General features: G+C 39.6%; 6 protein-coding genes and 1 long non-coding RNA gene across 7 annotated transcripts in view; 4 read left to right on the top strand and 3 right to left on the bottom strand.

The window, feature by feature from the left end:
* Nucleotides 1-7,844: 7,844 nt before the first annotated feature.
* LOC110058799 (solute carrier organic anion transporter family member 4A1-like) lies at nucleotides 7,845-21,119 on the top strand. The gene is made up of 11 exons (XM_020765459.2): nucleotides 7,845-7,927; nucleotides 8,703-8,780; nucleotides 10,153-10,279; nucleotides 11,495-11,686; nucleotides 12,281-12,660; nucleotides 13,189-13,591; nucleotides 15,300-15,477; nucleotides 16,250-16,394; nucleotides 17,265-17,440; nucleotides 18,279-18,493; nucleotides 19,261-21,119. Exons 3-11 carry the CDS (start codon nucleotides 10,156-10,158, stop codon nucleotides 19,398-19,400), a joined length of 1,953 nt encoding a protein of 650 aa, XP_020621118.2. The 5' UTR covers nucleotides 7,845-7,927; nucleotides 8,703-8,780; nucleotides 10,153-10,155; the 3' UTR covers nucleotides 19,401-21,119.
* Nucleotides 21,120-22,978: 1,859 nt separating this feature from the next.
* Nucleotides 22,979-25,184, top strand: LOC110058828 (uncharacterized). The gene has a single exon (XM_089283156.1). It carries the CDS (start codon nucleotides 23,112-23,114, stop codon nucleotides 24,054-24,056), a length of 945 nt encoding a protein of 314 aa, XP_089139282.1. The 5' UTR covers nucleotides 22,979-23,111; the 3' UTR covers nucleotides 24,057-25,184.
* Nucleotides 25,185-25,317: 133 nt separating this feature from the next.
* On the top strand, nucleotides 25,318-27,995 carry LOC149117429 (uncharacterized). The gene has a single exon (XM_089283155.1). It carries the CDS (start codon nucleotides 25,414-25,416, stop codon nucleotides 26,926-26,928), a length of 1,515 nt encoding a protein of 504 aa, XP_089139281.1. The 5' UTR covers nucleotides 25,318-25,413; the 3' UTR covers nucleotides 26,929-27,995.
* A 4,659-nt stretch (nucleotides 27,996-32,654) lies between these two features.
* On the bottom strand, nucleotides 32,655-34,513 carry LOC149117428 (uncharacterized). The gene is made up of 2 exons (XM_089279510.1): nucleotides 34,216-34,513; nucleotides 32,655-33,131 (listed from the first exon to the last, which is right to left on the bottom strand). Exons 1-2 carry the CDS (start codon nucleotides 34,481-34,483, stop codon nucleotides 32,701-32,703), a joined length of 699 nt encoding a protein of 232 aa, XP_089135636.1. The 5' UTR covers nucleotides 34,484-34,513; the 3' UTR covers nucleotides 32,655-32,700.
* A 5,033-nt stretch (nucleotides 34,514-39,546) lies between these two features.
* Nucleotides 39,547-43,485, bottom strand: LOC149117427 (uncharacterized). The gene is made up of 2 exons (XR_016205653.1): nucleotides 43,234-43,485; nucleotides 39,547-40,808 (listed from the first exon to the last, which is right to left on the bottom strand). It is a non-coding gene; the product is annotated as an uncharacterized LOC149117427 (long non-coding RNA).
* Nucleotides 43,486-44,435: 950 nt separating this feature from the next.
* LOC110058818 (hemicentin-1-like) lies at nucleotides 44,436-52,148 on the bottom strand. Its single transcript, XM_020765481.2, has 6 exons — nucleotides 51,949-52,148; nucleotides 50,398-50,539; nucleotides 49,180-49,415; nucleotides 48,090-48,260; nucleotides 46,874-47,017; nucleotides 44,436-44,616 (listed from the first exon to the last, which is right to left on the bottom strand). The coding sequence occupies exons 1-5, from the start codon at nucleotides 52,019-52,021 to the stop codon at nucleotides 46,908-46,910; spliced, it is 732 nt and encodes a 243-aa protein (XP_020621140.2). The 5' UTR covers nucleotides 52,022-52,148; the 3' UTR covers nucleotides 44,436-44,616; nucleotides 46,874-46,907.
* Nucleotides 52,149-59,780: 7,632 nt separating this feature from the next.
* Nucleotides 59,781-67,063, top strand: part of LOC110058696 (collagen alpha-4(VI) chain-like) — a 13,095-nt gene continuing 5,812 nt past the window's right edge. The window contains exons 1-5 of the mRNA XM_089283151.1: nucleotides 59,781-59,907; nucleotides 60,553-60,620; nucleotides 61,879-62,294; nucleotides 65,503-65,662; nucleotides 67,033-67,063. The exon at nucleotides 67,033-67,063 is cut by the window's right edge and continues 397 nt beyond it. Of these exons, the coding sequence (XP_089139277.1) occupies nucleotides 60,563-60,620; nucleotides 61,879-62,294; nucleotides 65,503-65,662; nucleotides 67,033-67,063 (665 nt within the window). The 5' untranslated portion in view covers nucleotides 59,781-59,907; nucleotides 60,553-60,562. The remainder of the gene's footprint in view (nucleotides 59,908-60,552; nucleotides 60,621-61,878; nucleotides 62,295-65,502; nucleotides 65,663-67,032) is intronic.

Genomic DNA, 67,063 nt, shown 5'->3' with positions numbered 1-67,063 from the left:
AAAGTAGTTGAGACACTGCCCGAAAACGAAGTTTCCCCCTTCAAGGTCTAGCCTACCTACACTCCTCATATTTCGCCCCCTTCCCCTAATCAGTGTTGTAACCACGTGACAGTGTCGTCAAAGCCCGTTGCAACATTGATTGGGGAGTCGGGGTAGCTACTGACGGAAAAGGTGGGTTTTTTTTTTTACCAAGAGAAGTACAGATCTCGGTTCGAAAACGTCCGATGTGCAAAAATGTCTCAACACTTTTGTCCCTGATTGCTGCATCTTCTCTATAAATCGGTCAATATCTGTCGTAAGATTTGGGCAGCAGTCATTCTGCTTGCACAAATGATAGCTTGTGATTACTGAACTACATGTAGATTTGTAAGGCTGAGTAAGGGAAAACGTACCATTGTTTGCACATGCGCAGAACCTTGAGACTATTCCTTTAACAGTTTTTCCTGTGTTTCTCACAGGTTAATTAACACTGTCATTTTCTTGAATGCATAACGAACTCTCTATTTCTTATTAACAGCAACTCGTTAATCAAACCACTGATTTCTATATAAAGAGTTTACATCTCTCTTACATGTGTGTCACTGTATTCCCATCCTTACCTAGAAAAGAGCTATCATGGGTATAATTAAGCCATAGGCCGATATACATTGAGGCTCTCAATATTAGTAGTGTTGATTTATTGATCGTTTTTAATATACATACTTTACGCCTGTGTAGCCAATCAGATGTTAAGCTGCTTACATTTTTACATGTATATAGCTTTTTTTGGTCTTGTGTACAGTATTTGATGATGGATTTTCTATTGTTCATAGGAAAGAGTATTTAGAAAGCGTATATAGTTAGACCGCTTCCACACAACGCCGGAGGCATCTGAAAATAAAAGTTTCACTCTGAAAACGCACCAGATGTTTCCAGTCCACACTATGCCGGAAGAATTTAAAAGCGCAACAATCACCGGTCATTTTGGATTTGTGTTTGAGGAAAACTCGCGGTCGTGACGCCATCGTTTTCGAAAAGCTCCGTTTTCAAAATGTTTTCCTTCCAAACTAAAACGAAAAGCCGCCGTTTTCAAATTGCTGCTATAACGAACTAAATTTGGCAATCTTGGTCCCTGTCCACACTACACCAGAGAAATTTGAAAACGGCGTTTTCACTCTGAAAGCGAATGAATTGTTTCCGTTCACCCTGCCCTGGAGAAATTGAAAACACAACTGGCAATAGCCAGTCATTTTGGGTCGGTGTTTGAGGAAAATTCCTCCGGTTTGAAGAGCGTTTTCGAAAGGCTCAATTTTTGTGACGGATTAGTGTGGACGATAGTCCTAACCGTAGAAATAAAGCTGCGTTTTCAAATTCCTCAAGCGTAGTGCGGGCCGGGCCTTAATCTGTCCCAGCGTAGCCTGAAATATTCAGCATTGTATTCGCTATTTATTCAGCTAAAGCAAATAATTTATCTAGTTATCGTTAGTATTAATTCAGTAACACTGAGCGACACTGTAACAATTCCATTGCCATGGATTTTCAAATATGTTACATCAAGAAGATTAATAAACTTCGTTTGAGGTGCAGCCCTGAGTGGATTTGCTTTAGCTATACCACAGATCCCCTATATCCAGAAACAGAAGGGACGTGGGATTTATTTCTACTCGGCTCTCTTGCTACCAAGCGAGTTGCTAGGAGTTAATCTCTACCTCATCCTCTCTCGAGCTGTGTGCAATTAATTTGGCAATTTGGCCAGCTGATATAAAAACATCGAGAGTAACCTGTGTATGTCGTCATTAGAATTCGATACGGCCAAGGCACAGTGAAGTTACTATAGATTAGTGAGAAGAGAATGTTGGGGGGGGGGGGGGGGAGGAAGGATACTGAAAACATATTTTCGTTTATCAAAGTTGGAATTCTATGATAAATTGTGAAAAGAATAACAGAGTAATGTAAGTAAAGTACAGGAAGGTATGTTAAAACTATCTTCTTATGTATATTGAGGTTTTGTTTGTCGCTACATGTGAGTTCACGCCAGATGCACGGCTTGTAAAATTTAGAATTTACTCGAAATTACGCCCTTATCACAACACAACACCTACACTACACAACACATTCACATACACAACACAACAAAACAAAACACGTGCACTGCATAGCGCATTATAGCATAACACGTAACGTAACGTACGTACAGTTTTGATTGGCTACAAATGTTTTGGTGGATTAATCACGTCAGTACTTATTCCTTACGCAAGCCAATCAACAGTCTTACATTCATATGAACGTAATAGCTGGGTGTGTCATTATCTCTCTTATTTGGTTATTTGTCATTGGAGGAGACGTTAAATGTAGTATCGGGGCGTGGGTTTATGACTTTTGTTTCTCGCGAAGGCGAAACAATGGCTCAGTTTCAACACAAATAATAAATGTACGTGTTTTAAATCAATTTAATCGCCCCTTGGCTAGAAAAACAAAGTTCCTAATTTGGCTTTAAGGCGTGGATTAATGACGTCATTCTGATCTGCTATTTACTTCTCGTAAGCCATTGCTATAATCGAGAACGTCCTTGTGCTTCATTCTACTTTACAGAAGTATTTCATATTTGATGGCCAAAAACAAAATATCGAGAAATTGATGGATAAATGCTCAGCAGTAATTGTTAATTAAACTAATTACTAAGTTGAAATCGATTTTGTACCTTGTTTGTCAGTCACAAATAATATTGAAAAGGAAACCTTTAAAAACTGTGAAGACATACCTCATTGACGCGATTCTTGGTGTTTACGGAAAGGAACAGCCCTTTCCACCTTTATTAAGATCTTAATTCGCAAAAAAACATTCTTAATTGGTGAATGGCGCTTAATGTATGATCGTTGACGTTTGCAAAAAAGAAGGAAAAGCATAAAAACTAAGTTCAGGTTTAGGAGAGACTTATTCAAAAGCAAAGAGGGCAATGGAGATTACTTCCTTTCTTGGCAGCGCGGATCGAGGAAAGATTCCAGCCCGTTCCATTGTTTCTTGCAACGAAAGACAAGCGATAACTACAGTAACATATGTGCGTTCCAGACCATTGCTGAGTCCTGTTGTGACAAATATCGGCTCTGGCCTGCCTGAAGTTCCGCCATGGCCATCTGGTGTGTGTGCGGGAAGAGGTTTGCAGTTAATTATAATAGCCTATAGTACTATTAATATTATTGAGGCTTTAAAATCTAATCAAATATTTATTTTCAAATCAAGCGTTGTGTCCTTCGTGGATTCCTAATTTCAAAATGGTAGAAATCCACCGAGATTTTGTATTTTTTTTTTTTCGGATAACAATGTTCTTTAAGACATCCAAAAACAACGCGGCTAAAATTCACGGTTGGTTGAGCTAGAGAGTAGCGACAGTCCGTTCGTAGGTAGTGACCTCAAATATAACATTGATACCAAGAAACAATGCAAAAATAGCGGATACCAAACGACAGGCAGCTGCTGATTTGACAATGGCCTTATTTCCTCTCTAAAGGCAATATATTATTCTGTTTTGACATAGTTTGCATTTCATCAAGATGGTTTCCTTTTGAAGGCTGATGATTAATTTTGTAAAGTTTTATGCCGGCCCAACTAACACATTAGTAAGCGTTTGGAAAGTAGCAACTCGAAACCAGTAAGCCCCGAAAAGACATTTCAAAACAAGCGTCAAGAAAAATTAAGGCTGTAACTGGAGAAATTCATATCAGTTCAAAGTAAGAAAAATAGCGTCCCGAGTGAAAAAAGAACTCATATCCTTTGCTGTCAATTCGCCGATGGGATAAATGAAGGACTGTTTTGAAATCCCGATCGATAAACCGAGGCGAGGAAAAGATAAGCAACATAGAGTAAACAGAGCAAATATAAGCTGTGCAACATAGGAATAATTTATCTGTTGAAAAACAACTTAACAGAGGTTCAGGTGTTACCACAGCATTCATCCTCAGTAAAACTCCTATTGTGTCACTTTGTAGCACAATTTATAGAATTCTCCCTGTAAGCTGTTAAACAGTGCATATTCAACTTCTTATTTATTTATTTATTTTTTGATTTAACTGATTACGTTTTACAGCTCTAACTGTTTACAATTTATATGAACTGTGCCGTTAATTTCAGGCTCAAGATTCGTCCCTTTGCAGGCTTAACTACCTCATGACTATCTGTTAACAAATTTTACTTGCAGCTGAAGAACCTGAAGGAACAATGAGACATCACTCAGATGAAGCAATGAGATCCTCAAGAACCCATTTTACTGTTTATCAGCGGATGGAATTAGAAAAGATATTCACGCAATCAAAGTACATTTCAGCTCTGAAACGCAAATCATTATCACAAATACTAGGAATTTCAGAGCAAGCCATTCAGGTAAATTATCAAGTTAAATTTATCAAGTCTTGTAGCTGTATTTACTGTGACAATTTTGCGTCAATCGCGAAGTTACATTATAACGATTTATCCAAAAGGTCTCAAGACCTTCCTCCTGGCATGAAGAGACGCTATTACAAAAAAAAATAAAACACTTCAAAGGAGAGTTCAAATGGATACGAGAAACGATTTTGTCACTGAGGGTAAAAATATGTCGATATGGTAAAAATGGCAAATGAGGCTGATACAGCCTGTTTAGGCCTCCCCTCCTAATGGTGAAACTGCTCAGTAAATGGATTGAGCTAACCTGAGCAGCACACCAGCCAGGTAAAGAGAAATGTAACGCGCATGTTTATGAATAAGTGGTTTGATTAACAGGCCAGCTCGTAACGCGGGTTTCACTAGTAACAGTAAGGGCACTTGAACCATGAAAACTTAATTTTATGGTGACTAAAATCGCTAAATGCGCTAACTTATTAAGGTAATTCCTCACATTTGCATTTCGCATCCTTACTGCGCATAATTTATGGCGTCATCAGCGCGCGCTCGTGCACGCGCATATTGAAAACATGACGGATTTGCCTTGATATTGAGCTCTGTCAGTTGAAAAATGGCTCTAGCTCACAAACGAGCACGGGCACCCCAATTTTTTTTCCAGTCATTGTAATCAACTAATCATAAGTTTTGCGTGAGAAAAGACTGATCTAATTTCTATTGCTGAAAATTGAATAAATAAGAAAAATAGCAGACACACTGTTGTCTTTTCTATTTTGCAGTCGGTAACCACCTCAAGAAATTTGGTTCAAATTTTTAATCAAGGATTTAGCTTTCTGCCTGAATCAAACTTAAAATGTTTATTTGTGTTCGACACAATGCATTGACTGTAGTTTAATGCGTATTCTTTTGAGTCTGGGTTCACAAAGATTTTACAATTACTGGGAATGCGTTCTTATAATAAGCACCAAATAATGCCAAAATGGGGCATTTTCAATACCTCACTACTCCTTAATGAGCATGGGCACCCCCCTTTTTTATTTCAAAATTGAAGTTATAATATGACAAATATTCAGTGGACAAAGTTTGAACAAAAATCTATTGTCACTTTTATTTCAGAGGAATTACCTTAACTGATGAAATGCACGCATCCTATTGTCACTAAAATGATGTACAATAAAACACCAAGTGTTCGCGGTGTAAGTGTCATCTACCTGAGATGGTGTACCGCGGCGAGTCTAACGCACCCGTGAGGGATTGGCACTGTAAGACAAAAGCGTCTTTCCCAAGAACACAGTAACCTCCCCCCCGCCTCCGGGCCAGGGCTCCAGCCCAGACCTCTTGATCTGGAATTCTATTCCATCCGTCACCGACCTGTTTTAAGAGTTTTCTGCTTCTTTTGACTTTCTTCAGAACTGGTTTAAGAACAGACGTGTTAAATGGCGCAAAGAAAAGCCGGAGACTGAGACGACTTCTGTTTCCATCCCTCTCACTATTGGTCCCTATCATGTGCATTATCCAAGTATCAGATTGATAATTAGTGATGCCCGGGTGCGGTTTGGTACTGCAACAACGCATGCTTCAAATGAATGCTGACCATATTACGGTCGCGTGTTTATCAACCGATCAAATTATGACCAAATTGGGCTGGGAACCTCTCTATTCTAGAAGACAGGCGTTTGTTAATGAATGTATTGCAAATAGAGTTCCCAGATATCTTTTTAACTATTTTAATGAGAGAAATTGTGATATTCACCGTTTTAAGACTAGGAATAGTACCGACCTTATTATAGAAAGAGTTAACTTAGAATGCACCTAGCGCGCCTTCTTCTACAAAGGTGCAACTATTTTTAATGATTCCTTTTAATGTGACTTAATTTTAATGTAACTTTTAACTAGTTTTACTTTTTTTTTTTACACAGGACCTGCATTGATGGTAGTTTTTCCTTAAAACTGATGCAGCCATCTTGCATAAATATGTTTGTATTATTATTATTATTATTATTATTATTATTAAAGATTCGCACAGCTATTGATGATATTGAAGCTGGTTTCGTTATTGGCTCCGGGCAACAACAAGTTGCCTAGGGAAGCCAAGAACACATTATTATTATTATTATTATTATTATTATTATTATTATTATTATTCCGGTCACATCAGCACTTTGTGTGGAGATCAAGGCGTTAGGGAAATAAACAGATTGTGACCAAACACACTTGATATTTTCTCTTATTAAACATAACATATTAGACATATTTTCTCTTATTAAACATAACATATTAAAGGAATTGCAATTGCATGCTCTACGATTGGTCCATTCGAGTAATCAAGTTCGTTACATCTCAACATGCACGTATTTTATCGATTCAGTCATAATTAATGTAAAATACGGTTAGAAACATTATATGGTTTAATAGAAGCAGTACCACTGTAATAAATCCATCAATTTAAAATTGAGTGTATTTTGAGCGTTGATACTGGTGAAAATCCATACGTGTCAGGTCTACAGTCCGTTCAAAAGTGAGAAAAGTTATTGTATGAATCAAATAACGAAACCAGTGGAGGCCGCACAAGAATGGCAGAGTTGGAGGAGAGACAGCGTGGCGAAAAATGAAAAGCACTGCTCAATATAGGGTCAGGTGGCGGGCATTAGTGGACGACCTATGTTCCGCCAGGAACGAAGGGGATTGAGTGAGTGAGTGAGTGAGTGAGTTTGGACGATAAAGCCAAGATACAGAATACAAAGTAGCGCACGATACTGACACGATGCACTGTCTAATAAGAAATATTAATTTATTCTGAATCCGCAAACAATGGGATGGTCTCAAGCTCCGTCCACCCTACCCCGGAGAAATTTGAAAATGGAGGTTTCACTCTGACTGAACGTATCAAATCTTTTGCGGGCCATACTGCGCCGGCTGCTAACGCAACTGTGGATCAGTAGTTACTTTGTTCTCACGCCATAGCTCAGTCGAACATAACTATTTTTAAAGAGCAACTTAAAACCGGAAACACATAGTAATCAATAGCGTGTTTTTTTTTTTTTGTTTGGTCTGACTTTAATAACGCGGCGAAAAACAGTAGGTAACAATAACAACAGAGACGGTATTTTTAAAGTCTAGAATCAAACGGCAGTCGGGGGGGGGGGAGACTTAACAAGTATGACTGGAGGTGTGGTCATCGTAAATTTCACTAAGAGGGAACAGTCAAAATGCTCCAGAATCTATGTTTGTTAGTGCAACTGACATTGAGTTCAACCTATAAATGAACCGGGATGCAGTTAACCACAACAATGATTTGTTATGGTCAATCGACAACAATGCCTGGCATACACACCAGGCATACCCGTCAGTCCCATCCCTACCCCCGCCTCCGCCGACGGGGAATTTTGAACACGTGGATATGATACGGTACACGTGGGGTTCTTAAAATCGCGCCTGGACGTATCCCAAAGAATGTTAACGTCACACATTAATCGTCTGAAGACCACGATTGTTTTAATTGTTTTGCGTGTTACGATGTCCCCGGAGGGCACGAGCTAAAGTCAGCTTAAATCTACAACAAACTGCCAACGAGGTAAATAACTAAAAAGAAAAGGCTTTTAAATTTGATTATGAGAACTGACTCTAGTGAAAGGGGGATAGGATAATTTAATGTCAATCTCAGGTGCGTGCGATGTAAGGAGGAAAGTTACACAGCGGGTCTCAGGGGTGGCGAAGGAAACTCTCCGCAAAATTTAAATTCAGTCAAATTTCACGGTTGCCATCCTCAGCGCCATCTCGGAGTCTAGATTTCTTTCACAAGGCTGGCAAAGACTCCTACTTGTAGAAGAGACGAAAGTCTCGCCGTCTCACAATGTATTGGATTTTTAATTTGCCACCCTTGGTGTCACACCGACAACGAAATGTTTCAAATTTGATCAGTTGCACTGAGAGTAGACTGTGTTAGAGTACATTCTGCTCTTCTACATGTAAGCGTTCTTTGTTATACACGGAGCGATTCTTACAGAAATGCTGAAGTCTTAAATTATTTCCATCTTGATGAGACGACACAATACAATGTTGATTTTCAAGTTCTCCAACGTTGTTGGAACAGCTCCAGTGCGGTACCACTTATTAGGAGGAGCAGAAGTTTTAACTTTGCGTTTGAATTTTTCAGGTTAAATAAAGGTGTTTAGGACCCCCAGAAATGTGCAACTGATAGCAATATTTATATATATTATTATGGTTTTAAATTAAAATATATTATACTACGAGGGAAGCTGTATTGGGGGCGGAGTGGCGTAAAATTGACCTATTGGGTCAACATAGAGGTATCTCCTCACAAACAGATTTTCGTTTAATTCTTATAGAGGACTTCCGCTTTGAGTGAAGAACCGGCCTTTCAAGAGAACTGTGACCCTTGGCATAACAAATCTTTTTCGTCCAAGGTATGTGCGAGTCTCTTTTTTTTTCGGTACATTTTTTCCGGTAATGACGCTATCCTTAATTTCAACACTCTGTGAGGGCCCAGTACGGCCTCCGTCTCTAAGAACATTTGGTGAACCGGCCACGGAATAATCGAGTCGTCTGATCATGTGGAAAGAGAGGCACACAGGATAATCAGGAAAGCCGACATGGAATAGATTTTGAAACTGGGACGAAAGAACATTAGGAGAAAACTCAGAGAATGCTAAAAAAAAAAATTCGATTTCTCCTTGCGCGCAATAGAATGATAACAATCTACAGGAATGACACCTTCAATCAACTTTAAAGATTTGAGAAATATTAAGAGAAAATAGACAGAAACTATCTCCGGTTACAAGTAGTCTTTTTTATAACAAGAACACGCACTTTTTTTTCCCTTAAACTCAGTCATTTCTACTATCGTGCTGACTGGCGCAAGGGGAGATTTCCTTGCGCTGAAATCACCGATTCTCGCATCATACTGTCGTTTCCTGATTTAGCCAACCTTGGTTAACTGTGAGGCTTATTGTATATCCGTGTATTCCATGCCATAAACTATGATTGTTGAACTGCGGGTGAACTGCGAGATTAACTTGTAATCGGGTTTTAGAAATATCTTTACCTTTTGGTCCACAAATTAAAAGGATCTATTTCCCTCCATGGTGTGAAACTGTGTTAAGTATATTTTTACATCGAATTAAGAATGAAATAGTATGCTAAGTAGATCTGAAACAATAAACCGGTTATATCAGGAAATAGATATGCCAAAGTCTACACCTACGTACCTGCCCACTTCAGCTCGTCACGCAATTTCCCTGCGTTGCATCGAGGTCGTGGTAGAAGGCGCGTGGCCGCGAGTGACCTGGGGCCCGTTTGTCGATGGTCCCGAAAAGTTTTCGCAACCGAAAAGCCATTGCAAAATCTCAAACCTTATGATTGCAGAGCTTTTTTATTTACGTATTCTCAATATGTAAAGAGGTTCCCTTCATGCAAGAAGTTTCATGCGCACGACCTCTCTGTTTTAAGATACGGATTAACTAAAAATGTCAAAAATGGCTTTGCGGGCCCGAAACGTTTCCAGGGCTTTCGAGAAACGGGCCCCTGGACCGTCTGAGAATCAGGCTACGTCGTGGCCATCTCAACACTGATTACGTTCAAAGCCGGCAAGGCTGAAGGCAATTTGACCCTTGATGAGTCAGACGTTTATAAGAACCTTGAGACGTTTATAAGAACCTTGAGACGTTAGATTGCGTATTGGTGACATTCTCTTTGTTTGTGGGTGACAATAGTCAACTGGGACCCTAATGTTTTTTGTAAATAATTCATAATATTTATTTTTGATTATTTTCCTTTTAGAATATGGATAAAGCTACTAAGCAGGATTTAAAATATGGCTGGTTTTCCTTCAAGCCAAGATGGCTCCAGATTGTCAACAATTCTAAATGCTTCCTTTTCTTGGTCGTCATACTCGCCACTGTTCAAAGTAAGTTTGATTTGTTTGCATTTTAGTTTTCTTCCATTGAAATGTGTCATTTTAAAATGACGAATTGAGAAAGCATAGCCTTGCATTGGCTTTCGTTTTTCTCAACTATATAAGAATTGAATGAAATATAATAATTTTCTGTCAAGAGCAGTTCGAAGGGAGAAACCGACTATGAGCGAGGTGATAGGCAATTTGCATCATGGCGTCATTTGACTACTACTACGTACCAGCTACGTACTACCAGAATCCTTCACTTTCTCTTTTTCTTATGCTAATTGGGGCATTTGTCATTTAAATCCTACTGGGCTTCAGAGTCTAAATAATAGGGAAAAAACGAAAGAAAGTCCGCAAGTTGTAGTCAAATGACGACAATGTGCAAACACTATTGGTTTGCACTGCTTCCCGAATTTTTTGCTAGGCAAGAGTGCTTTGCACTTCTCACCATTCTCCTCGCGGCTATGCTGTTTCCGTCAGAGGCTCCACCGCTGAACTGTAAAAAAACAAAGCGATGAAATCGATGCGCGAAATCCTGCCAGCTACGCGCAGGCTGAGAAGGATATTGTGTTAGTTCCGTTTACCCCTTTATTGTTTTCATTAAATCTAATCTGATTGGCATGTTCCGCATTTTGGTCTCCAGCTGTATCTGAAGGCTTAAAGATTCAACAATGTCTGCAAAAGACAAAACTAAAACAAAAATAAACAAACAAAATCAGACATAATATACCCCGTGATAATAATATACTTTGAGTAGGTTAAACACATTATCGCTTAACATCAAATCAATTTCTGAAGCCTCATCGTCATGTGCGCAACAGGCGCCAATCAGAATTCACGATTTCGCAAGCATGTAACCCGCACGGCATCGCTAAGCGCGGATAACCTTCATTTGCCAGTGAAATTGCTTTTTGTTTGTGTATAAAACATATGTTAGCTTTGTTGTTAGAGAACGCAGGACTTGAAACCAGTTTTTATGGCCCTTTAGCCAACTGAAACTAACCACACACTTAAAATGATCATTAATTTCAGACGCTTTTATTCAGTAGAGAAACGTTTTGATTAGTTTAATCGTGACGTTTGACGATCCTCGTCTTCGTGATTTGTCCGTTCACAAATGTGCTCAATTAGGGTGGAAGAATGGCAGTGTATAGATCGTTTAGCGTAGTCATAGAAAGTAACAGACTTGTTTGTTCGTTCCTTTTTTCCGAATTTAAACAGGTATGGTAGTAAGTGGAATGACAAGCATCAACCTTCCCGCACTGGAGAAACGGTTTCAACTGAGTAGCAAGGATCTCGGCCTCATTGCTGCTTCAAATGACATTTCCGCCATTCTACTTGTCTCCTTTGTTAGCTTTTATGGGGAATTTGGAAACAAGATTAAGTGGCTGGGATATGGAATGCTAATCACAGGTCAGTTTCAGTGGTGCATGCGTTATTTGAGGACTAGTAATGTACCACAAAAACGATTAGATGATGACTTCGGCAGGCTTCATGTCACCCAGATGCACGCCCCGTCTCTCTTCTTCGTATTTCCGTATCTATATTATCATTTTTTTTTTTTTTGGAAAATTTGACAGACTGACACGCCTCGCTCGTCAGATGACAAAGCTGTCCCTGCAGTAATGCGAACGCGCTAAAAAATAAATAAAATAAAATAAAATAAACTAACAAAAATAACAAAACAAATACAATATTTAGAGAGGAAGCCATATCAGCCTTAGCTAGCTTTCATGCAGGTCCTCTACCCTGGTCGAATTGGAATTTGGAGATGTTGGTTTTTGTAAAGGGAGGAAAACCCGAGCACCCAGGGAAAACCTTCGGAGCAAGGCGAGAACTAACAACAAACGCAAGCCACACATGGCACTGGGCCGGAAAAGAATGTCAAAAAATATCCAGAATTATCTGCAGCTCACAGTAGGTTTAACGATTTGAGATCCAAGTATATTGCAATACTGGTTAATTGTAACCGTTAATAAACGTGCCTTGTGTTTCTTCTTTTCGCAGCAATGGGCTGTTTTGTGTTTTTTCTTCCTCACGTCTTGATCAGTCCATACCAGCCTGTTTTTGCCAATAGCACAATCAGTTCGCGAAGAGTCGAAGAATGTATCATCAGCCATGGAAACTCAACCAGTAAAACCTGCATCTCCGAATACGAGTCAAGCAACAGGTTCTATCTGTTTATTTTCTGTGCAGCTCAACTGCTCATGGGTGCAGGCACTACACCGCTGTATTCTCTTGCGCCTGCGTACATCGATGAGAATGTTCAACCTAAAGCATCCCCTATTTACCTTGGAATATTTTTCGCGGCTGCGATAGCAGGTCCTGGCCTTGGATTTGTAGCTGGTGGGCCAATTCTGAACGAAATCTACATACACATAAACCAGGTTTGTAGATACTTGATTTTGTTTACACTTAATTTTTTCTGGGTGTTTTATTTTAACCTACTTCGTAGGTGAATATTGAGCTATGGGCGGCATAATGTTCTTTCAAAAGAGTGTTTTGTATTATACCATGTTTGATTTACTCTCTTTGCGCTTCTCGCGAACGAGAGTCTATTAGAACGAGGGATTGTCCCTTTAAGATCGCATAGAAGTTTAGAAAGCCGAGAATTTCAACTTTCCTCAGCACGTTTGATGCGGCCGCTATGGTAGAGTATCTTGCTAAAGAACTCAACACATAGAAAATATAATCATTATGACGAGTTTCATTACTAGACTTTGCGCCACACAAGAATTATAGAAAGAAATTAACTCCACTTTTTCTTCTTTTTTCCTACTCTCTCCTCATCATTGTTTATCCTGGGATGGTCGCTTTTTCCTTATTTCAGTATTCGGTACATATTACCATGAACTTCCTTCATGCTCTGAAGTATAGTTATACTAAAAGATTCTTTTTTTTTTTTCGAAATGCAGCCTGAAGGAGCTAATTTAACTGCCAGGAGCCCTCAATGGATAGGAGCCTGGTGGCTAGGATATATTGTAGCTGGTGCGGTAATTTTTGTTAATGCTGTTTTAATTCTCGGGTTTCCTCGTGAATTACCCGGATCAAGAGAGATGCGTGAAAAGGCCATCGAGGAGGGACACTTACCGAAAAAAGACAACAAACTTAGAGGAAGATTGAGAGATATCATTCCAGCCACAATACAGCTCTTAAAGAATCCAGTCTTCATGTTCAACACTATGGCAGTAACAGCTGGATCGCTGTTCGGGGGAGGGGTGGGCGCGTTCATCGCCAAGTTTGCTCAGTTGAAGTTTGGTGTTAACCCAGGATTGGCCGGGATCACTCTGGGAGCTGTGTTTCTTGTTGGTGCTTCAGGTATGTAGCTAAATGATCTGGACTTCCTTTATACTCCACGGAAGCTTACTTGTTTCATCTCTACAACTATCCATTTTGCCTTTTATAGCCAGCTTTTCATTGAACGCTTTTGCGGAGGCGACTGGCTGTATTGCCATTTATACGTTTAGAAAATACCAACTTTTAATCAAGTAACCTGAAAAGACAACCCTTGAGGCGACGGCGTACTTTTACAGTCTTGGACATAGTGCTAGTCCCAGACATAGTAATTATCCTCAGGCAGCTTTACCACGTAAATTACATTGCTCAGGAACTGATAATGCAATGTCGTGGAGCAACAAGCCGAGCAAGCCAAGGTTGACTTGAATATGTGGAACACTCAATTCATGAACCCCTTTTCTGTTTGCCTTTGAAACGTTTCATTCTAGAACTTTATGTTTGGAAGTTCACCTGCGTACATGTTTGTGTCGTTCTTGCGACCTTGGCTTCCACCTCCCCTAGGTATCTATTTTTCAAGTTTTCAATTGGTTAATCTCTGCTTACCTTATCAAGCAGCTGCGTTCGTTTAGGATTTACATCTGAGTACTTTGTTTTGTATCACCTGATTTACCCTTGCTTTGAGCCCCGGGCTGCGCGTCGTATTTTTAACTCTCTCCTCGGTGTTTGGATATCCCGATGAAACACTGTGTCTCGTGTTTGATATATTACTTAAGGTCGGTTCTCACTAACGCACAAATATAAGCATAAGCAACATACACAGACGGATTAGAGTGCTGCTAATATCGCTCTTTGCTTAGAAATTATCATAACTCAAGGTGCTGGTTATCAACATCATACTGCTTCTGCGTATGTCGGCTTATGCTTATGCTTATGCGCTGGTGTTAACAAACCCCCTGGATTGACCCCTGACTACCATCTCGATTCGTATCTCGAAATGATATTACTTCGTGTCGACCGAGGAAATCTGAGAATAAATTGGTTCTTCCACAGCCCCGCGCAAATTATTTCAAGAGAAGCTTTTCCTACAGGGGTGCTACATTGTAAGTTGTGGAACAGTCTTTTTCATGAACTTCGACCTACAGTTTGTTTAAACGAATTTAAACGTAAACTGCGTCATTACAGCTTTGAATGACACACGGCACCCTTGAAAAGCAACTTTAGTGATAGGATGGGTTTTTATTCCTATACTACTATATTAATTATTAGTTAGTTTAGCTAGTGGGCGACAAAAGTAGTCGAGACACTTTTAGAAAATTACGCTTTTCGATATTAACCACTTATTCTATTTTATTTGTATCTAGCGTTAATTCTCTGATACCCCCGACCCCCCAGTTCAATGTGGTCTGCACAGTCTAAGAAATAGAAAACTCAACATTGTTTGCGGGGGAAAAGGGGCGGGGAAATGTTTCCAAGACGCTCGAAAATCGAATTTTACTGCCAAGTGTCTAAACACTTTTGTCGCCTATTGAAGGCAGACTTAGATATTACACCTTTAAATTGAGTTGAAGTCATTTTTAACGTGTATATATAAATAAAGTTATCAATCAATCAGTCAATCAATCAGTCAATCAATCAATCAATCAGTCAATCAATCAGTCAATCAATCAGTCAATCAGTCAATCAATCAGTCAATCAGTCAATCAATCAGTCAATCAGTCAATCAATCAATCAATCAATCAATCAATCAATCAAGCAAGCAAGCATTTATTGATCGATGACCCTCTTGCAGGTGGTATTATCTTAAGTGGTGTAATCGTCAGAAGGTTCAATCTAAAGAAGTCCTGCCGTCTGTCAGCAAAGTACTGCGTCATATTTCAATTTCTTACCTTATGGACACTAGCTACTTTTATGATTCCCGGATGTGATCAGGTGAATTTGGCGGGAGTCGTCAAACCTTATTCCAACAGGTGAGTGTTCTACAGGAGAGAGTCAGCCAGTAATAACCCGTGGCAATTAAGATGAACTGTCCTTTCCCATGGCAATCACAGGATGGGACAGAAATAGAGTGGAAATATAGTTCTGTCTAAGGGCTCTGCGAGTTTCCTGAAGAAACATACAGTCCAACCTCTCTACAACGGCCACCTTAGGAACAGACGTTTAGTGAGGACATACTTTACTAAGAGGTTGCCATTGTTAGGAGATCAAAATAAGACCAAATCTCTCAACTGGTACGAAAATGTGTGGCCACTGTAGAGAGCCAGCTACTGTGGGAAGGCGGCCGTTAGTGGAGGATCGACTGTTTTTTCCTCTGACAATCTTTATTACTTTCTCTCCGCCGTTGTCTGTCAGTCAATACCTTCCAGGCTCAATTTTAACTCGGCTGTCGCTTCTGGATCTTTTATTCTGTGTTGGATAGCGACAGAGATTGGTGAATGCGAATAGCTGTTGGGAAGATTTCGCCAGGTCAGATTCAATTCTAATAAGGCATAACCAAATAATGAAATATTAGCAGAAGATGACCTCTACGGGTTATAAGTTTTTCATTACGGGTGGCGTGGTGGCCTTGTAAGGGTGTGACTCTCGGTATAAAAGCGTACCAAAAGGGTACGATAAAGTATAAGAAGCTTGAAATGCTCTTGGTCCTGATAGAAACTTGAATTGAGCACTGGGACCTACAGGCCATTTGAATTCTCTATTAACCCTGGAACTGAGTAATTTCTTCTGTTTTTTGATACCCAGCCAGTTCCAGACACGAAGTCCGCTGACCCCATGTAACACGAACTGCAGCTGCTCAATCGCAAACATAAACCCCGTATGCGGAGGAGACAAGTTGACTTATTTTTCGCCTTGTCATGCCGGGTGTTCAAAAGTCATAGGATCCAAGGTATGAAACATGGAGTATAATCTTGTGACACTCGTAAAGGTCCGTGAGCCTACCTCTAAGCTCTCAGAAGGCGGATTCCTATATGAAACTGATGAGTGTATACATTTTCACCCCTAAGAGATCCCAACTCCTTTTGATGAGCCGTTCCTTCTGGTTTTCTTTTTCGGTTTAATGCCCTATTAACATGTACATAACAACAGTGGACCAGTTTGTAAATTGTTCCGCAAGTCTGTGTAACCTTAATATTAAAGTGACATTGTGACACATTTGTAAAATGAAGTTAAAATTAAAATAAGTTGTAAAATGATCGAGGACTGAACTTAGAGAAGGAATAGTAAAGCAGACAGGCGTGTGTCCATTTTCAAATAAACGGTAAGACTCGTATCTTTTTCACCAGTCCCACACATGAAACTGCATGACATTAAGTTGCATTGATGTTAGCTTTTCAGGGGCGTAGCCAGAATTTTTCAAAGGGGGGTCACACTGTATCAAAAATGAGGGTACTCACCAGATTCTCATGGCGTTTCGCCACCTGTTGTAGCTTGTTTGCTCAAAAAAGGCTTACAAATGGGTGGTCACAGGCTCTCCAGGACCCTCCCTTAGCTACGCCCTTGCTTTTGCCGCAGCGGTCCCAGTTGTGCACATATCGGGGGTGACGAAAAGACGCCGGTCTAGAAAATCTATTTACAGGTTCAGCCCTGACGACCATAGAACGATTCATGTTTTATAAATCCCAAATGAAAACAATTTCTATTTATTCCGACTAATCGGGGTCGCGTTTTCAGTTTTGAATGTCGGACTGTCTAAAAAAAAGACTATGGAATTTCCGAACGCTTCAGCTTTCCCGAAGTTCAATTGTCTCCTTTTCAGGCGTTCAACTGTAGCTGTATTGGTTCTGCAGTAAATGGAACTCAAGCTGCAGCCGACAAAGGCTACTGTGACCGAGGGCCAGGGTGCAAGAATTTCACTTACTTCCTTGTAATCAGCTTTGCGTTGCTTTTGGCAGTTTTCCTGACAGGGATACCAAATAAAACAGTGGCTTTGCGGTAAGAAACTTGTGTTCAAATCCCCGGAGAGGCGGGGCTTCCCATATGAAAAGGTCGGGGGTGCTCGACGAAAAATTTGAATTAAACCCCTAAAGGAGACCAGACTGGGCGTGGCTCAAGGCTCATGTTTTTTTCGAGTAGACTCTTGAAGCTTCTTGAAGATTGTTCAAGGGCTAAAAATAGTGGCGTTTTGTCCTGAGCACCCTGAACTAGACAAAATCCCTGATTTGCATCCCTAGTGAGACGACGAACGAATAAGCCCGACCTTTTCACGTGGGAGTTCTTCCGGGGTTTAAAGCCCATGAGTGAAAAAGTATACTAGCATTCTGTTTACGCCGTTACTTGGTGGCGAATTGAAATAACAATAATCAACAAGGTAGTATAAGTTTTATTCCCGACAACACGAGGCAGCACGCCGTAGATGGATAGTGTTTAAGATTGGTAACTGAACTAACAGCAATTCAGGTCCCGTCCACACTACGCCGAAGAAATTGAAAAACCAAGTTTTATTTCCTGCTTTCCTCGGCTAGGCCTGCCTTCCACACGAATCCGTCACGAAAACGGAGCTCTTTGAAAACTCTTTCAAACCGGAGGAATTTGAAAACGCTGGCTTTGCGTTTTAGTATAGACGAAAATCATTTTTAAAACGGAGCTTTGCGAAAACGATGAAGTCACGCGGATATTCATGTAATTTCTCTGGCCGGTTTTTCCTCAAGCGCGAATCCAAGATAACCGTTGATTTTTCGTTTTCAAATTTCTCCTGCGCAGTGCCAACGCATGTTGCACACAATAACTGAGGATTGAACAGTTATTTAAGTATTCCATGTTCTCTCAACAGATGTGTACCAGACAATCAGAGATCCTATTCTCTTGGCTTTCAATTCATTTTTCAACGCTCTCTAGGATTTCTGCCAGGACCAGTTATGTTTGGTTGGATGTTTGATTCCCTTTGTCTGTTTTGGGGAGAAAGTTGTGGAAAGCGAGGCCGGTGTCAAATCTATAATATCTGGCGCTTGTCTTTGGGGATAACAGTGTTTGGGTCTGCTCTTAAAGGCAAGTGCAAGCTAATAAGAATACATGTATCACGATGCTTTGTTCCTATCAGATTCTTTAGCCGAAAGACTCATTTGTGATAAATAGACCTTTTCACCGATAAGGCGGCCATTTTGAATTCATTGTTTTAAATAGATATTATGGGATGCTCAGGAGGCAAATTAGTATTTATTTGTCCCCTGAGCATACCATAATAGCCATTGGAAACAATGGAATTCAGAAGGCCGAAGTATCGGTAGACAGGTGTATTGATTATGTTAAATTTGCTATGAAAGCGAATGAAGCCTAGCTTGTTGTAACATAATCGCTGATCTACCTAATGCGTATGTTAATTCCAGTTGTGTGTATCCCCCGGGCAATAGTGGGACATTAGGAGTCGGACATTAGCCTTCCAGCCAATTACCGCGGGGATTAAGCCATTTCGCTTTCTTCACCTTACAGCATTAGGACCAATTCACCGGCACTGATAGAACGTAGCGCTAAAACCCGGCAGGATTTCTCAGTCAGTCAAGGAGTACAACTTGCTTACCATTAAACCAGCGTGCCTATCTTACCTTACTGGGAAGCCGCTGATTTTTTATTAATGGTGTGATCGTTTTAGTCTTTCTGTTTACTCAGCGGGAGTTTACCCATAACATTCTATGGGTCTCTATACATGACTGGAAATTGGCTCACAAAATTTTTATTTTTTGAATGTCCAAATCAAAGCTTTTATTCAATTTTTGTTAAATCATAACGTTAATTATTGCTCTCTTCAACATTTTCAGGAATGGCTTTGGTATTCTATTTCCTTACTTTCTGGTTTTGTAAATCAAGCTACGAGGAAGAAAGCAAAACTGAAGAAGACAAGCCTAAAGAAACGGATGCAGTAAACGAAGAGTTGCTGTGCGCGGAATCCGTTCTTTGAAGCATGCAGCAGCTGCAGCTCAGTACCGCTGAGCTCATTTCATTTAAACCATTTCTATTATTCGTAGCCAGTTCTTAAGCTGTAGGCTCCGTTCACACTACGCCAAAGCAAATTTGAAAACGCAGCTTTATTTCTACGGTTAGGCCTGACCTACCACCCTCACTAATCCGTCACGAAAACAGAGCTTTTCGAAAACACCCTTCAAACCGGAGGAATCTGAAAACGCCAGCTTTACGTTTTAGTGTGAACGATAACATTTTGAAAACGAAGCTTTTCGAAAACGATGACGTCACGATAATCATGTGATTTCCCTGACCGAGTTTTCCTCAAACACAAATCCAAAATGGCCGGCCGGTGATTGTCGCGTTTTCACATTTCTCCAGCGTAGTGTGGAGGGGCCTTACTTGTAAATAATTCTGTAATCGTTTTAGCTTGCCTCGATGGCTCAGGCCATCCAAACATTATTTTCATGGATGTAAAATTTTGATTGTACTACACGATGGAAACGCTTCACGACTTGAGCCATTATAACATGAATACTTCATTATCACGATCAATTTTATTTTGGCCTGACGGAAACACTAAGTCAATCATTTTCCAATAGTGGGGTTCCACTATGTTACTATCACTGACTATCGGAATGTTCTTTGGTATTGAAAAAACTAAGTACCCTTTCCTGTTTGGTCTCCAGAAATCTGATTCGTTCACTTGATACATCGTACCTCTCGGAAAATTCTATTCAATTTTACTCTTGACAAGATCTTATGGCGTAGTCTTAGACTATAAGGAGTGGTCTTTGGTCTGGCCGTGACAACGCCTAGCCCGTTGACTACGGCGACGCCGAGGATGACGCCTCGTAGTTGATGATAAATGATTCTTCCCTAACTACCATCAACTGTCAAGAACTATCATGCGTGGTCAAACGGGAAAAACTGTCATCGACTATCATGGAGAATTTGAACAAGCTCAAAGTCAATGATAGTTATTGTTGATGATAGTCGATAATAGTGCATGACAATGGGTGGTCAAGCGGAAACGCGCGCTCTATATATCATTGGCCATTTATCAAAAATCATGCGCCGTTTGACCCAGGCTTAATGGAGCTCCCTCACGGTTTGAGCACCAAAAGTTCAGCCTCAATTGTTCAAGTTCGTCGCGTTTGTAATCCAGTAAATCTTCGCCATCCTTAACCATCCTAGTTTTCTTTATGGTACATTATTGTCTCTTTGGTGCTTTTTTGTCCTAGTAAACTACTATCTTCAGGTTATGTTCAATAATTAGAGATTATTTTGTACGTGACCAAAATAACTCAAAATAACGGAGCTCCTTTAAAGCTCAGTCCAGGCACCAGATTTCAGTTCCCAAGGATGGACGGTATGACGTCATCAATGGTCAGATTACCCAGTGGAAAACGTTTAGAGTCTATTATTTACCAGTATAATAGAACGGAACGGAATGAATTCGCCTTTAGTCTGATTAGTTAAATCGCAAACTGCAATCTTGATTTTTTTTGTTTTGATTGTATTTTTCCGTGTGGCAAATGTATATATTGAAAAGGGCTTACTTTCAACGTAGAGCATACGAAGTTGCTTACAATAAATTAGTGCGATCTACAAAGCAGTGAGTTTCTGATCGCTCATGTATTGATCAATTTCAATGGTAAAAGGTGGTTTAAAAACCGGTTTAAAATACTTTAATAAAAATTATTATTCTGTAACAGATATGGCCTTATTGTGCGGCACTGCTGTAATGACAAAGTTTATAATCCATCAAGTATTTTCGCTCGCGCGCGATTGGTCTAAACTCGTCACGTGACTGAATATTCCTGAATTTTCAAAACTGCGCGTGTTGCGAAAAATACTTGGAGGATAATAAACACAATGGCCTCTATTTGCTGCGAAAATATGCTAGGATATTTGTCCTTGGACATTATCTGCTCCTCAAAGCTCACATTTTTCCGAGAGCGTAGCTCGAGGAACTGACTGTTCGTTTCCGCGCCAGATGTTTATATAACCGACCCACATGAATCAGTGAAAATACCTTGTTTATACATTATGACAGTTTACGCTAGTACTATTAATTTAGTTCCTCTGAGCTCTACATACTAGGCATTCGGTCTGTCCACAAAATATCTGGACACAACATTGCCCTGTAGGAATCGGTACATCTTCAGCACTGTTGAGCCTCTTTGTGACATTCGAGGGTTGTACTGCTTCATTTGGTATTTCAATGTTTCAACATGCTAGAAGTCAGTTTGAGTTGACTAATCAGTTCCAGCATGAGCGTTAAATGAAGCCGGCTTGTTGAACACGGCATTGCTCTGGATGAATTTGTAGATCGTCCTTCCAACACTTGAGCCTCTTTGTGACATGTGTGGGTTGTACTGCTTCATTTGGTATTTCAATGTTTCAACATACTAGAAAGCATGCAGTCTGAGTTGACCAATGAGATCGAGCATGAGCTTGAATTGCCGCCTTGTTGGACACGACATTGCTCTGGATGAATCTGTACATCTTCCTTCCAGCACCGTTGGGCTTCTTTGTGACATGCGTGGGCTACACTGCTCCAAGCATTTCTTTTTTCAATGTTCGAACATGCTAGGAGGCAGTTTGAGTTGACTGATGTTCTAACATGAGCGCCTTTGTTGCTGTTATTTCGCTGGACGAAGATCGCGAACTAATGAGGTGGATATCCGTCTGACCTCGTTGCTATCCTTTGGACACGCGTGAACTCGTAAAAATTTAGAATGTGCTTTGGAAATGAAGTATTACTTTGACTTTACAGTATGAACGAATCGAAACGCTGGAAAATAGCCAGCGCGAGAATTGGAAATAAGGACAAATGCAAGCACGGAGCGCGTCAGCGTGCCGTTAGGCCGACGGGAAGGATAACACACCTACCTTTTTCCTCTGCTGTGAACAGTCCTGGCTACTCTGATAATTCTTATCTCCAATCACGACTACTGTAGGTCCGATTACTGTAGAACTTATCAAACACAAACTGAATAACAAGAACACAGGGTTCAAAGGTAACCCAAGGTCAATGTATTGTTGCGCAACTAATTCTTCTGCAACTTTATTACTGATAATAATCTCATATAAAATTGGAGTAAGAACGTCTGCGTCACCAATATCCTCAGGTGTTTTTTAATTATTACTTCAGTTTGTTAATGTTACAAGAGAACTGCTACATAGAAAGAGAACGTGTTCTTCGCACCGTACACGTGGTCCGCCCTAAGTTCCTCTCCGCCACGCGAGCGAGTATGTTTTGTTGATGCTGCAGCAAGTTCCTCTCCGCCATGCGAGCGAGTGTGTTTTATATATTGATGCTGCGTTCCAGTTGGATAAAAAGCAGCTCGACGATGAATTATTGTCCATTGACGGCAGCAGGTCAGATTAACAATTTATGCAAAACATCTCGCTACACTTGTGATTCAAACCGTTACACTTGGCCAAGAACCTTTCAAACGTCGACGCACGCAACACTCGCGCCAATGTGATCGACAATCATACAAAAGATCCTGCATGATTAATTATGTTCTGATCACAACCAAACGTCACATAAGTAATTACACACTTCACTCCAATATATGCACCGTCGGGTCTATTTCCTGGTGGCAGTTGGGCGGCTGACTGGAACACACAGAATAACTCGATTACCAAATGTAAGTCGACGGGATAACTTGTTACTTAGCTAAGAAATTTGCAAGCAATGTCAGCTAATCGGAATACACTTCACCGACGCAGTCTTCCCGTTACTAGTCAGGAACATTCTCAAGTTATAGCACATAGGGAACGACTACAAGAAGGAGACGGCAGTCTAAATAAAGATCAGCGTATTTCAAGCTTGGGAAGCTTTGATCATGAAAGCGACAGAAAGTACCTACTACCAAGTGTTGTTCTGCATCACAGAAACGAAGATATAGGTCGCTTAGAGGCACAAATTGCGGCAGAACAAGATGAAGCTCCTCCTCAGTGTTTGCCTGACGACATAACCCGGAAAAAAATGGAGGCAATGAAGATAGATCGTTACCAAGGGAAGCTACCGAAATTGAAGCCGGCAAACAAGCCAAATTATGGCATGTCTTATCAGGCTGGAAAAAAAGAGGCGACCAGGATTCCGAGGAAACGTGGCCGCAGCTTTAGTTGTTCAGCTTTAGTTGTTGACGAAACCAAACAATCTGTAAAGCTGCCTAACATATTTGAAACGCAAATGCCCAGCGCTAGACATTGCATGTCAGCCAGCTACGCTGACATCAAGCATGTGCAGTATGCTAGCGACGGTATGAATAGATCAACTTTGAAAAAGCGCCGTAACCAGCGTTGCATTGGAATACAAGATACATTGCTTGATAAGGATCTACGATTGAGAGTCAAGGAATTCCTGCAAAAGCCACAACCGAAAGCTAGCACTCCAAGTCTTCGAACAAAGAAAATTCCCGATATTCAGCTCGAGGGGAAAGAAAAAAGGATTCATTATGACAGTAGCCTAAGGGAGCAGTTTAAAGGTGTTCCTATTAACACTAACTCATGTCCACTGATGAGTCATTTCAAGGACAGAAAATGGTACTATCAAGACAAAACTGGAAAATGTCGCTATCTGAGAGTTCCAGAATCGCCAGTCCCTCCTGTTTCGTTCGTATTCACTGAAGACTAGAACAGAATCAATTTTTATTATTAATTACTTTTTTTTTCAATGGTAACGATTTCAGTATTGGCTAGCTCAACTGCAAATTGACGTGTCTCCGTTATATACTGATGATATATCATCAGTTTAGTATAAATCTATCAGCGTTTTATCGTGTATGCCGTTCTCTGATTGGTTACGCTACTCACTATCTATTCTGCTGTAGATGGTGAGTAGCCTAGCAGTGTGCGGTTCCTAACAAACTGGCGATCGCATCCGTCTTTGCGTTTTCGAAGTGTCTGTGAAGAGGATTTATATAGAGTTTTGAACGACTGGTAGATGATACCAAAATCTCGTTTCTCGCTCTCGATTTCTATGCGTGATCAGTTGACGAGGGCTCCGCCCTCATCAACTATCACGCGATATAAATATCTCGAGCTAATATTGCTTACTTTGCTCAAACGATCTCAAATTACGACTCTGACGTCATCTATACATCTATAATCTACTAGTTACTCTGTAAATCTGGGCAAACTTTCGAGCAATTTGTGAATTGTCTCGCACTGGATTTAAGCGAATAACTGAATTTGTCACGTCTTTGGTAGACAACTTGCAAGAAACGTTGCTTTAGACTCTTAATACCACTTGGGCAGAGCATCAAAACTTTAATTTTGTTTAAAATATGTACAGCTTATTTTTAGATCATCAACGCTCGGCTGTTACCCGTACCACGAAACGAAAGCAATGCGACAAGTGTTATTATGACTTGCTACAAATGAAATTTGTTCTTCAACTTGCTGTTGCAACAAAACTGCGAGACATCTTACATACAACGCCATGTTCATCCAAAGAAATCCGCCGTATCTGTTGTTTATTCTGTTTATTTTATAAATAGAACTGAAATGTAGATATTTTTGTTACAAACACGAACAGATCCTGATCTATGGCGGCACTTGGTTAGTCCACATTTTATTTCTGAACAATATATCGACCAATATTTTTAATAATGATGTTGTTCTGTTTCAGCTCCGTTCCGTTTTCGCACGAATGAGTTTGTTTTGGTTCTCAGTTGGGATAAACAGGAAACGTTATATTCGCTGTAATAATGGAAATATATCTAAACCTTTCATGATGCTAATAAAAATATGTATCAACGAATCACGACCGTAAGAATACTTTGCATTGCAGTACCAGTTTTCGTTCATTTGTTTTCGACCATATTTTTGTCAGAATAATTTAAAAGTCCTTGCTTATAGCGTGACTTTTTTTCCGTTTTGTGGTCACAAGTCATTTCCTCTGTTGTTTTGATAAATACGAGGTCACATGGTTCAATTTCCTATTCTTTGGACCTTCACTTGAAGTCTAAATTAACGATTATTCCCTACAAATGCTTGCGGCAAGCGCTTTGTTTTCTCGCGATATGAACAAAGAAAGAAATCGTCGATTTTCTGTAGAACAAACGAAGTTGCCGACAACGACAACGAGAACGTTTAATATCGTTGCGGAACATGATTCAAGTCCAGATCATTTGTTGTTTGTTGACCGATTTAATTTGCAAACACGATCTACAGAAGACAAGGTCAGGGACGGAGAACAGCCATCAAAAGGACTGACAGTGGACCTCAATGACGAGGCAGTCACTTCACTCGACCAAGAAGTGTGCCGCCCGGAATTCTCGCACTTCTCTGAGGAAAACAAGAAAGCATCTGAGCCGATAACAAAACAGCCTCAAGCTTTCTTCGTCAAAAGATCAGATCAAAGTCCCCGCGGTGATATTGGCAGATGCGTAAAAAGGCATCGGTCGCCTCAAGAAAGCAGTTTGGCAAAACAGAGCCAATTTGATACCAATCCGTCTTCAATTTCTGGCCGGCGGATGTCATCCCCTGGAAAACTTCTGAACATTCCTTCAAACAAGCAAAATTCTGCCTCTACAAGGATCGTAACGGCATTCGAAAGGAAAACAAACCGGTTTATCACGCAAGTAAATCACTCATTGCACGCCAAAAAGGAATCACGCGATGGTTTGCCACAAATTACCACCTCTCTCGAAACACTGACAACAGAAGAGTATTCCAAACGAAGCAAATCTTCAGAAGACGTGCGTAAAGATGGGAAAAAGACGAGTGAATGGTCGTCACAAAGTTTCTGTTCAGACAAGTCGACAGATCGAAGTCAAAGACTTCTTGAATCTAAGATAATTCCGGAAAGCCGTCTGACCCCACCGAGAACTTTGGTAACCGAAGAGGCTTCTGAGATTCTGAGCGAGAAGCTGAGCAAAACCAAGATAATCGTACAATCCAGTAGACTTGATGATGCTAAAGCAAAAAATACCTCTATTGCAGGACCTGCCGATTTCCAGATTGATAGTGATGACTTACCAGGGAAAACGAAAGTCAAGGAAAACAAGCGCATTAACGATAGAAAGATCTCTCTTGAATATCCCCGTGCCTCTTCTACCAGCGAAAGAATGAAACGGCACCAATCAAAGAAGGTGTCAATGAGCGCTCAGATGAAGGTAGATCACAGACCGAGGAGAAAAACTCCTTTTCGGATGGATGGCACGACTGCCAGTGGTCAGCAGGATTCAGCTACGAACCCGGAACATGATTTAGACCTGAAAGTCAAGGATTTCTTGCGAAAGCACCAGCCAAAGGCAAGTCCAAGAACGTTGAAAGTGAAAGCGGTCAAGAAAAAAGCCGCTTTCCCTCCGAGCAAATTACGCGAACGAAGAAGCCAAGAAAGAATCACTGTTAACACAGATACATGTCCCAGTACCAATCTTGTGAATCAGGATCGATCCTGGTATTATCAAGATAGGAGAGGCAAATGTCGGTATCTGAGAGTTCCTGAATCACCTACTCCACCCATAGAATGGGTGTTTCAAAGAACATCGTCCCCTTGAGTTCTCAAAGCGATCATCTCATGTATGTTTTCACTATATTATTTTCTTCTAACATTTACATGGTTTAATTGCTGCGGAGCGAGCGTAGCGAGCGAGCAACAACATAATCAGGATTTAAGAAGAATATATAGAAGGGGGTACGAATTCTCGAATTCATCACTTTTTACCAGAATGCATTGCAGTTAACCAGACTGCACTGCGCCACTTTTACTGGAGTGCATTGCGCCACGAACAACACGAGGATGTCATACTCGTCGAGCCGTCGTCCTTTTTCGCGTGGATTCCACTGAGAAAGTTTGCTCTGATTTACCTGTAAAGCGGTGTGAAGGAGATCGTGCTTGACTTTTACAACTCTTGCTATGCAGAATGTGAAAGTTTGTAAATCTGGACGATTAATTGTGACATCTTAATCTTAGTATGTCATTTCTTAGCGGTCTCTCCTCCTTCGCCGAATTCTTAAATGAAGAGAAATCGTCGTTACTAAAGCCTGTAGAATAATTAAAACAAACGAAAACCGTGGAACACGCTGATTTCATAAATGCTGCAATCTATTCCTTTTCATCGAAACATGAATTTAAAGTCTTTCACTTCACTTCACTTCACAGCTAAAGCTTGAGCATTTTCACACATCGCGATGAACACGTTCTCGACACAGTCTGTCAAGTTCTAGAGATATTTAATGCGTACCAGTGCAGAATTTATAAGTTAGATTTCTGCTCCTACAATTTCCACATCTTTCGATTTTCGCGATCTGGTAAAGGGGAGGCTGATGTGTATCGTTTTATGTCCAAACATACTTCAGATCACAATGTGCTTTTTTGTCTCGATCCTTTGTCACACCTCGCCATCGATGCGTCATCATGCATGAAGTTGATGCATACAAGGACAGATTTTAAGTGACACCACGATTTGACACTACTTTGAGAAATAACAGTTAATTTAAGTCTTGAAACACGCAGATAGATGAATCACGGCGTTAAATATGTCACTATCAACAGAATGTGCCGCAGCATTACTATCTTTTAGATACCCTAGTATCTACAATATATTGTTAATTGTTTGTCGAAGTTTGTTGATAAATCTGCTTTCTACTTCGAAGTTTCAGACAATTATAACATTGACTGACTGACTCCATTCATGAACAGTGTTCCTCGCACGCTAACACGGGTTGCCTTAATTGTTCTCCCTTTAAATTGAAACACTCTGTCGGCGAGTTTCTCATTTGCTAATTCGCAATGTCTTTTGCACCTGGACAACAAAACAGGCTTTAGGTAAAAATAATGTTTTGCAGTTCTCTTATTCCATTTAGGGCGGGTCCTCGTTGTTTGAATATGTTTTCAGTTACACGTAAAGGCGAAACCGGAATTTCGAGACTGTGCAAGTGAGTGATTTTGTGCCTTAGATCTGTACGGGTCCGCAAATGATCCCGTACCGCAAATGGTCCCCAGATTGGACCGCAAATGATCCCGGACCGGAAATGATCCCCGATAGGGACCGCAAATGATCCCGACTAAAAAATAACGAATGGCATAGGTGGTATAGTGTGGATAGGGAATTGGCGTACATGAATACCGATGTTTTTATTAAAGCCATCTCATAATCATAATGGCTTACAACTTGCTTTTTTCATACTTTCGACTAAATTTTGCTGCTAACTACGATGTTATGAATATCACCACTCAATCATCAAAACACGACTTGGCTTGCATTTCTTTGTAGTTCTCAGTAAAATTATGATCAGTACAACATACGCTACATATCCTCCTTTGTTAAACACTGATATTTCGGTGTTATTGTTAAATCACATTTTATCAGCCATTAACGCCACTCGTCTAAAGTTTTAAACTAAATCTAATCGTGAAGCAACTATTAGGAGACGCCGTCACCTGAGTAGACCCACAAGCCTACAACGCTTCATCATGACTCTGTATTAAAACACCTTAGTGTGTAGGCACTGGAAATTTGAACAAATTTATTTTGTAATTTTTCCTTGGTGGTATTTTGGCTTTAATTCCTCGGAAATGACTACTTGAGTATTCTAAGAAGCCAAAATTCCAAGCTATAGTTATGAAGTTCAGCTTCATGACCAAGCAAGGCCGAGGCTTGCGCTTCGTTTTGACAAGTTAGCCGTTTGATAGATGTTTGATACTATCACCACCGGAATTTCGAGAATGTCTACGAGTATGTGTTTTTCTAAGACTTCTAATTCAATAGATCGTCTTCACGTGACGTGTTTTTATCCTCATCAGGCATAAGAGGCGGTATATTTATATCTGTTTACAATTAGCGTGCTTCGTTTGGAAACCAGAGCATTTTGAATTTCAGGGTTATGGAGGTCGCGTGACACAAGGTTACGATCGAGTTTGTTGAAAAATATATACTTATCTCATGATTTTGAGCCTTTTTAGAAGTTAGAGCATTATGAAAAGTGCTTATGTAAATGCCTGTTTGTTTAGTACTGATAATCAGTCGCCTGGAAAGCCAAAGTAAGTTCCAGATGTTTATACTATATTCCGGCCGCTATATTGGTGTACCACGGATGTATACCAACATGGCGGCCTTTTTTTACTGGGCTCTGTAAATTTCTGGGAAACATTTACGACGAATAACTGATGTTTGGGGAAACGCACAGGCCTAAAACTTGGCGGAGTGTCTTATCTAGTTACCTTCTATAACGTACATCACAATTTCTTAGCTTTTTCCATTGGTTGGTTTTCGATTTTTTTTTTTTTTTCTTATTGCGTGACAGTGAAACCGATCTGAATCGTTCGAAGAACAAAACAGCACCTGTGGAATATTTTTTTGTAAAATGATAAAACGTGTTTTTTAGTTCATAATTTTTGTACATGTTCTCACCTTCCTCTGATATAAATCCATGCCACTCCTTATTTTTTGACCGGGATCATTTGCGGTCCAATATGGGGATCATTTCCGGTCCGGGATCATCAGCGGTCCAATTTGGGGATCATTTGCGGTCCGGGATCATTTGCGGTCCTGGGATCATTTGCAGACCCGTACAGATCCTTCAAAACTTTTGAAACAAACCTTGATAAATCGCGTGCAAAAAGGGGAAAATAGCATATACATAGACTATTATTTTTTCGCAATTATTAATTAGCTGAAATCACTTTGGAAAGACAAAAAAATTATGTCTGTCGGTTATGAATAACAAAAGTATTACAGTAAAGAACAACGTCAACCAAATTGCAACTCACTACAATCAAATAAGAATTTCGAAACGTATACTGACCTTAATAGCTCTTTCCAAACGTCACATCTTTTGTGGTCGTGGTGGCTCTCCACATAGGGCCCAAAATGGCGTTAACTTCGAAATCATATAATAAATTGTCAAGAAGAGGTCTGATCTTAACTCTTTCTATATCTGTCGCTCCATAGCTCCTGTTTCTGTCCCTTCGAAAGTAGTTCCACGTCTCGGTACTCTTTCAAAAATGTCATTTAAAGCGGTGGATATTTTACCCATTGCACCAGATTCTCGCCGACCATGTGATTCCCGCTACACAATGACCCACTTTTCGCGCGTGCTTCTCGAAGACCCACCGATCCCTTTTAAGCTTTGAGTGACCGTATTAACGGGATAGGCTCAAATCTCATGACTGATGTAGATTGGGTGACTTCTTGAACAACTATATCACAAGCTCACTCCTACACAACTTTTATTTAAAAAGTATCCCGAATGCAGATATAATTATACAAAAAAAAAATTGAAACTTCAAATCATTTTATAAAATAGGAATAACGGAAAGATGAACATAACTGGTTTGAGTGCACGTGGCCGTATAAACGGAGTAAAATTATAAAGGATTATACAGGTTGGGATTTCAGAATGTGGCCGTTGGCCGCATTAACGGGGTGGCCTCATTAACGTGGTTTTGTTATTTAAAAAAATGTGTAAGCGTTTCGCCAGTACAAAAAAGTGGTCGTGATAACGGGGTGACTGTATTAACGAGGTGACCGTTAGGCGGGGTTCCACTATACCAATTGAACTGCAACACATACAACCTAACAAGGCCCACTAACAACTGAGGGTCGAGCGAAAAGAGCTGAACATTCTTTGACGCCTTTTTCCCCCCTTTAATAACTATAGTATTTTACTATTTTCATTACCTTAGTCTCAACACTATATTCGTATTTCACACTTTGGTACTTCAAGCGAGCGCAGCGAACGAGTGAGATATTGTTTTTGCCACTAGAACATAAAATTCATATCTTTGAGCCAACGTGTAATGTTCTTTTTATTGATAGAGAGTTTAAGCATGACGTTTACGGCAGGCGGTAAACGGCAAAGATTACCTCTGTATTTGTGTTGTCTTACCTAAATCACACAAAATCACCTCAAATAAAAATATTTTCACTCTACTGTATAGACATCTGAAGACAGATGGCAAAAGTTTCATTTTTGCTGTTTGCCGTTTGACGTAACGTCATTCTCAATCTCTCTATTATTTGACAAAAACTGCAGAAGAAAATCGAAATTAAAGCACAACCTTTATGTTAACTGCAGCTTGGCGACTGGAGTATCTTGAATACCTCTCCTTTGGTTTTCTTTGAAGAAACTCAGATTGAATAGTTAGGCCACATGAAGTTTCATCATCATTTTGGCATTTTTGGCATTTTCCTGCTCCTTAGTGAACGATTTTATGTCGTCTTCAGTGATTTTAACTTCCCTATCGCTCGCCATCTTTCAACCGACAACCGGTGTTTGGCACTTTGGCGCAGTATGGCAGCCATGCAATACAATGGCGCGAAATGACGTCATTGATATCTTTACTAGTGAGGATATGGAAAATTTGCCATTGCGGTCCCGGATGTCAATTCGCATGAATTTTACGAGTGGTGTTTTTTCCAGTAAAATTCTCCTGTCTATATAATAAAATGGAATATTATTCTAAGCCATACGTATACGTTCTTCCATTAAGAGTAATAATTATGCGTAAAGGTAATCACTTGTACTTGATGCTGCGATGATAATATTACCCTCTAATATTACGTAAAATAATCGGATAGCTTGACTTTCTTAGCATAGCATATAATTCGTGATGAAGATATTGCCTTATTTGGTATTCTATATATACTCACTGATACTGCAGCAATGGGAAAATATCCCGGGCTATTCATGCCTCGAATATGCAGTCGTGACGCCGGCTATGGAGTATTCAAAAAGGTTTACGGTTACAATTTGGCCGTTTTGACGGTTGACGGTTTCATTTTAGGTCATTTGACGATTGACAGTTAATTCTTAGGAATGACGTTTATAACACGAAATTAAAAGACAAATTTGGCTGTATTTTTTTATAAAAGGATGCAATTTTGCCCATATTTGATTAATCTAATTAATCCTACAATTTCTGCATTAAAAATTTGATTTGACTGGTCTCAAAATAGGTGACTAATTAGCGTAATTACTTCGCCTTTGTTACCGCTGGACGTATTAATCGCCTGCTCAAGCACTCCATGTAAATGTTCATGAATTGACTAGTATCGACTACAAACAACATGGCGGCCCAGTCGATTCAAAATATTGATTCTTTTTTCGATTCTCGCTCTGGTAAGAGTCATACAAGGAGCAAGAAGTCACTTGTTCACCGACCAAGTGAACAGTACAGAATTCTGGTGTCACAGACTTTACGAATATAATTGCATAAACAAATGGTAAATGTTAAATGGCAAACGACTTTTGTCTCGCAGAATTGCCGTGCAGTAACGGGAATTTCTTGTCACTGGTCTGGTAAATGCCTTATAGTTGATTGAAAATTAAATAGAAAAGATAACAATAACTCTCATACAGGTTGCTTCAGGGTAATTGTCGCTTTCTATATGAGAAAACAAATCTTCTGAGTACCACACCCTGTACTCCTGACCAGCGGTCACCTCCAGAGGAGCAGAAAATGTAAACAGCAGTTCAGGAGAATTTGAAGTGAAACCAGAAAGCGTGTAATAAGCTTGTTCATGATGATTCTCCGGGAAAACAACGCTGTTTTGGTCATCGGTGATGAGGATGTATAGATAGCTGGAGTCATCACAGCCCCATTTGCTAGTATCATGACGAGTACAACCCACTTTACCAGAAATGTACACCAACTTTAAAGCGCTGATCTTACCCGCCATGGGTGTAAAGAACTTGCCAGGTTGATTATCTTTTGTGCCCATGCAAACCTCAACTGGTATTTCTACAGACCATGTTTCTGTAATAAGAGAGCAGCAGGACGGAATTATTTCGTGAAAATGTACGCCAAGAAAACAAACAAAAAGACTGAAAAAAGTGTTTGTTTACTTCTTTATAAATTAGAATATAGTAAACGCAACTAAGGTGCCGTGCGATGTGAGTAGATAGAGCAAACTAAAACCATAACGTAGTAGCCAGCACTCTTTGCCTCTCGGGCAGGCGGCTTCCCTTTAATAGTTAGAGGCGTGCAAGATTGCACTTGGTACGCGTTTCGCTGCCTAATCACCAGGCACCGCGCTCCCTGTTTCCCGCTCTTTGTCGAGTGATGCACGGCGACGGTGCCTGAAGATAAGGCAACGGAACAATGTTGAGTCAATGCTGTTTACCTTGTCACATTTTTTGCTTTAAAGATTACTTGATAGTCTATTAACAATAAAAATTTAGTGTCTACTTCGACACTGGAAAACATCGACGGAGGTCTTGCTAAATGCCTCTCGGCCAGGAAACGTGAGCAAACAATAAAAAAAAAAAACAGCTCCGTAATGTCTTGCAACCTTACCAAATTGATCTTTATTAAATTAAACAGGTATGTGGCGAAGAAGGACAAGAGATTCGAGATTGAGACTTGATGGGTCAAATCAGGTTTCAGCAGTCTAAATAAATCTAAGTATTTACCGGTCAGAAACTACCAAACGGGATATACGCGCTCGGGGACACAGTAAGTATATTATACTTCGTCAACAACTTAAATGTAATTTCAGTCCTAAAACGTATAAACACCAAGCAGACTTGAAGGTTTTAGTGGAGACAAGAGAATCTAATGGACACGCTAATGAAATTGCGGGTACATGTTGAATGCATTTGTGAGCAGGACTGCATGTTTCATAGACTACGAGTACTCCCGGGTCCTTCGCTTATTCCGTCGAGCGAGACCGTAAATTAACAGCAAGGAAAAAATGGCCACGTGAAATCCTGGGTGCGAGAAGCTTCTTGCCCCCAGGATTTCGCGCGGCCATTTGCTACCTCTCGGGCCGTTATTGCTGTCATCATCACTGAAATAGTTGAAGAATAAAAATCACTCGTTGTTAAGTTGTTGTGCATACCTGGTTCCCAGTCCATGTCTCTGTGAACGCAATTCACTTCTCTTATGAAAGATGTTGCGGCAGAATATGTAGCTGCATAATTTAACTCGCACTCAAGTTTATTCCACCAGAAGTTGCAGCTTCTGCACTGAGGGTCCTCGTCACACTTCAAAACACACGCAACAAAATTGGAAGAATTTAGCGTCTTGTAAGTGTGATTCACAAGAGCAGATCCCCATGTCATTTTCTCCTTTCTGCATGTTGCTTCGTTCACAGAAAAGTTGGCCATGAAGAATAAAAGCGCTAGAGCCAAACATGGCTTCAAGCCGCAAATTTGAAATGGCTGAAATAGGACGCGTGAAGTATATTGTTAAAATGTTAACAAAAGTATTTATTTACCCTCCTTCACAGTGGTGATTATTGAGGGCATTCAGATTAAAAATTAATTACATCTACGTACGATGTTGGCTAATTGAAGAACGCCTAAAATACAATCATGAGGACAGTAAAGTTGTGCTTTCTTCGGGTATTTTCTCAAAAATTAAGAAATCAGAAATCTCGAAACAGAAAGCCAATTCTTCAGCGTACCCAAACTAAATTAAACGAAATGGTGCGCGCGATATCTTAAGTCGTCCTTATCGTCTATTGCCTTGGTTTCTGGCATTTCAGGCGCGTATTCGATAGCCGCTCCTAATAAATTACAGACTATTTGATAGACTCTATAGTGTAAAATTCCAATTCAGCTTTCACGTTGTCAATGATTATTTTTGGTCTTTTTTGTTTTTCTTCTTCAACAGCTTTATCGCATCAAAATTTTGAACATTTAAGGTAGCTCTGACCCCTCTCCACGCGCACGGAATTGTTTTAAACTTTGCAAAAAGTTGTATCTTATCATGTCAATTACAATTCCACAATAAAATTTTAATGTTCATCGCTCTTATTTTTGATAAGAACTTTAAGGGTGTTTTTTTTTTTTTTTTAACAGGTCATACTATTGCTACACCCAAACACTCAAGCTGACCATTGTTCGGTCCCTTATGAACGAGAGATGAAGTCCCAAAGCGTTGGCAAGAGTTGAAAATCCACTACCACACGAATGTGGCCAAACGAAGATGACAGTACAAATTACGCAATACTTGAGGGAAAGTAGGCTGCGAAACAACCGTCCTTCGTCGCTCCCCACCCCGAGTGCCGAAATGCGAAACGCCACTCTGGGCAGGAAGCGAAGAAGGACGGCTGTTTTCGTAGGCCCGAAGAAACGAAACCTTTCCTCAATTCTCCGGAAGGTTTAAACAGGTATATGTTCGATGAAAGTAGCTGACGTCGACTAGAGCAGGCTGGATTCAGACACAAACGAGAATGGCTGGTGTAACTATTGGATTCTTAAGACATTCTCTTTAATCTTTCAAACTATTCGGTACACTTTCTTCGGTCCAACTCCCGGATCGTCTCATTCTTTCTCATCTTTTGAACCGTTAGAGACAGTTTCACGGTAGTGCCGTTTACAATACGCCTTAATCTTCCTTAGCCGTAACCACCGCTATATATTTTTCGGTTTGTAAGTACTAAGTTGTTGTTGTTTTTTTTCTGTATTAAAAACTATTTTTTGAACATTAGAGTATTGACTTCATTTATCGCTTCTTTGAATTGATGTTGAGTGATTTTGTACTCACCAAAACAACAAGCATCCTGCAAACAAAGATCTTCCTGTTTTTCCTTTGCATTTTTACAACAGCTTTGTGACTCGGCTATTTGGGAGACTTTCATCGGTCCGATTTTACAAGAGCGGCGGTTTGAACTCCGCGATCGTGTAATTCTTTTTAATCTTTTACGTCCGTTCGAGAACGTTTCATTGGTCGTATTTTACGGTAAAACATTTCAAGAAGCTACGCCAATGAACGGTAATGCTAGCTGAAAAAAAATGGCCCATTTTTATGAAAGTTTGCCGTTCACAATCCGCCTTAATCTTCCTTAGTCCTAAACACGGCATATATTTTTCGATTTGTAAATACTTCTTTGGTGTATTTTTTTCTATATTAAAAACTATCATTTTTAAAGTAATTTTGAACATCAGGGAATTGACTTCGTTTGTGGTTCTTTGATGTTGAGATACTCACCGAAACAAAGATCTTCTTGAGCTTTCTTTGCATTCTACGACAGCTTCGTGGCTCAAGCTTTAAGTTCAAGTAACACAAATAATTTTACACAACAGCTTGTGTTTTCGTTTATAAGTTTATGAATAACTAGAGCTCAATAATTCATTAGGTTATTTTCATCTAGTACTCATCATTGGATTTTAATTTAGACTTTCAAAATTTGGTATTAAAAATTCATTTCATCTTTTGGGTTCTATCAACGTGCCGTTGCGGGGTGTAGGAACAATAAGCTTGATTAATTTTCTTTCCTACACTCCGAATAAGTTCATAAAGTAAAGATTCAATCAGAGACCTTTTAAAAAACTTACAAGTTTGGTTAGTAAGTAGCAAAGTAGGAGAGGGAAATATCAGTTGAACTGTTGCATGCAACCTAACCACTGATAAAACTCTTTCAAATCCAGATTTCAATCAATCAACTTTCAAAAAACTGGGCACAAGTTGGAAAGCGAAGGCTACATGTAAGGAGAGAGACTAAAATCATTCCCCGGGGAGAGAAATCCGCTAGCTTGTCGCTAAAATGCTATTCGCTAAAACCGATGTCAAAACGAACTGGTGTATCACAAAAGGGAATTAGTAACGAAAACAATCGCCAGTTTTCTAAGCTATAATTACAGCTGTAATGGCGACTTGACCTAATCTGAAGAGAAAGAAACTGTCCAGCCCAGCTAAATCACACGGTTCGTATTGAAAGAAAAATTTTAAGTGGCTAGCAGTTGCCAACAAGTAAAACTAGATGGTCCTAAATTAAAAAGTTCAATAAATGGCATATTTAAGACATAATTCAACACAGTCACACATGAGTAAATTTCAATATTTAGAGAAGAAGCCACATCGACCTTAGCTGGTTTTCAGATGCGGGTCCTCTATTCTGGTCGAATTGGAATTTGGAGATGTTTTTGCGGAGGGAGGAAAACTGGAGAACCCGGAGAAAAACCCTCGGAGCAAGGTGAGAACCAACAACAAACTCAACGTACATATCGCACTGGGCCGGTATCGAAACTGGGCCGCATATGCATTGGTGGAAAGGCGAGCGCGTGTCACCACTGCTGGGCCATCCCTGCTCCCCATAACAGACAAACCCCTGTGTAACAGACATGGTGGGCTATTTTGCCCACTTTGCACCACTCCGTTGGTACCATTCAGCGCTCTCTGGTGCGCGCAGGGGCCTTTTATTGTATCTTTATTCCACGCGGTCTATCGACTATCAATCTTCAACAAACCTCCCATCAGACATACTTTATTCCATATTGGCGTGCTGTTAGCGAGAAGATTTACCCCTGGTGTATGGGTGTGTGGGTGTGTTTTTTCAAAAATTCTCTTTTCAATAACTTTATTTCTCCCTGGTGTAGAATTTTGTTTCCCAAGTGAGGGGCGTTCCCCTGCCAGAAAGAGTCACGTGTTTGGAATTCCGTTCTTTTCTTCTTCAGTAATGTGAAGAAGAAAAATGAAAATCTATTCACTGACCTTTTTTGACAGAAAATGTCGTCTCGAACACTTGGACGCTGGCGTTTTAGAGTATCAAGATTCCATCAATGTACGAACTTTATTCGGTTTGAAAAATGTTTCTTATTCATTAACTTCAGTTAAAGGTTTCTTGCTATGATTAGATCCATGCTGAATATACATCGTGCCTTTCCATTGTGTTCACCAAAACCTTTCCTCCTTAACTGTGCTCTATATGATTTCTGGCAGAACTAGCAATCTCTGCTTTATTTTGTTGTTCGTAAATACCGCTCAGTTTTAATGGAATCTTATTTAATGACACTAGTATGCCTAAGTAACGGCAGTACATCCAAGAAGTAAATTCGAAACTGGAATATCGATATCTTTGGGTTGAAACTAGAGTTAAAGGAACTTAAATTATTATATAAAAGGCAGTGTTGATATTCACCATTAACTGCAATAAATATTCGTAAAGCTAATCGCATAGTATTGGGATTGTATTGTTTCCTGTAATATCAAGCTTTAGTATTATCATCGGGTTACTTGTACTTTTTTATCGTAGAAACTTTTTCGTGATGAGGACAGTGAAGTGTTGCGAATCACAGGGATTGCGGTTTTTGTTGAGTCTCTTGTAAACGAACAGCATTTTTTTTTTTTTTTTTTCATGCGTGAACTAATAATTTATTCGTCCCTGGTTGTGAACTTGGACGGCAGCTGATCGAACGGTTACGAGCAGAGGTTCCCGTCTTTCACCGAGCAGAAAAAGAAGGGAATCTTTGGTTGTTTACCATTTATGCGGTGAAACCAATTCGTCAACGGTTCACTGTGTAAATGGTAAGCAGTAATGCCTGATGGTAAGTTCCATTCGGGTTGGCCACTGATTTACCATTTAATGGTATCAACAAACCTCAGTTTACCGAGAGAGTCTACAATGAGTTCGACCTGATCATAATTCCAAAATGGCAGTTGATACTGGCAATAAAGAATTAGAAATCCTTTGGGACATTTCGGTTGGAAATTTTGGACTTCTTTTCAAGAAGTCCCAGTTATATGAGAAATTTTCCGGTCGGTCGAGCCTAACTTTTCTTATCATTGACATTCTGACCAAAAAATCCGGCATTTTGGGGTAAATGGTAAAAAACCTCTGTCTCGCAGATTTGTCGTGCGCTCTGCATTGACGGGTTATTATAAAATTTTTAGTTCTTTCGTGCACGTGTCACTAGTCTTGTAAATGCCTTAATTCAGTTGATTGAAAATTAAATGGAATAGATAACAATAACTCTCATACAGGTTGATCCAAGATTGTCAATTTCTGTAATAGAATGCAAATCTTCTGAATACCAGACCCTGTACTCCTGACCAGCGGTCACTTCCAGAGGAACAGAAAACGTAAGCCACAGGTCAGGAGAATTTGAAGTAAATCCAGGAAGCGTGTAAGACATTTGGCCACTATAATTCTCCGGGAAAACAACGCTATTTTGGTCATCAGTGATGAGGGTCGATAGAGTGGTGGAGGCTCTACAACCCCACTTGCTTGTATCATAAAAAGAACAACCCACTTTACCAGAAATGTGCACCAGTGTAAAAGCGCTGATCTTGCCAGCCATGGGTGCAAGGAACTTGCCAGGGTTATCATTCTTTGCTCCCATGCAAACCACATGTGGTATTTCTACAGACCATGTTTCTGTAATAAGAGAGCAGCAGGACTGAATTATTTCGTGAAAATGTATGCCAAGAAAACAAACAAAAATACTGAAAGAAGAGTTTCTTTATTTATTTACAATTAGAATATAGTCTACGTAACTAAGGTGCAATGTGATGTTATTTACATAGAGCAAACTAAGACCATTACGTAGTAGCCAGCACTCTTTGCCTCTCGGCCAGGCGTCTTCCCTTAGTTAGAGGCGTGCAAGGTTGCACTTGGTGCGCGTTTCGCTGCCTAACCACCAGGCACCGCGCTCCCTGTTTCCCGCTCTTTGTCGAGTGATGTAAGGGGATGGCGCCTGAAGATAAGGCAACAGCACACTCACGTGCAATGTCGAGTCAATGTTTTTAGCGTGATTTTGTTCCTTTGAATATTACTTGATAATAACAAAAACAAATTCTTGTTACTTCGTCAATGGACAGCAACGACGGAGGTCTTCTAAATTTCTCCCGGCAAAAGTGAGAGAGAGCAAAAACAAGGAAAATAAAACAATTTCGTCATGTCTTGCGATTTTATCAAATTAATCCTTATCGAATTATACACGTATTCAGTATACTGACAAAAAATATTCTACAGTCCAATGCGGTGAAGAAGAAACACAAATTTCGAGGTTGTGACTTGTTAAAATATGACAAGATCATATTCTCTTGAACGTGATGAGTCAAAACTAAATATCTAAATATATACTGTTCAGAAACTCCCAAACGGGATATATGGGCACAGGGATATTACCAAGTACTTCGTCAACATCTTAAGTTCAATTTCAGTGATAAAACTAAAACACCAAGCAGACCTGAAGGTGTTAGTTGGAGGTAGGTCACCTGTGTCAGAATCTAGTAATGGACACTCTAATGAAATTGCAAATACACATTTGAAAGTAGCACTGCTTCAGTTTCAAAACCCATATATGGACCGGTATTGTTGTCATCATCGCTGAACTGAATAGTTGAGGAATAGCGATCACTCATTGTTAAGTTACTGTGCATACCTGGTTCCCAGTCCATGTCTCTGTGAACGCAATTCACTTCTCTTATGAAAGATGTTGCGGCAGAATATGTAGCTGCATAATTTAACTCGCACTCAAGTTTATTCCACCAGAAGTTGCAGCTTCTGCACTGAGGGTCTTCGTCACACTTCAAACCACACGCAACAAAATTGGAAGCATTTAGCGTCTTGTAAGTGTGATTCAGAAGAACAGATCCCCATTTCATTTTCTCCCTTCTGCATGTTGCTTCGTTCTCAGAAAAGTTGGCCATGAAGAATAAAAGAGCTAAAGCCAAACATGGCGTGAAGCCGCAAATTTGAAATGGCTGAAATAGAACGCGTGAAGTATCTTGTTAAAATATTAACAAAAGTATTTGATTTAGGTTCCTGCCCCGGAGGGCACTGCCATATATGGGCTATATAGGTATGTGCCGCTGTGAAGGGTATGGTTTTCAAGTAGTTTACTCCAGGATAGGGGATATAAATCAGAGCGTTTGGGTCTAGAATAGGGTATAATTTTTCACAAAACTGACTAGTTGGTTGAAGATTTTATCTAGACTAAGGAAACCAGGAATTGCCACTCAAAAATATAAAAAACAAATCAAATCGGCAAGTCTAAATTTACGCAAATCAGTCTCAACAGTGTCGATAGATGGGGGGATTTGGGGAGTTTACTCTTGTATAGGGTAGCAAAATTCAGCTGAACTAGCTCTGGTATAGGCTAAGGGTTCCACGGTCCCAGCGGCACATCCCCACCCAGAGATTCCCAAAGTACCCCCCCCGGGGTTCCTGCGCAGTGGCAACTAGTCGAGACACTAGATTAAAAATTAATTACATCTTCATGTACGAGGATTGAAACTCGGTTGGCTAAAATACAATCATGAGGACGTTAAAGTTGTGCTTTCTTCGGGTATTCAAAAAAAGAAATCATGCAGAAATCCCGACACAGAAAGTCAATTCTTGAAGCAAGACATTTTCAAACAAATTATCAACCCACCCAAACTAAAATAAACGAAATGGTGTCCGCGATATCTTAAGTGATCCTTATCGTCTATTGCCTTGGTTTCTGGCATTTCATGCGTATTCGATAACTGCTCCCAATAAATTACAGACTATTTAATAGACTCTATAGTGTCAAATTCCAATTCAGCTTTTTAAGTCGTCAATGATTATTTCTGTCGTTTTTGTTGTTATTCTTCAACAGCTTTATCGCATCAAAATTTTGAAAATTTAAGGTAACTCTGGCCCCTCTCCACGGAATTGTTTTAAACTTTGTAAAAAGTTGTAAAAATGGTGGTCAGCGCCCTTGATTTTGAGTTATATACATTTTAAGTTAAATTCAAGGGTGTTTTTTAATAGGTCATACTGTTGTTAAACCCAAAGATTAAAGCTGGTCATTGCTCAGTCCCTTATGAATACTTGTTTATCACAGCAAACGAGAGAGAAAGTCCCATAGAGTTGACAAGAGTCAAAAATCTACTACCACACGCGTGCGGCCAAACGAGGATGAAAGCACAACGCACTTGACACAAATCACGCAATGGTCGGGCAACGAAACCTATTGTCAACTCTCAGAAAGATTTGAACTCGATCATATTCGATGAAGGTGGCTGAAAGTCGACCAGATTCGACGTGAGCGTACGTACGACTGAGCTTCAGTCACACATACGAGAATGAGAGTTGTGACAATCGGATTCTTTCATTCCCTTTAATATTTCGGCTATTTGGGAGACTTTCTTCGGTCCGATTTTACAAGAGCGGCGGTTTGAACTCCGGGATCGTGTAATTTAATTTAATCTTTTACGTCTGTTCGAGAACGTTTCATTGGTCGTATTTTACGGTAAAACATTTCAAGAAGCTACGCCAATGAACGGTAATGCTAGCTGAAAAAAAAATGGCCCATTTTTATGAAAGTTTGCCGTTCACAATCCGCCTTAATCTTCCTTAGTCCTAACCACCGCATATATTTTTCGATTTGTAAATACTTCTTTGGTGTATTTTTTTCTATAGTAAAAACTATCATTTTTAAAGTAATTTTGAACATCAGGGAATTGACTTCGTTTGTGGTTCTTTGATGTTGAGATACTCACCGAAACAAAGATCTTCTTGAGCTTTCTTTGCATTCTACGACAGCTTCGTGGCTCAAGCTTTAAGTTCGAGTTACAGAAACAATTTTACACAACAGCTTGTGTTTTTGTTTATAACTTTATGAATAACCAGAGGTCAATAATTCATTATGTTATTTTCATCCACTACTCATCGATAGAGTTTTAATTTTGACTTGAAAAACTTAGTGTTAAAAATTCATTTCATCTTTTGGGTTCTATCAAGGTTCTTTGCGGGTTGTAGGAATAATAAGCTTAATTATTTTTCATTTTTACAGGCTTTGAATAAGTTCAGAGAGTAAAGATTAACACAGAGACCTTTTAAAAAACTTACACTTTCTAGTTTGGTTACTAAGCAACAACGATATACTCTAATTTTGGGGATGACTTCTCGGTTTTTTGTTTTGTTTTGTTTTGTTTTAACCTATATATTCATGCAAATTACCATTACGGTTTCCAAAATGGATGATGATCGATCAGAATTGAAACGAAGCAACATCTTTACAGTAGGTCTTCTAACTGACTTCTATACTTTATATTTCTTTTCAGAAAATACCCCTGTAAGAATTAAGCAAGCGCGCACTATCTATAGAACAAAATCATAAGAAAAAACTGAATGAATGAAAATAAGTTAAAACAAGCTTACCTTTATCGATGTGAGCAGTTTGTGGTGAATTGAATTTTAAATACGCGTTCAGCTGGTGTGAGGCTTGGAGCCGAAAATTCTCAGGAAATCGCTCGGAGCAATCTGATGTTCGGCCGTCTCAGACTCCCTCAAATTCCCGGTACGTTCCAGACCATGCACCAACTGACCGCAAGAGACACGAACCGGAACGATAGAGTGGTTTTCAGTTTAGAGTCGAAAATAATCAGGCAATTACTTTGGTTTTGGTTTTACGACACTTAGTAGAAAACCGTTCTAAAGGTAATCTCCGGATGAGAGACACCTGGTCCGGTTACGTCACGTCCTAATTTATGACAGTTTTTCATAATTTTGTATTCTCTCTCTCCCGGAGATAAGTCTCTCGCCCGGGGGTTTGGCTGAGGGTGGGAGATGACTGACATTTCATGCTAGGTAAGTTTATCTTTTATAAATTTTCTAAATGGATGTGAGGGCTCCCTGTGAGGTCTCCTTCCGCGCAGCTGTTGAGTTGTGCATAATGATGGCGCAAGCAAAGCGATTTTACATTTGATAACCTAAATATACTAGTGTTTCTTTTTTTATTTTCTGATGGTGTTTTCTAAACGGATATATAAAAGACCACAGAACATTTTTTCTCCGTATTTGTATCGAATTAGGTTCACTCGTGAATAAGTGAAACTCTATATAGAAAGACGGAAAATCCTTTCTTAATTAATGCACCTGAAGGTGGTGACTGTAAAACACAGACTGCAGATTGCAGAGCAAGGGAATGAATGTAAACTTCATGTAAAAGTATGAAATAAGGTAGCATTAAGAGCAGGTCCATCTTAAGCCTCAAATTAAACCCTTACCGATCGCGCACGAGTGAAGTAATCGGTCGACTGGAACATTTTGGCCGTCGATTTACTTGCTCTCTTTTCTATCACTTTAGATGTTTTGTTGTATAAACCTGACGTTGTCAAATCAGCAACTTTGCATCGACGTGTGTAAATAGTAGTTATCTAACCGATATAGACCCATGTCTTGTTGCCATTACTTCTAGGTCTTGAGGGTCTAGATTAGCCCTATCGCGAGTTTGGGCGCTAATATTAGTTTGTTCGCAGTTGTTTTCACCTGATTATATCTGGACGTTGCAAATGGCAGGCTTTAGGTGGGTATACATATATATGTACAAACAAAAGGAAAACAGCAGTTTTGCACAATAATTTTGTTGTTCTTAATTCATCACTTTATTAACAATTGTTTCATTTCAATGAATTTCTGACATTAACTGAAGCTGAAGAATATTCGGACGAGTCGAATTTCCAGCTTCATTTTAGTTAAACAGGGAGCAGTAGAATGATCTCCTTATCAGTTCACCGATGGCGTGCCAATTCAGTCTTCATCCTGTGAGGTGTAAAGAAACGATTGTGTCAGACTTTGGATCCTGCGGGAACTCCAATATGAAAAGGTCGCGAATGCTCGTCGTCTCGCTAAGGGGTATTTAAAATCAAGGATTCTGGTCTCACTTAAGGCCGCCGCACACTAGCCGATTTTTTGCCGGCCGACAAAATATCTTCACTTGTCGGCTAGTGTGTGGTGAATTCAGACAAGTCTGCGACAAGATCGGGGCTTGTCGGGCGATATCTGACAGTGCTAGATCTCAAAACGTCTTGTCGGGGCTTGTCAGCTAGTGTGCGGTGGACCAAGACAATTTGTCGGGGCTCGGGCGCGCCTCAACCAATTAGGAAATGCCATGAGAGTCTTGTCAATGGAATAGGCGCCATCTTGATTTTGGATGACTCGGCCCCAAGCCTCACCGCAGTTAGTCGCGACAAAAAAATCGGCTAGTGTGCGGCAAACTGATGGCTCGACAAATTTTAACCCGATTTGACCCCGACAAAAAATCTGCAGTTCCGCGACAAAAAATCGGCTGGTGTACGGCAGCCTTTAGGGTGTTGATGACCAAACGCCAGTACTGAAAGCAGCCAAAGTATCTTTCAGCCTGTGCAGTCGAAGAAATAATGATAAAAGAAAAGTTCTCATTTCCGTTTTTAGGCTCGATTTCCGTTGGTCTCTCGAATCTGGTCTACTAGCGTGGACTCCTTTCCTAAATTAAACAGCGGCAGGTCAAATAAGTTCGGGCCACGCCCAGAATAGGCCTCCTTTAGGGGTTTACTTCAAATTTTCCGACAAGCATCCGCGGTCTTTTCATATGAGAATTCCTCCCGGGCTTTGAACGCTGTTGAGAGGGAATCCTACAGACGCTCGAGTGTACCTAGATTATTTACATATAGCCTGCAGTACAGGCGGATTAGCGGGCTCTAGTGCGATACACTAGCGCGCGCGAAGCGGTACATAGTACCTTTTTACCTAGATTATTTACATAGTATTGCAAACGTCTGTGCGACTGTTGTTAAATATCTTCTCAAATGAAATCATTTTTAACTGACACCAAATGTCGAAAACAAATTTTGAAGTTCATATAAAACATTTGAAAATACTGGTGAAATGGAACTGATGATGAAATTTTATCTGTGTTTGCGCAATTTCTCTGAACTTTGAAATTTATTTTCTCGTGCTCCAATGGGAAATTGTTTTTGGTGTTATTCCAGGCAACTATTTGTATCTTTAGCTCTCAAAAAAGGGGAAAAGGACTGCAATATACCTAAAAAAATGATTCTGGTACAAGGTTTTTTCCCACTTAAAACTGAAATTGCCCGATTTCCTATCGGATTTCGTCTTTCAAAGTGCTTATTTAAATTGTTATTTTTGCGTGTGTGGGTTTCATGACATGCACACACAGTGAAGGAGAGTTTCTAGATTCTAACTATGAATCCCTTCTCTTACATCATATGTATTCTAAACATTGGGTAGGATTAATCTTGGTATAGACCTTTTTCAAGTAATATATCAAACACGAGGAACAGTGTTTCATCGGGTTATCCAAACCACGAGAAGAAAGTTGAGAAAATGACGCGCAGCGGAGTATTTTTGACGAAATTCGAGGTGTTTGGATAGCCGATGAAACACTGTCTCGAGTGTTTGATATATCTTCTCAGTCGAAACAAAACCTAAGGAGAAAACGGAGAAGTAAAATCGTCAAAATCTATGCTAATTAAGACCGGGTATCCAAACCTCCTTCACGGTTGTGATTTCCTCTGTTTAAACTTGATGAATTATTAATGAGTTTGAGAAGACCAGAAATACGTGTTCAGATCTCTTAAAAAAGGATTTTCAAATTTGATCAAAATTGTGAAGTGCTCAAATCCATGATTCCTTAATCTCCCAAAAGCCTAGAGTGAAGAATTATCAGATTAACTGATGATTTTAAAAATATTCTATAGTTTCCAAGAATAACTGAGTAAAGATACTTTCTTGCATAACTTTATGGTGGGACACCATTAACGTAATGGCTGTATTACTAAGTTCTTGTTTTAAGCAAAACCATTTTGTTATATCAGTTGACTAAAATTGACAATAAAACTGAAAAAAAATAACTGGGCAGCAAGATAAGCCGTGAAAAGGACAAATGCATCCATGACTTCCATTTTCCTGTAGCAACACTGGTCGTTATTCACTAAATACTGGAAAGACGTATAAACAGAGAACTGAAACGAGGGCAAACTAGAAAGTAAGAGTAAGAAATACAAACACTCAATACCTTTGTATGTTGCTAGGAAACGGTACATGGAAGATTAAGGACAAAGTCCGCACGCCTTTTTACAGTCTCTGCGAACTACAGCAAGATCGCAAAGTTCCCATTCTTTGTACTGCTCGCAGGAGGGGCTCTTGTCCACACAGGGTTCTTGTTAATGTAAAGAGAAAATGAAAGCTTATGAAGGAAAACTGTTTACTGCTGATTTAAAATCTCTCTTTCCTTTATCCGTGCAATAAATTATTATATATAACTGCGTTTATTAAAGTCTGGATCATTAGATAATCAGGATAATGCAATTCAAGAGTTTTCACTGGCTTAGCAATAATGGTAAATGGGCCATTATACCATGCTCAACAAATATGGTAAGCCAACGCTTAAGTTTCTAGGGTGTTTCATTTTTTCTATATTTTGGGGACGTTTTTAATGAAACAATTATTCCACTCGCGCTTGTTGGAAATGAGATGATTACAGCCAAGCCGATAGCGCCTCGTTGGATATCTACCATATTTTATAGCTCGCCACTAAATTTTCTTCGCAATAGTGTTCATCGGCGATGAGACACTATCAGCCCATAGTACCCGTCCGAGGAAAACACCCGGATGGATAGTAGTCGTCCGTCAAAATATTCTGCGAACAAACGGTCTTATAATTATGGAAAAAAAAAATTGAAAGACGCGATTTTCTTCTTGAAATTTTGCATTTGGCTTTCATGCCTTTCACCTGAAAAAGTTGAAAATAATTTAATATGATTTTTAAACAGGCACGGAAGAAAAATTTAGTGGTGAACAGTAAAGACAATAGAGTGTTTATGTCTCGGAACTATCGGTCAGATAGTTACCCCTTAGAAATTTTATGTTCTTAAAACTAGTATATTTGCTCACAAAGTTTCGCTTCTCGGGCAAATATTTGTTTTATTAGAACACCCGCGGGGCAACTATCCGTCGATAGTTCCTCGACAGAAACACTCTGTTGTTTAACAACGCTCGCCCGTGGAATTATTATTAAGTAGCCTAATGAAGCAATCAAACGCGCCGAGAATGTGGAACCTTTCTTCAGTTAGTCTGGAAAACTTCAGACGATCGTTAAGACTACACAAGATATCTGATTGCAGCCTCAGCAGAAGACTGAAAGAAAATAATTTTGTCACGATATTCAGAAATAACCTAGCGTAGACATGATAGCCTGGTATTTAGTATAATACAGTATTAATCATTCTTACCTGGGCAGGAATGCGTGTTACAGTCGGCAACCTCTTCAGTGTTACCAAAGCAAGGTTTTCCACATTTGCTCGGTCCTGGGTTATTACATGATCTTGTTCTTCTTTGTTGGCCTCCTCCACAAGTTTTGCTACACGAACTCCAGCCAGACCAGGCAGAGAACACACCATCTACTGCAAATTCAATAGGTTAAACAATAACTTTAAAGGCCCCTAGTCAATCTCCACCATTTTAGATACCATCGAAATTATTGATATTGCGTGGTGAAGCGAAATCTTATCGCTTTACCGTCGTGCCACTGAGAGTATGTTTAATTATCTTTAGTAGTTTGACAGTGATTTCCTTCGTTTCGACATGCTCCGAATAAAATATAATAGTCAAACTCTCGCATGTGAACAAAAACAAAGGTGTGGTTAACTAGGGCCCTTTAAAATATTTCCACGGTAGTATACTTGGGGAAGTTGACACGATAACGTAAGGGTTAGCCCACTGGGCTACGGATCGAGTCAAGGTCAGGTGTATTCCTAGGCAATACTAACGGTGCTTCTCTCCACCCAGTTGTTTAAATGAGTATCGGCGAAATAAGTGATGATTTAGTAAATTAGTAACCTAGCGTTGGACAGACTGGCATCCCATCCGGGGGGATAGACGTACTCGCTTGATATTGCATAAACCGGGATAATCTCCGGCGGCCTATGGGACTCGTTGGCCCGATAAAGGAGAGCTTTACTTTTCTAGTTTTTGTCTCCTTGGTGTCTTTCCCAGACTGTTCCGCTGAGGTTTTAACTGTTTTGGTTGCAAATGAGAGTCAAATACTTTTTAAATGCTAAAATCAACTCAGTATAAAGCCATTGACATTTTTAAAAATTCACAGTTTACAAAACTTCAATTTTCATACGAAAGAGTGGCAGTTTTGGACTCAGATCTACACATTTGTACACAAAGATGCCCTATGAGTTATATATTTAATAACTCTTTTGCCTAGAAACATAGTGGCCTGGACGTGCTATGGCCAATCAATCGTTATAGGGAAATCGATTACAAGTAATGGACGATCAGTTTAACGCTTAATCCATTACTTTTCCTATTTACCCGGCTCGACGATTTTGTAGATATAATTTACTCTTGCAGCTCCAACACACGCCTCGTCTGAATCGTCGTTGCATGGTTTGAATCCGTTGCTGACTGCTGAGAGGCACTGGTTTGAGTTCCCGTCTCTATCATAAGTTTGATTAACGTTTTCTCCGCTCCAACATTCACCATAAAATTGGAGACCGAAAATGATGTAGCCTTTCTTGGAGACAGCTTCGGCGCAGCGTAACACTTGACTGAAATGAAATCATAGTTAGAGAGGACGAAGAATGAGAGAGTGAATCCCCCATGAAGGCCTTATTCCCAAGGTACCCTCTTGAGTTATTTATAGATTAATTTCAGTTCACGGGAAATCCCAGGAGGGTCTCCAAACACTCATTTTGCTCGCGTGGACAGCCTAGGGGGGGTCTCCACGCATGCATCTTCATGAAAACGTGCAACTCGCGTAGTATCATGTTATCCGTGGAAGAACCTTGCATGTACCTTGGCTAAAAATAAGAGATTACCTTAAAGATACGACCTATATGGGGAGTTAAATGCCTTACCCTTTACCTTTTCTTGATTATACTGTACTTTATCATGTAAAAACGCCTAACTTTGATAATTTTTTTGTGCCAAAACATGTTTGGTACAATTCAGTTCTATCAAAGAAACTCAGAATCAGTCTTTCTTACATTTTAAGTTCCAAACAGTATAGTATTTAAGGGGGGGGGGGGGTTAGGAAGTTTAAAGACGGATCAAAAGGAAAAAAAAAAACCGTTTTGGAACACCACCAGACAGTTGAACGCCCCCCAAAGGGGCAGCTCAGGCTGGTGGAAAAACCGTTTGGTCTACGTCTTCCAATTTTTAACTTCAAATTCCTATTTTAAAACAACATCAAATCTTCAAAATTTACTATTTCCATAAATTCTACTACTCTTTTGAGAAAAACTATTTATCCCCAAATATACCCAAAAATCCGGCCCACTCGGGGGCAAGGAACTAAACATACCCAAAAATCACCAAAAAAATTACAAAACAGCCCAAAACGTAAATATGTGGGATGAGCTAAGAGATGTTTGACTGCTTGAAACGTGAAAGAGATCTTTGCGTTAAAACCATAATACCCAGCCAAAATACGGCCTTCATGTTAATCCCCGCCTTTTAAAATTTGATTAAAGTTGTTTTCATAGATTAATTGTCGCCCTCAGAAGTTTCAGACAAATTCAGTTCACTGACCTGTTTATGAGGTCCTCTGGAAAAGACCAGTTCAGTCCAAAACGATAGCTTTCTATAAGCATTGGTAACGGGCGTGGTTCTCTCAAACTATCCTTATAACAACCAACTTTGACGTATTCAATGCAACTCTTGACCCCATCTCCTACGAATACATTGCAACAACTCTTAAGAACTCAGTTAAGATAAAAGTAATAATAATATGTTATATATATGTTGTAGAATTATATGTTATTGTTTTTAAGCCTCCTTTTTATGCTTCATGAAGTCTAAAAATCATGTAGACTTCCAAAAGGAAAAGAATGTTTGATGATATTAAATAATCAATACATTTATAAAAGGCGAACGGGCCTTTTGAATTAATGGAAAGCCAGAATGAGAAATTAGAATTTTACAGTGCTACTCCTCGAACCAGGCCAGTTGAGAACAAAGGATAGTGATCTTGTTCTCAAATAAATTTATGACATTGAAGAATACGAAAAACAGTTCTTAACAAAATTGAAGACCCAACAAAGTGCGAGGAGTTGCAAACCTCTGAGGAAACTTTGCCACTTTTTGATTGGTAAGTTTCGAGTCCTAACGTTTGTGCGCTTTTCAACGTTTTCGGTTTTAAGCATGGCTGCGGCAAAATGAGTTTTCAAGCTTATTTTTCGAGCAAGATTTTGAACAATTATGATAATTCGCAATCTGAGAGTGTATATAAGCCAGAGGAATCGAAAGTACTTATGTATCCATGTCAAACGGACCCTTATTACTTGCCGACACGAAAAAGCTACCGGTCCATAGTTCTCAGAATACGTTTTGATTGGTTAGTTTTTTTCAAGGTGACCAGGTTCGAATTGTCACGCTGTAAGTTAGTAATAATAGATGGACGTGAAAATGGATCCCCCAACCCCGAAATGTTTTGCTGTCTTTTTAGTATGAATTTCGAACAATGAGAAACAAATAAAATGGGTTTTGTCATAAAATTGCCATATTTATTTGTTTGTCTGATATTTATTTCTTTTTTCGGTTTGTTTATCATTCTGCAAATTGTTAGAAAATTATTGGAAATTCTACAAAACTGACCCTGCTTCAAAATGGTAAAGTTCGTTCAATTCATACATTTACTTAATTAATTCGCGTTAGCTATTTCCCAGTACAATTGGATCATTCCCAAGGTTAGTATACTTTCACATCGGCCTTATTGAATTTTTTTATATTAAGCAATGGGATAATGTAGACGTCGGCTATCTCTGGGAAATGGCTTCCTATACAAAATATTCGTCTGTCATCGTTGATTGAGTAAACATAAGTAAAATATAAATCAGCAATACCCGATGAATGTTAATCTATATGTAACAGCATTGGTTAAAATTAAAGGTTTCTTTTGTTTTCTTTTTTTAACTTGGATCCGCGGTGTGAATTAATAAGCCAGTCATCTAAATGAGAATGATGTCGTATTTTGAGTTCAACTAAATATATCCTCTTGTATTTTTCCAAAAAGTTTCACGAGGGATCGATTCCGAAAGCAATGGAAGGACAAAAAATATTTTTCGATTAATTCCAACGTACCTTCAGTAAATCGCCAGTGAAGTAACAGAAGGAAGCCCATAAGATTGAAACTAACGAGTGTCAGTTTCATCATCTGTTGTGCTGATTTTCCAAGAAGATATGCGGTGGTGACTGGAAGAGGAAAAGAGTTCAATACTGCCCTCGCAAGTGGTTCTTCAGAGTAAATTTGTCCGTAACTACAACTGTATTTCTTTCATTATGCGTCTGCTTTTATTAATATTTCGTGTTTTTTTTTTTCCCGGAATAAACAAACATGACACTTTAATAGACTATCTTCTTCCTTTTTCGAGACGTTTTATCCGGCGTCGGTTAAATTCGATTGTGATCTGCATTTGAAATCGGGAATATTTAATAACAGGAAAATAAAGTGTAATGGTCTTTGTTCCCTTGTAAGTTTCCGGGCTCGACAGAAACACCGTTCTCTGACTGAAAACAATAAATGGACAATTTATATGAACAGCCCTATTTGTGTCGATATTGGTGGGAGAATTTTCACAACTGCATGATTTTGCGTGCGAACACCAAATCGTTAGAGCAAGATTGCGCGATTAATAGTTTTTATTAAGACGTTTTTAATAAATCTATCTTTTGTACCACGCGTCTAGTGAAAAAAAAATCTTTTCTTTTCTTTCCTTGCTCCATTGAAAGGATCATAACTGTAAATATTTACTCTTCTGTTATGTCAGATGAAGAAAATTCTTTTAAATCAATATCAAGTACAACTGCATGGTTTAGCCGTGAGACAAAAAAAAGTCGCATCTGGCCAAACACGAGCGTGTGAAAAGCCAGACGGTTCTTTATTACGAAGAAGGAATTGTTGGTTTTTATGAAGACTGATTATTTCTTCCGAGATAGCAAGAGAAGTTGATGATTTGAAGAGATTTTAAGACTGCCCTTGGATTTTTTGCAAGCGGGTCCAAATAGACCACAACACGTTTAACACTTTTAACTGGTATTGAAAATCTACCCTTCGTTATTACTTCATGTAATGTTGTGAGTTTGAAATTCATTTTTTGTGGGGTTTTTTTCACAGTTCTCGGGCATATTACATCGAGTCATTTCACTAAGGCTTATGACATTTGCGGTATTTTATTTATATCATTGGTCTGATTAAAACATCAGATAAAACTTTCTGTATTAAAACCCACCGACACCCACTCAAGCACACGCCAGTTATAGCTTTTTAAAAAGAAAGTCAGAAATTATTAGCTAAATCGACATTTTTATCTACATATGTTGCCCATGAATCGATATTAGTTTGATATCGACGAAAGTTGCCTTATTTCACTGGTATAAAAATTGTAGTGATTTAAATAACGTTTGTAGTTAGAAGCGATATACAAGAAAATTAGAACTCGTTGTAATAAAACCACTTCATGACTTTATTTATTTCGTAAACCCACGCCGCCCAGCGCTCAATCATGAACACTTGACGAGATTGAGCCGGATCGGACCTCTTGATGTGGCTTCCTTGTCCATTACAGTTCAGTCTTCTCGCAGCATATTTTCGGCCAATCACTTTGATAATTCAACGGCACCCGGATATGCGCGGAAAAGGAGAAAGAAAGTATGAGTTTAAATAGCCTTGCTTTAGAGCACAACAGAGAAGTAATCTACACGGGACTGTAAAGCCTGTGGTGTATTTTTAACAGCAAATCACCGTGTCTCCCACAAAGTTTTAAATATTGCTAAAGATAATAATCTTTTTTTTGTCCGCAGCATACCGCGAGAGTGGCAACATTTTAATTTCCTTTGAATTTCGCTTTTCAATCTCAAAGTTAAAGTTATTAAATAACTTCTTATCCCGCGACAAGTTTATCTTTTGTTCGTTATATTAAGACACACTTTATTTTACTCAAATAACCTTTATTTAAACTAAGAAACTTGTCAACATTTTTAAAATTATTGAATATGGATAACTGAAAAACGAACAGCAAAGTAAAATTTAATAACAATCTAAATACAATTCACAGGGATTACAATAAGACTTCTAATATTATTGGACGCTAGCTAAAGAAACAACTAAAGAATGGCGAAAGAAATTCACATTAAGTTTCTGTTTGTCATGCGAGGATTTCCTATTTTATGATGTATTTCTCTGATTTGTCCTTTAAGTCGGGACGGTTTATAGTCTCAGAGCATAATTTTCTCTATTAGTACTGATTGTATTGAGCTTTGTTTAAATAATATATTGAAAATGTTGGTACACTGTTAGGGATTTCCATATTCTCGTAAACTTCCACTTAAGAAGAGTATACAGTATAGTTTAAGAATAAATTGCATGATGTTAATAGCTTGGGGAAACTTCTTTCGGTTAATGCTTCCTAAAGGGGAACGAAACTGATTTCAGATTAGTCCGGGGAACAACATTTGCGCACTTCAATTTATGGAGCAGGGGCTATTTAAGAGAGTGGATTCAAGAAGTAATTGTAGTTTTTCTTGAAATATTACCTCCGGCACAAACTTTCACTTATCTTGTTTCTACCCAGCCCCCCTCCAGTTATTCTCTTAAATCTGATTGTAGAGTTATGCTAGCATATTTATGTCACAACTTTAACCCAATTAAAAATGTTTCAATTTACTCGCGTAGTTTGAAGTGTTTTAAAATCTTTGCCCATTCGTCCTGTTCGGTTTGGTCTGAACTCTTTTTTTTTTTTCAATTCCACTGAGGGAATATTACGTAATCATCTTTCTACGTGCACAAAGCAAAGAAAATTCGCTACAAAAACAATAGCGTGCACGTGGAAAGTCTGTATACGAGCCAAGTGGCCCGTCAGGCTGGCGCTTCTCTCCGGTTTCTGTAGCGTGAAGCGACTAGGAGTATTTCTGCCCCCCCCCCCCCCCCCCTGGATGGGATGCTAGTCTATTGCAGCAACAGCGTGTACCAGGCGTTTTCTGCGACGCGCCGCCATCTTGCAAAAATCATGGAAACAAGGCTAGCTTGACGTCCTGCATGTCAAAACGCGGTTCCCATGCCAATGTCAAATTACGTAGAGGAACACATGACACATCAATATTTTGGGAGGTTAAATGAACAGCACCGAAAGTCAGGTTTTCGCATGACAGAGTAAATTAAATCTTCTCGGGGTTGGTATTCACCTCCGCCTGCGCTCGAGAATCAGACACCAATCTTAGATAGTTAAAGTAAATGTCTTAGGAGTCATTAGTTGTCCGAAAATGTTTTTTTTTTCTTACATCTGTATTATTGTGGATCTGTCTCGATTTAGGTATAACACACAAAACAAACATTTTTAACGCGCGTTTAGTTCTGTTAAGGTGCGCCTTAAATTAAAACAAACTGATGATAGTAAACTGGAGACTATTGAGATGATATGAAAATTCAAAATCGCCCCAAAATGACAAGGCATCAAACACGCAACATGTTGCAAGGTGTTGCTGCAACAAGTTAACCAAACATGTGCAACATGTTACGCGCTGCAATAAATGTTTTAAGCTGTGGCGTTAAAATGTTGCGTGTGTTTGGTCGGGACTTAACAGAATGGGGACTCTTCAAAGCACTAAAAGTCGCAGATAAATTGGTTGCCAAACAATGTATGCCGGCTCAAAAATGTAAAATCATTACTTTGATACAAGCACTCGTCTGAAGTGTTCAAAACGTGTGGATATCTACAATATTAAATTTCATCCCGATTTCCAAATTAAACCCAGTTGGTTCAAAATATGCCACCAACAAAACAGCTATTAATTTCAACTAGTTAATATAGTGATCACTTGCTGGTTTTCACTAGCGATAGAGTCGGAGACGAAGTCGGAATCGTAAGAACGCTTACAATCAGGTGAAAATCGAAAATCGGAGTTGTAAGCGGAGTCGTAAGCTCGACGGAATCGCAGTCGGAAGAACCAAAACGTTTCCATTTCTTTCGATTCCGCTCACGACTCCGTCGCTTATGATCCAGTGAAAACTAGTTTGTTGGAGTCGGAAGCAGAAGCGGAAGAACCTATACTACTCATCACGATGCCTGGAATCGAGCAGTGTGATTGGTTTATTCATCGGCGTCTGCTTGCGACAGTCTAGTTTTCACTAGATCATAAGCGACAGAGTCATAAGCAGAATCGATGTTCTGCATGTAACTCCGTTGGTTTGATTTTCACTAGGTCGTACCACTCTGCGCTTCTGATTGCGACTCCTTCTTCAGTAAAAGTAATCTAACGTTAAAGTAATCGCCAGACGATGGGCGTCGTGTGAGCATCACTTCGGGTATGATTTCACCTTCGTCTTTATTGTAAAAATATGTAAACTTAGAGTTCAATTTTAAGGCAAAACACTAACTTTTTACTTGTGTTTACAAACGCAAAGATGGTTGCTAGTTTTCGCACTCTTTTTAGTCTGTCAATCGTTCTGTTAAAATTTGTATTTGAGAAAATTGTAACTGATTTAAAGAAACACTATCAGGAACATGGCTTCGAAACATATTGTCATTGATAGAAACCTAAACATAATGGTCTAGTTTTGTTAAACTAGCTGTTGTTTTCACATGAAAAATGCGCGTTCGATTAAAAAACTTGCAACATTGTTGCCCGGGTTTTGTACAATGTTGCAATAAAAATCGTCTTGTGTAACATAACGTCGACCTTTCCCATGACAAAGTTGCATTAAAAGTTGTTTCGCGTAACATGGATTAAAAATCGGTTCGTGTAACATCACGTTTACATAATGGGGACCCAAAGCACTGAAAGCCGCAGACTAATTAGGTGCCTTTTCTGTTTTTCGAATTCGATCATAGGAATATGCGCGTATTTAATCTAAAATCGTTACTTTGATAAAAGCAATCTTTTAAGTGTTCAAAACGTGGTTATTTTCAATAACTAATTTCATCCCAATTTCCAAAACCCAGGTACTTCAAGTAATCAATCTACCGCTACCTACAAAATAGCTATTATTACTCTCTGATTATTACGTGAAAGTCAGCGATGGACAAAGGGCATTACCCCGTCTTGGCAACATCCCCTATTTTGGATAACATTGTTTTCTAATTTAAAAAAATTGTGAGTTTGGCTGACCAAAACACCCTTGCTTTAAGCTTTGAGTGTCCTTTGATTGCGTAGAGAAGGAAAAATATTCTTTAAGTAAAATGAGAAGCACACCCAAGTGAATGTAATCAGAAACTCCAGCAAGTCTTGGCAGGTATAACTTAAACAGCACTCTTCCAATTTTCAGCTATCAATTTCATTTTTTACCATGTAACATCTCACCTGTTTAGAGATCTTACTTGGAATATGACCAGGTCTAAAGAAGATAAGACTTGTAGGGAATGGTTTGGTAGTCAGTGTGACACTGTTAGCAAGAACGAATGCTTCGTTTTATCTAACGCATCCACTCACTTAATTGCAAGTAACTGCTACCCACGCGAGATCCTAAATTATATGCGACTTAAAGGGTGTCAATCAGTGAAGCTCTCTCCGAAGTTTTAAACTGTTTCGTTAAAAAATGAGTGCATTTGTTCAGGCCTTAACATAATGAGGACTCTTCAAAGCACAAAAAGCCGCAGACCAATTGGGCGCTATTTCTGTTTTTCAAATTCGATCGTTGCAAAACGTGCTTATTTAATGTAAAATCGTTCCTTTGATGCAAGCAATCATCTGAAGTGTTCAAAACCTAGTTATTTTCAGTAACTAATTTCACTCCGATTTCCAAACCCAAGTAGTTAAAATAATCAATTTAATTTCTTGCTGCCTACAAAATAGTTATTCAGTGATCTCTTATTGTCACATGAAAGTGATCGATGGACAAAGGGCGTCGTGTGAGCATCGCTCCGATACAACGTCCCGTGTTTTGGAGAACATTGTTTTCTAATTTAAACAAATTGTGGGTCTGGCTGACCAAAGAACCCTTGCTTTGAGCTTTGAGTGTCGTTCAAAATTAATATAATATTAGGACTAGAATTTTAGGTTTAGGATCTTAGACATTTTATCAGAATTTATTATACCTGATGAATTTTGTGCCGTGTATTAATAATAATGATTAAAGATTAAAGATTCAATTGTGTAGAGAAGGAAAAATATTCGTTACTACGATTATCAGTTGAGTGAGGCGGACGAAAGTTTGGTCACCAAGTTTTAACGTAAAAATCGTGTTGTTGTCACGAGCAACTGGCTCCGTATCCATTGGCAACTTGTCGGCCTTTGACGTCAATTGATAGGAAAGCGCGCGAAATTGTAGGCGACGCGACAGGCGACCAACGGCTGTTGATATTGTTACCAACGGAAACGAGGTAAGTTGCCCGTGACAACAACACGATTTTACGTTAAAACTTGGTGACCAAACTTTCGTCCCGCCTTACTCAACTGATAATCGTAGTAAGTAAAATGAGAAGCACACCCAAGTGAACGTAATCAGAAACTCCAGCAAGTCTGGGCAGGTATAACTTAAACAACACTTTTCCAATTTTCAGCTATCAATTCAGTTCATTCAGGAGATAAGACATACAGTTAATGGCTTGGTAGTCAGTGTGATACTGTTAGCAAGAAAGAATGCTCCGTTTTATCTAATGCATCCACTCCCTTAAATTGCAAATAACTGCATGCTACCCACGCGCGATCCTAGATTATATGCGGCTTAAAAGGATGTTAATCACTGCAGCTCTCGCCAAAGTTTTAAACTGTTGCGTTAAAATAAAACGTGCATTTGTTCAGGCTTTTATATAATGAGGACTAAGCCACAGACTAATTAGGCGCCTTTTTCTGTTTTTCAAATCCGATCGTTGCAATATATAGTTATTTAATGTAAAATCGTTCCGGTAACTATTTCCCCCCCGATTTCCAAAACCCAAGTAGTTCAAACAATCAATTTAATTTCTTGCTGCCTACAAAATAGTTATTCAGTGATCTCCCATTGTCACGTGAAAATGATCGATGAACAGCGGGCGTCGTATGAGCATGACTTCGATACAACGTCGTGAATTTTGGAGGACATTTTCTCTAAACGTCATTGTTAAATGTGAGTTTAGTTGTTTTCTTTATCATCGCCTTTATTCCCTTGAAACAAACGTTTCGGAATACACTCACTCGCAAAAAAATGATTCACTTAAAAATTTATTTTAAAGTCGTCTTTATAGTAAAAATTTGTGAACTTGGAGTTCGATTTTCGTGCTCAACAGTAGCTTTTAACTTGAGTTTACAAACGCAAGAAAAAGTAGCTGGTCATTGCTCTTTCAGCCTATCAATCGTTCTGTTAAAATCTGTGTCATCAGGCCGGGAAAGTCACTGAAATCCTAGAACCTATTGTCATTGATAGACAGTTAAATATAATAGTCCAGTCTAATTAGACATTACTATCTTAACTTGAAGAGAATTTTAAAATGGGATAGTTAAGTATAAGCTGTGATCGACGGGAAATTGAAAACATCGACATCTGGTAGGGTTTTTCAAGCATATTTTCTCGATGTATTTTATCCTGTTTGCTGTTATCCAATTGATGTTTCGATTAAAACATATCAGTTGTGGGCCTGGCTGACCAAATCACCTATGTTTTAAGCTTTGGGTGTCTTTCGATTGGGTAGAGAAGGGAAAATATTCGCTAAGTAAAATGAGAAGCACACCCAAAAGAATGTAATCAGAAACTCCAGCAAGTCTAGGCAGGTGTAACTTAAACAGCACTCTTCCAATTTTGAGCTATCAATTCCATTTTGTATCGTGTAACATCTCACCTGTTTAGAGATGTTACTTGTGATATGCCTAGGCCTAAAGGAGATTAGACATCTAGTTGATGGTTTGGCAATCAGTATGACATTATTAACAAGAACGAAGGCTTTTATCTGATGCATCCGCTCACTCATAGAGGAAAAGAAAATGCTACCAATGCACTCGTAAGCCTTAATTATATGCGGCTTAAAAGGCGTAAATCAGTACAGTTCTCGCCATTCTTGACCTGCGGTTGCAGAGAGTATTATATCACTGGCAGTTCCCTGATCAATCACAAGCGTCAGGGCAAAGGGAAAGGTAGGAATATTGAACATTAAAGAAGATTATTTTTAATAAATCATGTAACGATTTAATCAATCTTTTGGACGTTTAAGTCGCTCACACATCCTCTTCGCGGCTGTGAGTGGAGCATAAGGCTAAGGTTTTGCTAACTACCGCTTCTTCAATGGGGAAGGCGGAATTTTCTTTTTGTGCTCTTTCACTGCAAAAAAAAAAGTGGCTTGGAAATAAGTCTTAGTTAGGCGGTATCAGATTTTTCGAAATGTGTTTTTGAATTTCCCATGCAAAACTCGAATGATATACACTTAAATCGTCAGCATTGCAAAAGAAAATTGCTCAAAGTTGCAGTAAAACCACCGATTGTCTTCAAACGTTAACAGACAAATCATTTCCAACCGAATTTGCGATATCTAGACGAACCATACGTCTGACCGCTCATAGTGTTATTTTGTGCATCTTCCAAACAAAGAGTTAAATTGCCAAGCTTGTCCAGCATTTAATGCGTTTTTATTTTGAATGTTTGCCAATTGGAAAATTATTTTTCCTAGTAAATATCATCATTCTTATTGTTATGCGTTTGGCTCATTGTAATAACAGTCGCACCATTGGGTAGAAAAGTTTCAACTGACACCCATTCGTTTATTCATACACAATTGTTTCCAGGTAAAACAAGATGAAATTCTTGTGTTTTGCGGTTCTTTGTCTTGGATCTTTAATGGTAAATGCTAGAGGTAAGCGATAGGAATAGGATTACTGGGAACTGGTGAAATGGGAGAAGAAGTAAATAGCCGAGTGATGAGCAGATGGACTTAAAGTCCTAAGGACCTTTGTCCAAGTCGTCCATTACGACGATAAACTGACGGAATTGGAAATTTTGTTCCGAGTTCAACTCCCGGCACACGCTACTGTAGTAGAGGTGCGGTGGCCTCATGGTTAGTGCGCTTGACTCTGGATTGAGCAATCCGGGTGCGAGCCCTGGCCAGGGAGATTAAGTTGTGTTCTTGGGAAAGACACTTGACTCTCACGGTGCCTCAGATGTATAAATGGCTACCGAAATATCTAATGATGGGGGTAACCCTGCAAAGAACCAGCTGCTAGCATCCCATCCAGGGGGAGTAGAAATATTCCTAGTCACTTCATTTTACAGAAACCGTGATAAGCTCCGGCCTGATGGGCCACTTAGCTCGTAGGCAGACTTTACTTTACATGCTACTCTGACATTACGGTTATTAAATTAGCCTCCAGCCATTTCCCTGGGCTAGGACAGCAATAAAATGCCGTCAATGATTTCAGACTTGTTAAAGCAGTGATTAACAAACATTCTGAGTTTTTTAGTCCTTAAATAGGATAAGCTTTTTGCCTCTTTTATGTCGTTGTGATTCCGGTGTGATCCTTAGATAGAGTTCTTTCAAATTGCCCATCAGTTCAATCTCTTAGGAAACGCCCAGCTACGTACGCCGAAAAATATCTGGGCTATTAATACAGAGCTAACTATCTAAGTTAATGCTAGATTTTTCCGTGTTTAATACACAAAAGAAATAAAAATGAACGATCTGCGCACGCTATTCATAGTTATCGTTTTCCTTTAAGCAGGGTGTCATTTGCGTGGTTTGTTCCTTAAGGGGAGTATTAGTTTTCGATAAATAACATCAAATAGGGTCAGGTTACAAGACCTTTTTTGACACACACCTACTCTATAAATTTGGCATGACTATTCCGCGGCGGGAATATGTCGACTTTGTTAAGTCTTACAGTTAAATGACGCACTTGTTAGGTATGCCGGAGTTTATGGCTCACTGTGTCTTATCTTTCGTCCTACAGTATCTTTTCACAAAACTGGAGCAAAAAAGCCAACCAGTTTAGTGTGTAGACAAATTGTAATAGTAGTAAAAATACTTAAGATTTTATTTTCTGAACGTAACACTTTTAAAACAAACAACAATTCTTCTAAACTTTAGCTGATTGTGGCACGTTTTCTTATTCTTTCAGACACTTCCAAATGCAAACTTGATCTTGGTTTGTTAGTTGACACGACAAAAAGTATCACGAACGCAAACCTTCCAAAACTGAAGGACTCGCTGGTGAGTTTAGTGAACCAGTTTAACGTTTCAACCGACGGAACCCACGTATCGCTTGAAACGTTCGAAAAGAAAAGCACGCTTCACAACAAGTTCAACGACGACCTTTATCACAGCAACAAAGCCATCGATGATTTGATAACCTACAATATTACCAAGCTGGACCAACCTACCCGCCTTGACAAAGCATTGAAGATGGCCAGGGAGTTCATGTTCAGAGATGAAAGTGGACAAAGGGCTGGAGTTCGGAGTGCCATGGTTTTGTACACCGATGGAAGATCACACCGTGATACGGAGGATTTTATCCTGGATGTTGAAGCCATCAAGGTTAGGCAATGAGGGAGCAGAATTCTACTTGCACGCTCATGTGAATGCTGCAATCTGATTGACTGAGCTACCGTCCACTATCAGCCATGTTCACCACTAAATTTTCCTTTGTCATCAAGGTTTATGTAGTGCCCACGACTGGAGGTCGTCTGTAAAAGGGCGAGGTTCTTTCGTTTTGTCGAAGTTTTGAGGAACATTCAGAAATATTACAAGATAAATGCAATCTCTGAGAAGACTGAAAGAAGGACATTTAGGGTTACGAGACTTTCAAAACTCCAAATTGTTAAAAAAAAAAAAAAAAAGTGGTAAGAGCGCTTGCACAGCTGCAGGTTTCAAATGGCAATTCAGACGTACGATTTTTCTAAGGCTACATGGAGAAATAACTGGAAGTCGTTATTTGAAGGAAATTAGTCCCATAAAAAGGCGTACGAAATTTTTAAGCGTACAGTACAGAAGAAATTTTTTTAGTAGCTTTTAAGTACTTTATGCACCGACCTCGTCCTGAGGCACTGCTTGAGATACAGTGACGGCTTGATGGAATTTGTGAAATTTTCTCGTCGGTGTATCTGTAAAACCGGTAGGGTGCAGTAACACATTCATTTTCACAGATCTGTCGCTTCAATCTAATTCGCGTTCCGTAGACGCAAATTTACTTTGGGTACATTCCAACGAAACGTCCCAAATTTTTGTCAGATATTTGACCGAAATAAGATAAAATAATTTCCGAAAATTAGACGTACGAAATTTTAACGTAAAAATTGTTTGCAAGTGATGTAGTCTATAATGAAATGAGTGCTGGATTAGGATTAGGCCTTCCTGAGATTAATTTCCCCATGCATGGTGTTTTTCCCGAGAATTGCACAAAACCGATGGCAGTTATAACATTGGCCTGAGTGAGTTCGAAGTCTAAATTTTCCACGCTGCCACTCAATGTCGTCTTCTCCGAGTCATTTTCATCATGTTTAATTTCTTCAGCAACTATGGTGGTAAACTGGGTGATATTTCACGTTCAGCTCTTTAATTTTAGTTTTCAGAACAGAAGAAACATGATCAAGTCCAGTGCCTTGCTACTTTCGGAAATGTTTTGATTGAAGGACGAGAACAAACAATTATTCGATCAGTGCGCGAATTCGGAGTCGCGTTCTGTGAGGTCTGTTTTCATGCTAAACCGTGACCAGAACCCGAATTTGATTGAAAAAATCTTGCAATCTCATTTACTGGCCAGAAAATCAGGTGATTGGGGAACGAGAAAAATGCGCGTTATATATCTTGGCCAGGACTAAGTTGAGATAGGCGCCTTTCTACTTGTCGTTGTGTGTTGTGTGCAAAATAGAGCTTTTGCTCAAATTTAAAAGTCAGGCTAAGAGTTATGAGTCGATACCTATCTGAAAAAACGATGCAACATTTCATGCTGTATCGACGGAGCAACATAGCGTAGCATCCTTAAGCTCGTGCTGAGCAACGTCTAGAATTTAATACGATTGTGTAAAATTTACCATGATACACGAGAATTCAAACAACAAACAGAACAAAACATGAGGTATTTATAAAGATAAACATCGCGATCAAGAGACAAAGCGCTCGATCAAATTCGTATGATCGGGTAACCAAATGGTGACGAGTGAAAGTAGGAAGTAATTTAACGCGCGTTTTCTCCAAATTCTTATAATATCCAGAGTCTTTAGGCGAGAGAAATTATTAAAATTTTGACAAAACGCAAGTGATATTATTTCCTAACTTCAAGAGTATACAATTTAAAGTCTGCATACGAGCCAAGTGGCCCATCAGACCGGAGCTTATCCCAGCCTCCGTAGCATGAAGCGACTAAGAGTATTTCTACTCCCTCCTGGGTGGGATGTTAGTCCACCGCAGGGTTACCCCCAGCATAAAAATTCTCCGATACCCATTTCTACACCTGGGTGGAGAGAGGCGCTGTGAGAGTAAATTGTCTTGCCTACGAACATAATACCATGTCCCTGGCCTAGGCTCGAGCCCGGATCGCTCGATCCCGAGACGAGCGCACTACCCATGAGGCCACCGCGCCAAATTACTTTTACAATCGTGTGTTTTTGACTTTTTTATTGTATCGAGAAATTTGACGCCAAACGTTGCCATGGAAATTTTGTTATTTCACATGTGAAATTACAAATCGAGGCTGAAACTTCGCGACAAAATTAAGGAATAATTTGTCACCCACGATATTAACGCAAGAACTGAGTCAACGTGGCCTTTGAGTCAGACTCACAACAGCCATCGTTGTATACTCAAGTAGAGTCCACCCAGGTACATACGTAAAGTAGACTGAACCGCCATGCTGTTACGTCATGCTATTCTTTCGAGCATTTCTAAAAGTGACATTGTGCTGGACTAGGACTGTTACCGTCGTTACCATCGGATACCGAGGAATTTTAAATCCGGGGGGGGGGGACTTGCATATAAAAGGACAGGGGTGCTCGTCATTCCTAGAAGGGGTTAAAAAAGCCGTTTTGGTGCCTCTTTGGGTGTTAAGCCTCAAAAGCTCCACAGTGGAATCTTTTGGGGTACCCTTTAGGGTATTGAGATGGAAAAAACTTTGACGAGATAATTTGTTGCTTTAGAATAGAGTCCTAAAGTGTGACGTCACAAAAAAATAAATTTGAGAAATTATGGGATTTGGCGCCATTTTCGAATAGAGCGTCCTTTAAAAAGGGTCTTTACCAAAAATTACCTCTTAATTGTAATTCCCAGCCGAAATATAAAGGATGAAAATTTGGTACTGCCCCATATATACCTCTCTAATTTTGAGTCGGTTGTAAACTGAAGGAACTCAAACAAATTTTAAAGGGTTGGTATGGGATGCTATCAAACTTTGATCCCTTATATCTCTATCGGGAATTGCAATTCTGAGCTAATTTTTGGGATGAGGGCATCTTTTAGGATCCTCTATAAGAATATGACACCATATCCCATAATTTCAAAAATTTCATTTTTGTGACGTCATCACTTTAGGACTCTATTGGTGCCTCTTGGGTGCGAAAAACATTTTAAGCCACGCCCACAAAACAGGATCTTGATACCTCTTGAGGGTTCTTTTAAAAATTTCCGACGAGCACACCAGTCCTTTTTATATCGGAGTTCCCCCCCAGCCCCCTTCCCCTCCCCCCGAATTTAAATATCTAATACCGGTGTTAGTTTTACAGCAGTTGTTTGGTTTCATTTTAATTTGCAGTTCAGAGGTGTCCGCATTGTCGTCGTTGGCATCGGTCCAGACGCCGAGAAACACAGGTTCCGCCGTGTGTTAGCGATGATCGGCGGGGAAAATCTGTTTTTTGTAGACGACTATGCTAACCTTGACGATGCAACCCAAGACATTGTCAAGTTAATCTGTCGTAAGTACAAGCTGGTATGGATCTGGAAATCGTAAAGGTTGTTGTTTTTTGTATGAATTTTTTTAATCACATATCTACCATTCTGACACGAACACGTACAAACTCCATCCCACACAGTGTTCCTTTGACCAGCGGTAGACTGAAGGCTTCGACAACAATATTATAGAAGGGTTCTGATACGATGGCATATAATTCTGAAAGGTTCTTAAGACCTAACCTAAACTACAGTCTTGAAGGAAGGCTGATCCTGGTCTTCACGTGGTCCTGAATCTGACAAAAAATGTCTGAATCATTGATCGAAGACAAAGAGGAAACAAACCCTCAGCAAACGTCTTGAATAACAAAATTAGAATAACAACCGAAATTAACAGCCACGCGGCAGAAGGAATCGCGGAAAAAAAACCGCGAATCACCGTCAACGGAACACTTTTGTCGAATTCTCCAGCCTTTTCATCGTGGACAAGTACAGCCATACATTAAATCTAGGTATTCTTCTTTGGGGGTGGGGTGTGCTAGGATATCATGAGGGGCCGAAGGAAGACAAGCATTTAGACTTCTGTATGCTAGTCTGGTTCTGGTTTGTTCTGGGGACGAACATTTTTCTTATCATCCTATTTTTGCGCAAGAGTTTTAATTTGTATCCGCGAAATGTTGGAGCAACATGACAGAATGCTTGAGAGTAACAAGCCCTTCATGGAATTTCTCGCTTCCCATCAAGGGACAGCATTTTAACTCCTAACCGCCTCGTGGATGTAAACTTACGGGGTCTCATGCCAATACTTACTTACTTAATACTTACTTAGGCCGTTCACTCTCACTGGAGCATAGGCCATCGACGACTCTCCTAGGAGTGATAAGAGGTGTCAGCCTTACAGCTTCCTTTCGGCTTCCACTGCACTGCGTCATAATCCTTCCATCTGGAGGCCCTTCCTCTCCCAGATCTAGCTAATTTTTGAAGTGTCGTTAATGTTTCGGTATCTTGATTATTTTACTAGATAGGTTTGTTGGCCCTAAGCAAACACATTAACCTCTGGGTGAGGGATTTAACTATGACTATTTATCCTCATGCGCAGCGCGGTGGCCTCATGGTTGGTGCGCTCGTCTCCGGATCGAGCGGTCCGGGTTCGAGTCCTGGCTGAAGACTTTCAGTTGTTTTCTTCGGCAAGACACTTAACCCTCACAGTGCTTCATGTAGAAATGAGTACCGGCGAATTTAATGCTGGGGGTAACCCTGAGATCAAGGACTAGCATCTCATCCAGAGGGGAGTAGAAATACTCCTAGTCGCTTCATGCTACAGAAACCGAGATAAGCTCCGGCCTGGTGGGCCACTTGGCTCGTATATGCTGACTTTACCCATTTATCCTCACAGCCCCGAGTCCTTGTGAAACCAGTAAAGGGAT

This window comes from Orbicella faveolata, unplaced genomic scaffold (genome assembly GCF_042242905.1).
Source record: "Orbicella faveolata isolate gen_17 unplaced genomic scaffold, um_ofav_v1 contig_12, whole genome shotgun sequence".
In the NCBI taxonomy this organism is placed as follows: domain Eukaryota; kingdom Metazoa; phylum Cnidaria; class Anthozoa; order Scleractinia; family Merulinidae; genus Orbicella; species Orbicella faveolata.
Note: the sequence above shows the minus strand (reverse complement) of the source record. Positions and strands in the feature narration are given on the sequence as shown.

Coding starts and splice junctions, on each gene's coding strand:
- LOC149117429 (XM_089283155.1), top strand. CDS start 25,414: ATGCTTGCGGCAAGCGCTTTGTTTTCTCGCGATATGAACAAAGAAAGA.
- LOC110058799 (XM_020765459.2), top strand. CDS start 10,156: ATGGATAAAGCTACTAAGCAGGATTTAAAATATGGCTGGTTTTCCTTC. Junction 10,280..11,494: donor CATACTCGCCACTGTTCAAA/GTAAGTTTGATT, acceptor GAATTTAAACAG/GTATGGTAGTAAGTGGAATG. Junction 18,494..19,260: donor GTTTGGGTCTGCTCTTAAAG/GCAAGTGCAAGC, acceptor CAACATTTTCAG/GAATGGCTTTGGTATTCTAT.
- LOC149117428 (XM_089279510.1), bottom strand. CDS start 34,483: ATGGCCAACTTTTCTGTGAACGAAGCAACATGCAGAAAGGAGAAAATG. Junction 33,132..34,215: donor AGACATGGACTGGGAACCAG/GTATGCACAACA, acceptor CTCTTATTACAG/AAACATGGTCTGTAGAAATA.
- LOC110058828 (XM_089283156.1), top strand. CDS start 23,112: ATGTCAGCTAATCGGAATACACTTCACCGACGCAGTCTTCCCGTTACT.
- LOC110058818 (XM_020765481.2), bottom strand. CDS start 52,021: ATGATGAAACTGACACTCGTTAGTTTCAATCTTATGGGCTTCCTTCTG. Junction 49,416..50,397: donor CCAGAGGACCTCATAAACAG/GTCAGTGAACTG, acceptor ATTTCATTTCAG/TCAAGTGTTACGCTGCGCCG. Junction 47,018..48,089: donor TAACACGCATTCCTGCCCAG/GTAAGAATGATT, acceptor TACATTAACAAG/AACCCTGTGTGGACAAGAGC.